This window comes from Grampus griseus (genome assembly GCF_964374135.1).
Source record: "Grampus griseus genome assembly, chromosome: 1".
Lineage (NCBI taxonomy): Eukaryota > Metazoa > Chordata > Mammalia > Artiodactyla > Delphinidae > Grampus > Grampus griseus.
The window spans coordinates 50,829,781-50,901,869 of record NC_139017.1 but is presented as its reverse complement, the minus strand read 5'-3'; the positions used below and the strand labels follow the sequence as shown (position 1 = coordinate 50,901,869).

The 72,089-nt window shown below is 42.5% G+C and overlaps 1 protein-coding gene across 1 annotated transcript; it reads right to left on the bottom strand.

Moving 5' to 3' along the window:
* Positions 1–31,471: 31,471 nt before the first annotated feature.
* Positions 31,472–58,205, bottom strand: TBX19 (T-box transcription factor 19; the record flags this gene model as incomplete). The annotated part of the gene is made up of 8 exons (XM_082647962.1): positions 31,472–31,757; positions 35,020–35,155; positions 37,419–37,610; positions 45,313–45,374; positions 46,577–46,638; positions 49,189–49,323; positions 50,702–50,966; positions 58,009–58,205. 8 exons carry the CDS (start codon positions 58,203–58,205, stop codon positions 31,472–31,474), a joined length of 1,335 nt encoding a protein of 444 aa, XP_082504088.1.
* Between the last annotated feature and the right edge of the window lie 13,884 nt (positions 58,206–72,089).

Below are 72,089 nucleotides of genomic sequence, written 5' to 3'. Positions count from 1 at the left end.
CCAGGTGCCGGACCTGGCCTCTCCCTGAGTCGGTGCTGGTCTGTTTTGAGTCACTGGGCAAGTTCATGTCACCACCCCCAAACCCACCACCTGCTCACCCCTCTGTTCATATGGTCTGTCTTCAAGGAACTTGTTGGAGGTGTTAAAGCAAAAGGATGATATGAATCTGAGTCAAGGGCTGAACATTTCCGCGCAACTGAAGATACTGCAGTGAAAGAAATAAAAGACAGCATAGTTACCTGATTAAGACCTCACTGACATCATGTAAGCATGACCTGAAAACAGATGACTTCAGGGCAGTAAACTCTGCTTTCTCCTGACCATTTTAGAGTTTTGTGGGAAATTATGCCTTTAGAAAAACAGTAAAAAACGATAATACTTAATGCTAGTGGGCATATGGCAAAATTAGTGTACTCATGTACTGCTTGTCACAGATATACTTGTTCAATCATTTTGGATTGTTAATGCAAAGCATTGCTCAGAAAAAATTCACAACTTTCAGCCCAGTTATCCCACTCCAAGGAAAATACCCTAAAAAAAACAAAGAGAAGAAAAAAACACATAGGCACAAAACTGTTCATTACAATGTAAAAATGTCGGCCTTGCACAATCCCAGGTATCTGTTATGCACTAAAAAATATTTGTTGAAAAGCTAAATACGTCCAACAGTCTGATAATGATTTAATAAATTTTGATACATGAACAAGATGGAACAATACACAGAAATTAAAATTATAATAGAAAGTTATAAAAATATGGGGAAGATTGCACAGCATAAAATTAAATTAATATATACTACATTTCAAAATAATATTCAAACTGATTGCAATTAACTAGATATGTGTGTGCATAAGGAGAATAAGATGGAAAAGTAAAAATATTTGAGCAAAGTGAGAGGATTGAAAGCAATTTTTATAATTTTACTAAATTTTCTCTAATCCTGTTGTATTTTCTTTGCCACTTTAGCAGCGCTTCTTAAAGAAAGAAAACTGCACCGCCTGTAAAGACAAGAGATGGCAAAGATCTTTGGGGTTAAATTTCAACAATCATTTTTAGAGTCATTTTGTATGACTCTTGGAGGGTTAACCCACCTATGCAGGTGTGGGGCTGCCCTGGTGGGAGACATCATAAGCATCACTTAGAACTGCCCAAGTTAGACTCCTCCTTCTGGAAACTTACAGTCACTTGACTTAATCTCTCAATAAAGATGGAGGTTGAATAACTACTTTGCCCCTGGATTCTCGTACTGTTTCTGAAAATAAATCACCCTGTTTTTCTGTTTTGTTTTAAAGTTTTTTTTAATTTTTTTTAATTTTTATTGAGGAATAATTGATTTACAATGTTGTGTTAGTTTCAGGTGTACAGCAAAGTGAATCAGTTATACATATATATGTATCCACTCTTTTTTAGATTCTTTTCCCATATAGGCCATTATAGAGTATTGAGTAGAGTTCCCTGTGCTATACAGCAGGTCCTTCTTTTTCTAACGTTGTCACCTTACCTTCCTGCGCTAGTTTTGCAAGTGTTTAACAGGGCTCTTCTTCCCTTCCAGAAAGTCACAAAAAAGAATGGCCCCTGTCTGACACATCACCAAGACAGAGCAATGTGCAGGGCAGGGGGTACTGAGATCAGGTATCTCTTGGGCTTAGGGAGCTAGGAGAATCTACTGTGGCTCTCAGATGCCTTCTTCTCCGCAAAAGCACATGCAAAAGCCACATTTTTAAACAGGCAATAACCAGGCTTAGCTAAACATGGAGGATGCCATGGCCAGAGGGAAAACTAGGTACAAATCTTGGAGCCCAGGAGAAGAGTATGGAAGGGAGAAGGGAACTCTTCCCAGCTCAGCCTCAGCGTTGCTGGGAGGACAGGTAATGAAGTGATTGCACATATGTGAGCCTCACGTAGAGGAGGAGACACAACCCTCCTGCCCAAGCACTGAGGAGTTCTGATTGAAGGAGAGCAGTGATTCTGCCGACAGATCTCAGGGCCAGGCAACTGTATAATATCCTAGCGCCTGCCTCGATATTAGACAGGAGATTGGGTCCATTTACTTCTGCTTTAGAGCCACTACCTACAAAGTGCCAGGCGTTTGACAAGTATCATCTCCCTTTAATCTCCCGACAGCCCTGCAAATTAAGTAGTATTATCCCCTACTCGATAAATGAGGAGGCAAAGGTACAGCAAGCTTTAAAAGTTGTACCAAGATGCTCACCATAGCCACAGAGTTTCAAACTACGTCTGCCCCGCTCCCAATATGGTGGTGCCTTTTGCACCCCCCCCCCCCACACACACACACTGTTTTACAAGACCCAGCAAAGGAAGAACTGGGGGTAGATGAAGAGTTTAGTCCTTAGCAGCGCCCAGCAGTTTGCCCAGAGTCCCCAAAATAAAAAACATGCTGCACTGGTTTCTGCTTAACCTCCTCTTTTTCCAGTCTTCCCAGTCACTTTCACTGCCTCTTTTGAATTTGGAGAGCATTTGTACGGCTTTTCATAAATAAGATTCTCTTTTTTTTTTTTACAATAAACATGCTAAGTTTGATATTCAGGAAAAAATGAATAAAACTACGTTTTAAAATCAGGAAACAGACGAGACAACGAGGGAAAACATTACGGCAAATTAACCGACAGCTCAATTTTCAATTTGGATCTTACCTATCTTACCACAGCTCACAACATCTCCATCCATCATCGTCATGAGTGGGTACCCAGGACCTAATTATGGTAAACTTGGAACAGCTTAAGCCACCCGACCAAGACTTGGACTTCAGGGACCATGGAATTGTAATTTGGTAGGTGCCTTATTCATCCAAGCGTCCACCCCTAAGCCATGGCTTTCCCCGACACTTACCCTCTTCCGGATCCCTGGCTGCAAGCACATGCGCACTACGCGTCCCTTCGGAAGGCCTTGGGCAGCCTGGTTCTTCCAGGTCAGCGCTCTAGGCGTGTGCCCCCAAACCTGCCTATCCTCCAGAGGAGAAGGAGCTCAGCACCAGCGAGTTGCTCTGAGGCGGTAGCTGCAAATTGGCGATAGTCTGACCCCATTTGTAGGTGACGCACGATGTGACCCGAGGCTACTCAGCAATCAGGGCTCCCAGGAGTGTCTTACGGGGGGATACCCGGGCCATCCCGCCAGGTCCCACCTGAGCAAGGCAGTCAAGTTTCTTTAGCTCTACCTTCAAGGGAAATATGCACCATTGGGTAGGTTACGGCTTGGTATTAGGCAGATGTCTTTCCCCCAAGAATCCACACCTTTGACCTCACGTCTCCGAACCTCTGCCCTGTGCCGGATCCATGGTTACCTTGAACTTTGGTAAATGCGCACGTGCACTTTGCACCCTTTCATCAAGCCTCCAGCAGCCAGGGCTCTTCAGGTCTGCCTGCGGAGCTATCGCCCGGCCCCAATTCTTCCATAGCCTCCAAGATGGAGGAAGAAAACGCCCTGCAAATCACTCTGAGGCGGGAGCTGGACGTGGACAACAGGGGGTCCCCGTTCAGATTTGCTGCGTGAAGGGACCCAGGTCTCTCCAACAACCCAACAGGGCTCCCAGGTTTCTATTATGGGAAGATAACCTGGCTAGCTGGCCAAGCAGCCAGTTTCCCTGCAGCTCTGCCTTAACGGGGAATATCCTCCAAAGAGTAAGTTAGGGCTTGGAATAAGGCAGAAACCTGGTTGCTCTAAGAACCAGATACCATGACCAAGACTCTCTGGAACCTCGCCCTGTTCCAGATCCCTGGCATCCCTGAACCATGCCGCATGCACATGCGCAGTACAAACACCCTCAGTGGACCTTGGCCTACTGAGTTCCTTAGGTGTGTGGATCGAGGGCCCAGCACGAAGAACCTGCATAGCCTACATTGTGGAGGAAAGCCACGTGGAAAATCACACGGAAGCAATGGCTGAAAATGGGCAACAGTCAGTCCCCAGTTGGACATGCTGCCTGACGGGGATCCAAGCGTTCTCCAGCACCTAGGACTTCCAAATGACTCTGACTGAGGGATACTCACGCCAGCCTGCCCAGACCTGCCCTGGCAAGACAGTGCAGTTTCCTGCAGCTCTGCCTTCAGGGGGAACGTGTACACGAGAGGGTTAGGGTTTGGGATTAAGCAGAGGCCTTGTACCCCCAGTAGTCCCTCCTGTAACAAGTCCTCTCCAGACCCAGGCCCTGTTCCAGATCACTGGATCCCCTGAGCCGTGTTTGCTCAGGCCTGCACAGCACCACCCCTTCATCAGGCATTGGGCAGCTGGAGGCGTCCGGGTCTTGGAGCTACAGCTGACCCCAACCTCTTGCATAGCCTTCAGGAGGAAGGGACCTACCCCCACAAGTCACTCTAAGGAGGCAGCAGCAAAAGGGTGACTGTCACTCCTGTTAAATAACAAAAACTCAACGGAGTAAATTTAAAAGATCTAAGTGGCTTTATTGAATCAGCATCATCCCACCCAGCACGTAGGGAGGAGCTCCAAAGAGCTGTACAAAATGCAAGGCTATTATAAGTGGGAGGGGAAAGGGAAGAGGAGAGTGCCGATTACCTCATCCTCCTTTCAGGATGGAAAGGGCCTATGTGCCAGATTACCTCATTAATGCTGACCAGAAAAGTCCAGACTGACAGGTTAAGACTACATTACTGGGGAAAGCTGAAATTGCAATTAGGTTAGGTCTTAAACCCTGGTCTAGTGATATGAGCTTAGCACAACTGACTCCATTTTGAGCCTGTTGTTTCTTCTGCAGCAGTCCCCATTTGGACTTGTTGCCTGATGGGTCCCAGGCTTCTCCAGCAACCAGGACTTCTAGGTGTCTCTTACAGAGGGATACCCTGGCCATTGCCCCTTGTCCCACCCTGGTAGGGGAATCCAGATTTCTCCTGCTCTGCCTTCAGTGGGCATACGCCCATTTGGGTAAGTTAGGGCTTGGACTCAGGTGGACGCCTTGTTCCCCCAAGAGCCTACCCCTATGACCTGGCCACTCCTGTGACCCAGCCACTCCCACCCGACCCTTGCTCTGTTCCAGATCTCTGGCTCCCTCGAACTGCACTGTGCACACCTGCAAAACACACACCCCTTAGGCAGGCCTTGGGCAGCTGGGGCTGTCAAGGTCTATAGCGCTAGGGCCCACCCCAGTCACTTCCATAGCATCCAGGGGAGGAGGGAGCCCGACACACATCAGTCTGAGGTGGCAGCTGCCAACGGTCGAGTGTCCGTTCCCACTAGGACTAGCTGCCAGTTACAGCCCTGGGCTCCTGTGTCAACCAGGGGTCTCAAGTGTCTCTAACTGATGGATATCCCCTTAGCCTGGCAGTCCCTGCCCTGGCAAGGCAGTGCAGTGTCCCACAGCTCTGCCTGCAGGGGGAATATGGGCACCTGAATAGGTTAGGGATGGAATACAGTAGATGACTTCCTGTGGCCTGGCTTCAGCAGACCCTCGTCCTGTTCCCTGCTCTTGTATCCCCTGAACTGCTGCACTCCAGAAGCAGTATGCACCTTAAGCAGGCCTTGGGCAAGATCGGGTTTCTTACCCTCTGTAAACTTACAGGTCTCAACTGCATTGAAATTCAGGGCAACTTAGATGATGGCGAAACAGAAAAAGAAAAGGTATCTGAGAGCTATCGCCCTTGCTCTGATTCGGGCTTCCTCTCTCTGGCCTTTTGGCATCGGCATGCCATCTCTAGAGCCCCATGAATAGCTTTCAAACAAGCTGAAAAACCTCATCTTCAGCAAGAACATGGCCTCTGCAGGTGTAACAGCCTCAGCTGAAACAGGCTGGCTTCTTAACGGACTTTGACGGCACTCTTTAAAAAATTCCTGTTGAAGCAGCAGAGTATGGGGATGGGAGTGGGGAGCAGGGATGATGGGGTGGGTTCACTAAATTCTAAGGACCATTTGGTCTTTGGGGGACAGGACTCAGGTGTTCTGGACCCTAGCAGAGTGCTCTTGTCTTCACTGTCTCCTCTCTCCCCATTTGTCCTTTTCCTTCCTCTGGGATGCAGCTTGCAACAAGGTTGTGTCACGTGGTGGGCTGAATCACCCACTCCCTGAAGGCTCTGCCTTAAAAGCAGACGGATTGTTCCTCCTGAGCTAATCCTTGTCGATTAGAAAGCCCCATCCTGACGTCTGCCTGGGGTCCATATATTATCTACAAGACACTCACTAATACTGCAGGCATGGCTCAGAAGCCGGAGATCCCTAAAGCAGGCAGAACTACCTCCTCTAGAGCCAGCAACCTTTCAGGAAACCTTCACCTTTTAACTGTCAAGTGACCCAGAAAAAGGGCCTCAGAAAACCACAAGCTCTGTCTCCTTGCACACCTGCAGTATCGAATTGTCAGGCCCTAAGCATCAAGAACAAAATTGCATTATATTCTCAGAGGTGTTTCATACATGATGGCTTGGTTTAGGGGTTTTCGTTTGTTTCTCTGTTTTGATGGTTTGACTATCCTATTCAGAAGGCAGCTCTCATCCTGATGACATTTCAGTTATCGCCATGGCTCCCTTTAAAACTGATAGTTTTGCATGGGTAGCTCTTTCTCTGAAAGGAAAATCTGCAGTATCACTTCTTTTTTTAAGTTCTGCGTCAGAAGACAGCCAGGACGCAGTGAGGGGCCGTTGATGAACCGGCGCTTTGCTGCCACCTAGTGTCGGCGTGACGAGATTGACGCGGTAAAGAAGCAGGGACAGCTAATTGGACGTGGGTGGATCTTCAGACGTTCTCAGTCAGTGGTCCACAGATGGAAGATTTGCCTGTCGGCTCTGGGCCTAATGCGGCATGGCGGTGGGGGTGACGTTTGTGCAGAGTGTTGGGTCGCATGGTTGTTTCTGAACCGTTCAGCTGCTAGGCCCTGCTTTAATAAGGCTGGCCACACACACCCACAGACAGAAAACGAGGCTGGCACCTGACCTCCTATCCCATCACCAGGGCAAAGTTGGTGTGACCAGCACTTTCCTCCACTAACAACAGAACTTTTCAGTCCGGTGAGTTCTCCCTCCCACTTGAATCCAGTAGCCTTCCCCCCCGGTGTCCTTCCCTGGTGAATAAGTGGAAAGACAGAAGAGAAGGAGGCAGAGAAACATAGCAGTGTGATTTTCTCTGAGCTCCTCAGTCCCCTACAGAGAGAACGCATAGCACTAAAACCAAGACTGTTGAGGGAGAGAAAGTGATCTTGAGTCCATGCACTGAAATCTCCAGGAGATGCAAGCTATCACGGTGATACGAGTGGCTTCTCACCAGGAAGGGCTGGAGAGGACCCTGCGAGTCAGCTAGAAACAAACACTCAGGAAAAGTAGCTTCAAGCTAATTTAATATGTCTGATGGTTGGTTGTGGTTCATCTGCAAGTTCAAAGCCCCAGTTGCAGCACCTGGTGTGTATTTATGTATGCTCCAATTTGGGAAAACTCACACAAGACTTCTCCACACCTTTAACAAAAATACTGCAAACTTCAACTAATCAGAAGGGTCAGGTACTAGAAGGTTGAATTCATTTTTCTAGTTAACTGAGAATTAATGAAGAAATTACGTCTCTTATACCAAGAAAATGGTTGCTGGTACATAGTTGCAACTCTCACGCATCTGTGCTCTATTCAGTATTTCTGTTAACACAGAAAACTTTGAGACATGCTGATCAAATTTGATACAGCATAGAGTGCAGAGGATTGATGGTGCATTACATGGCAAAATTCCATCCAAAAATAATTCAACAGGCTAGAATTCAACAGACTTCTCTTATAAGAGATAAGACTAAAGTCCTGCAAATAGGTTTTTTTTTTTTTAAGTTGACCACACAGATACAGGATGTACAAATTTGACTTTATAGCAGTCAGTGTGGGGAAACCCAGGTGTTTTAGTTGCCTGATACAGCGGCCCAAAATGGCAAAACAGCCTCAGGCAGCACTGACAGAGGTGTCAAAGATAAACAAAACCAGACGCTAGTTAAAGGACAGATTTTAACCAGTAGTATACTATTGCAATAGGGAAAAGAGTCCAGTGTGAATTTGACTCAACTTTGACGTGCACAGAGGTGACCAGGTGTTTTAAAGGGAAAATGAGGGAATAGGGAGGGAGGGGATGCGCAGGGGCTCAGTAGAGTCAGGAAAGTGGAAAAAAAAAACAGGAAGAGAGTTGATCCATGTGAAACCCATCTGGGTTTGCTAACTGGCGCTTACGGAAGTTAAACTCCAACATCCCACAGAGGCTGGGAAACAGACTCTATCTTCAGGCGTTGGCTGGAACAAACAGTAGATTCTTTGGCAGCCTTGTTTTCTTTGGCAGGTACTTTAGTGGAGCTAAAGTCATCCTAGGGGTAGGCCCCTGAGCTGTGAGAAATCATATTAGTGTTTCCTTTAAACCTTTATAGGCCAAAGTTAAGGCCTAGTTGAGAAAGGGCTCAGAGGAGTCCAGCTACAGTTTGGTCAAGGAGAGAATTTTTGTCAGAGGTAGTGTTTGGAGCAGAGAAGAGAGGAGTTCTACTGCAATGCCAGGATCATGCCTGCAGTGCTGCATTCCATTCTGCCCACCACAACACAAAATGGAAAGGAGACCAGGATAATGAAAGTTCCGGAAATCATGTCACATGGGGAAAATCTGAAGCCGCTGAGGATGTTTAGAATGGAAGACCCAGGAGAAAACTAAAGAGCTGTGGCGAAGGGGGAACAGAATTAAAAGCTTTCTAACAGAATTGTTTAGAACAATCAAGTAAACTAATTGTGAGAAAATGGGGGTCCCACTGAAACCACGGGTAATCATCAGTTAAATCCATGACACCTGTAACCTGCCTTCACTGACCAAGGTCGTTTTAATTGTTGCTACAAAAAACTTGCATGTCCTCCAAAAAACACTTAGCCTAAACAATAAGATGTTTGCCCCAGTTGTTTTCCAGAAGCTTGGAGTCACCTGTGTCTAGTTCGAGCTGAGCCAGGTAAACCTGGATAGGACCACTGACCCTAAAACTGGACCTGCACAAGTGTCTAATGAATGACCTCGAAGTCAGAGGGCCAAAAACTCTAGTGCTAAAGGCCACCATTTTTTAATGTGCATCCTATGAAGAAGCATACGACTCAGATATGCCTGCACAGAACACCACCTACCTCACCTTTTCCCTACTTCCCATCACCTTTCTCCAGGCTTAAGACCACCCTGCTTCTTTACCCCATAAATGTCCCAAGCCCCTCACCTTCGGGGAGGCAGATCTGAGACTTGTTCTCCTATCACCTCACTTGGCTGCCTTGTAAATAAACTCTCTCTTGGCTGCAGACCTCGCTGTCTCAGTATTTGCTTTGCTGTGCATTGGGCAAATGGACCTGGCTCAGCAAAACCACCATATATTGGTTTGGCCAAAAAGTTCACTCGGGTTTTTGGTAACATCGTACAAAAAACCGAACGAACTTTTTGGCCAACACAGTAATTCACGGAGTCTAACCACTGTGAGAGATGTCATAGAAATAATTCCTGTCCTGGACAGGACTTGGTCACTCACACACACACACACACACACACACACACACACACACACACACACACTAAAGTCTCTTCCTGACTCAACTACTTAACCAGCTGTGTGAACTTAAGAAAACTTCTTAACCTCTCTGAGCTTGTTTCCTTTCCTATGAGAAAATAATGGTGCCCAGGTCATAGAATGGTTGTAAGAACTAAAGGAGATGACACATGTACAGCATCTAATTCTTGGTACATTAGCAAGTGTTCAACAGATGTTACCTCTTACATCAACTCTGAGAGTTAATGATCTGAATTTCCCCATTAGCTATGGAGAGGAAAATACAACACAATGGGGCAGATCATAGACTCATAAGCCAGATTCCCTGGATATCATGCCCAATTCCACCACTTAAATAACTTCTGTTTCTCCATTTCTTCATCTGTAAAATAAGTATCATAACAGTCCTTACTTCATGGGTTTGTTGTGAGAATAAATGAGTTAATATATGTAAAGTACTTAGAAGAATACCTAGTATGTGTAAGTACTCTATAAAGTGGTTTGACCCACTGGATTAGTTAGGAATCTTTGGTGACAAGTACAGTCATTCCTCAGTATCCTGGGGGATTTGTTCCAGGACCAGCCCCCTGCCCCTTGCGGATACCAAAATCCATGGATACTAAAGTCGCTTATATAAAAGGGTATTGTATTTGCATATAACCTATGCACATTCTCCCGTATACTTTTAAATCATCTCTAGATTACTTGCAATACCTAATACAACGCAAATGCTGTGTAAATAGTTGCCAGAAAATGGCAAATTCAAGTTTTGTTTTTTGGAAACTTCTGGAATTTTTCCCCCAAATATTTTCAATCCACAGTTGGTTGAACCTGAGGATGCAGACCCCACAGATACAGACAGCTGACTGCCAAAGAAACCAAAGCAGGCTGTATTAAGCTAAGAGGATTTACGGCAAGGATTCAGGGAACTCTCCTGATGGTGGCTAATCTTCAGCAAGAGACTGGAACCAGAACCTGAAAAGTGCATCCACCCTCCTAGAGCTTAAATCTAGAGGGGAGACAGATATTAATTCTATACTCACACATGTTTAATGTAAATTCTGGTAAGTGGGTGTGAGATAATATAACAGGGGACTGACCTCTTCAGGGGGACTGGGAAGGATTTCATGAGAAACTAACTCAGTGAGGTGAAATGGTTCTCAACCGGCACGACACCCTGCACCCATGGCCACTGTAAAATCCGAGGGTGCTTTTGGTTGCTTCAGTGCCTGGGACCACTACTGAGCAGGGACGCTGTACGCCCTGCAAGGAGCAAACAGCCCCACGCGAAGAAGCACTTGTGCTACCCAGAATGCCAGTGTGGCCCCGATGAGAAACAACGGGTCATATCCAACTAGAGCAGGGCTGGCTTCCTTACTTCCATCGTGGGCTTTCTCCTTGAGACCCAGCAACACGTGTGTTTCTGCCTCTCTGCTTTGTTTATTCTTTCCCATCTGGTTTATTTACTGAGTGTCTACTAACGCTTTATTCTTTCCCAAAATGAACTTACAAAGTGTTAGAATTTGGGGGGGCCAGTCCCTCACCACCCATGCCTCTGGGTCAAAACACAGGAGTATGAATACAAAGAACAGGTAAGCAGATAAAGGTTGAAGGATTAGTAAAGTTGGGTGTAGCAAGCAGGTTTCAAAATAGAAGGAGGTACACTATGACAAAGGTAGGTAGGTAAGAGGGAAAGAGAGAGAGAGAGATTTGTTATACAAATTTGATGATGCAATTGTGGGAGCAGGTTAAGCAGTCTCTACAAGTCTGTCATCTTCACATCTCATGCTGGAGCTCGAAGTCCTCAGGGCAGGCAGTTCGGAAGGGAAGTGGAGAGCAGGGACAAGCTGGAAATCACAATCACGAGCCAGAGCCCATGAAGATGGACCGAAACCAGTGTCAGTTTCAGTTCTTATTGCCTTGACGCTGATGGCACGAGTGTCCTGCTGAAGCCGGGGCCCTTCATCATGGAACTAAGCCAAGCACCCTGCCCAGGAACCAGAGAAGTTGAAGGAGGGTCAGGGAGGATAGAGCAGATGCAGGTCCTACCACTGCCTCACTCACCCAGGTCATCCAGTGGATAAGCAAAAACATCTGTGAGTTGCAGAGTGACTGGTCTTTACCTCTGCCCATAAGAATCTCTCTCATGGCCTATCCTTACTAGAAATACATAGGAAAAGAAATTCCGGGAAATATGGTACAGTCTACCTAAATTCACACATTACAAAGCCACCACACTGGGCTGGAGAATGCGTCTTAGACCTGAAGCCAAAACAAGACACTTGTCTCAACGCAGACCTTGGGGCAGGTCTGGGCAGCCCTGGTCTAGAGAATGACAGTGAGGGGAGTGGCCTACCTCACATCCTGGTGGATGGCAGAATGGAGAGCTCTGGACGGGGGATTCAGGCTGCTTTGCCAACGTGGTGGCCTGCCCTGGGGGTTATCAGGAAGCTAGTGAAGTTTAAGTTTTAGAGCCCTCACTTGAAAAGCCCTTCCAAAGCCCTGGGGGCACTATCAGTTTTGTACTCACAATTTTGTATTCCCAAAATTGTTCGGATTCAGGTACTACACAACTTGAGTCTGTCCTGCAACCTGTACTCTAGTTAACCTGGCCCAGGGGTGTCTGATTGTCACTGATCTCCCTAATAAGATGAGCTATTTCTCCCCTTGTGGGGAAAAGCAAGTGAAGAGTGGAGAGGTGGCAGAATCTTTTTCCCCTAGAGCTCTTAGGGGAAAGAAATATTGCCTGAGTTTTGTTCTTTAAGAGCGATGATGGAACACTAAAGAAGGAGGGAAATTGTAGCATTCTGTGAAGAAACCAGCCACCCAATGAGTTTGCTCGCAAACTCATTTCCTTTTCTTCATAGTCACAGATCTAGACATTTCCCATCCTCTGCTGTGGCCTGTGACAGATTTCTAATGGAATATGAGAGGAAGTGGGATGCACTATTTCCACCTCTCACTGATAAGAACCATCTTTACACATCTGTCCATGTTCTTACCCCTTCTGGCTGATGGGAAAGAAAGAAGACACCCACCGCCAGTACCACCAAAGGAAACTCACTCTAGAGTCTGTATTAAAAATGGTGGAGCCAGGGGCTTCCCTGGTGGCACAGTGGTTGAGAGTCCACCTGCCGATGCAGGGGACACGGGTTCGTGCCCCGGTCCGGGAAGATCCCACTTGCCACGGAGCGGCTGGGCCTGTGAGCCATGGACGCTGAGCCTGCACGTCCGGAGCCTGTGCTCCGCAACAGGAGAGGCCATAACAGTGACAGGCCCGCGTACTGCAAAAAAAAAAAAAAAATGGTGGAGTCACAACATGGCGTCTTCCTACCAGGAAGCCACCTTAGAATGTCACAGGAGTGAAAACCAAAGTCTTATTGAAGAAAATACTAAGATTCACGGTTTTACTTGTTGCAGTATCTAAGATCCTTAACAAAGACACATACCTATATAATGTAATAAAGAAAATTAGATACATTTAAAATTAACCAGTTTTTTAAAATCAGAAATAGAGGTCATACAAACAACGTAGTATAGGAGGCTAAAGAGAGAAAGAGCTGTTTGGTCATCAGAGAAGGCTCGATGGAGAAGACGGATTGTGCGCTGGACATTATAGAGTTTTAAAAGGAAAAGATGAAAGGAGATAGTTCCCCATGAAAAGAACAGTAAGCTGAAACTAATTTGTGAAAAGAATAACAGTGGACTGGTTGGAACATACATTTTATGTAAGAGAATAGAGGGAGATTAGACTGAAATAGTATGTTGATTCAATTTTGGAATGTTTTAAATGACAGGCTAAGGAATTTGACCTTTATATTTACGTTGCCAACAGTGAGTCACTGAAGGTTTTTGAGCAGAGGGGTGACATATCCAGATAGAACTTTGGGAAGATGGTGCTGACAGCAATTGCAGGATGGCCTGGAAGGCAGAGAGGAGAACCCAGAGCCACAACCCAAGGACACGGTAACAAGTGTTTGATTGAGAGCAGTGTTCAGGACCATCCACCGTGGGTCTCCCTCATCTTAGCTTTTGAGATGATGTGAAAATGTGCTGTAAACTCCCAAGCACAACACAAATACCATGTATTAGTCTTATTATTACTAACATTATCAAATGAAAAAGACGGGATGAAATTCCAGTAAGCCCATTGTTTGCTGCTTAAGAAAGCAACCCACACAGAGAGTTGGATGGGGGGAGAGAGAGCAAAAGGTTAAACTAATGGCTAAAGTGAGGTTTGGGAATTAAGTTTTAAAACTGTCCCATTCTCCCCATTAGCATGAAAAATTCAGTCATCCACCTCAGAACCAGTGGGAAACATCTCATGAGGAGTTGAAGAGCTACACAGAAAGAAATATACTGGGAATTATTGAAAAGAAGACTCTACCATAAATAATGGTGAGTATATCTTTGGTGACCCTATAATTTTACTTTAAGTACACCTTCAGTGTTGCCTTCTCCTCCTCACTTCATTTATCCTCCACTCTTCACTTTTTAGATCCACACGTTGCATCATAAAAGATACTGTGACCGGCAGCTTCGCTAAAATTACAACTGATAGCACTTAGCCAGGATTGAAGGGAACATCTCTAGACCTCTAAACCTAGCACATTACTGGAGGCCAAAGGCTTTTTAAAGGACTTTCAATGTCCATACAGGATAAATTGGAGGGAGGGAGGATCAAATTTGTGTTTTCTTTTGTATCTGGATAAAAGCAAGAGGGAAGAATCACCCCAAGGGGCTGTAGAACCAGGGAAATGCTTTTCTACTCTGCTTTTAAGTGCATCGCACTGAAATATTTATGCTTGCTGCATTGCAAATATACAGAATCATATAAATGCTAAACTCATGACATTATTAATTTATCAGATATCTACGGGTCTATGTCTCCAATAATCAAAGAGAATCTTTAAACAATAAATAACTTTTTAAAAAAATACCAAGATGAAATAATGAAGTCAGCAGGAATGAATGGATACTTAATGAAGCACAGAAACATGAGGTCAAAATAGAGGAAAGAGGGCTTCCCTGGTGGCGCAGTGGTTGCGAGTCCGCCTGCCAATGCAGGGGACGCGGGTTCGTGCCCCGGTCCGGGAGGATCCCACATGCCTCGGAGCGGCTGGGCCCGTGAGCCATGGCCGCTGAGCCTACGCGTCCGGAGCCTGTGCTCCGCAACGGGAGAGGCCACAACGGTGAGAAAGGACCGCGTACCGCAAAAAAAAAAAAAAAAAAAAAAAAAAAAAATAGAGGCAAGAGAGTTCAGTTCAGAAACACTCACTGAGCCTCTAGTGTGTAACAGGTATTTGTGTTTGTTTCTAGAAATACAAAAATAAAGGAAACTCAACTGCTGTTCTTGGGGAGCTTCATCCAGTGAGGTAGAAAGATGCCTAAAAAACTAAACCTGGGACTATGATAGAAACTATGACCTTCAAAAGGCTACATTGTCAACAAAAGAGTGACACTGGGAATGTTCACCAACCGGCATAGGAAAAATTACATGGAAGATCATCTATCCTTAAAAAAAAAAAAGACCATCCATCCTTGTCTGGGCTCTGGGTGAGAGAAAAATTCTCCCTTGATAGTTTAAACATTTGAACTGAGACACTGGATTTAGCATTGGTTCAAACATTGGAAACAAGAAAACACCAAGTTTAAAAATTAACATTAAAATTGGGCCTGGACTGGCATGGCAGAGGGTTTTTCTCCAAGATGGTTGCAAGAACATTTCCCAGGCCACAGGTTCTTCTTCCAGTGTGATTTGGCACACCTGCTATCAAAATGTAGAGTCCACCTTCCCTCGCCCTTGAACTGGGTGGGTTGAGACTATGACAGAAGTGATATTATATGACTTCCAAGGCTACGTCATAAAAGGCAAGACAACTTCTTTTTAATAGACTTTATTTATTAGACCAGTTTTAGGTTCACAGCATAATTGAGAGGGTGGTACAGAGATTTCCCATATACCTCCTGCTTTTACACATGCAAGCCTCCCCCCTTACCAACATCCCCCACCAGAATGGTATGTTTGTTACAACTGTTGAACCTACATACACATCATTATCACCCAGAGTCCACAGTTTACGTTAGAGCTCACACTTCATGTTGTATGTTCTACAGGTTTGAACAAACGTATGACATGTATCCTACAATACAGTATCATACAGAGTATTTTCACTGCCCTAAAAATCCTCTGTTCTCCTCCTATGCATCCCCCTCCCCACCGGGTCCCTGGCAACCACTACTCTTTTTACTGCAAGATGGCTTTTTTCTGGTTCTCTTCGGGATGTTGGCTCTTAGAACTCGGCCACCATGCCAAGAGCTCAAGCAGTCACTTGAAGGGGCCACATGTAGGCATTCCAGCCAACAGTTCTGGCTGAGGTCCCAGCCAACAGCCAGTATCAACCACCAGACATGAACTTAAGAAGCCTTCAGATGAGAAGCGTTCAGCCCTTGGTTCCTCTCAGCTGAGGTTCCAGGTACCATGGAGCAGAGACCAGCCATCCCTACTCTGCCCTTTTTGAATTTCTGTCCGACAGAAGCCATAAGCATTACAAATCATTGTTGTTTGTACCACTATGGAATATATACCTGACAGGAGACAATTTCCATTTCAACTAGGTGTCAATGATCACTGAGTTCTCCACTTAGAGGATTACACCTCTGATGACAGGATAAAATTTCCACACAGCAGCTTCCTGGTCTGTACATTTCAATCGTGTTTCTCTTCCGTTACCCAAACCCCTCTAGTGCCAGGTGCCATAGGGCATGTTTGTGTCACAGTGTAATCTCTGGCACTGCATTTTCATGTCATGACCAGTAGGAGTCTCCCTGGATGCCATTTTTTGCAGGATTGATGGGAGGCCAACAATAGCATGGAAATGACTGAGAACCCCATATATATATATATTTCACTAAATCCAAACTATTAAATGTATGTCCAAATTCAATTTCCTTTTAGTCAGATTCCAAAAATGCCCAACACCACCCAATACAAAGAGAAGTGTTACAGAAGGAGATGGAAAGAAAAATTAGACTTAACCAGATGGTATAAAAATATCTTAGATTTGCAAATTTTACAAAAATAGATGATCATATGAACATATTGCTGTGTCCCTTCCCATGGCATTCATTGGAAGAGGCTTATACAAGCAAGGGGCCGTAAAGCTAAGTTTCATTAGCTTTCACTAGATCCACCTCTGCTAACAAACAAATATCATTCAAAACCTGTACAGAGAAACAAACTACTCATAAGAATTATGGGCACAGGAAATAAAGAGGCTTTTCATAGAAGAGAAGCTCAAATGGCCGTCATACTATGATAAGATACTCAACCTCAGCAAAGATGGAAATTAAAACAACCAGATAAAATTTTGGACCATTCGAATCGAAAAATATTAACAGCTCAATAAACAGGGTGTTAGCAAAGTTGGAAACATATATTACTACTGAGATCGTAAATTGATACAACCAGTTTAGAGAACAATTTAACATCACTTTTGATAAAAGAAAACAAGTGAAAATTAACTGTCCTAAGTAGGGGCATGACAAACTAAGATGTGTTCATAAAATGGAAAACTAATAAATGATGACAGAACAATTAAAATGAATTAACTGTAACTAGGTTTATAAATGTGGATATATTTTTAAATCATTTGTTGAATTGCTTAAAAATGTGTCAAAATGACTTGTAGAGGTTGATGTCATTTACCTATAATTTAAGATATATAAAATAATTATGTGTATTAGTTATGGATTCATATACGTTAGGAGACTTACAAAAGCATACATGGGAGTGATATACGTCAACTTCAAGATTGTCAAGTACTGTGAAGGATCTAAGAATTTGCCCTCCTTCTAAACTAACAAGTTAGTTTGCCAGTTTTATGGATGCTGGCAAAAGACACGAGATTCCCGTGTCAGCGACAAAGAACATCATCACTCACGGCAGAGCAGGCAGCACGCACTTGATGTTTGCATCAGTTCCCCTTGCCTCGCAAGTCTCACAAGGGTGTTGCTGAGTGGCCCAGGTGGAGATTGTACACACAATGGGTTTCTCTCATAGCTGAGGAACCCCCAAGCTTTTATGATGAACTGTAAGAAAACTTGAACCCTGGAGGGAGACACTCTCTTTATTGTGCCAGATAGTAAACAAAGCTGCCCTCTGCTCGTAGGGAGAAAGCATGTCCATCTTCTAAGATTGTTCACTCTACAAACAACCTTGAAAAGATAGTCTGGAACAAAATCTGTCAGTACTCCTGCTCACAAGATGTGCAGAAACATGAGCAATGTCTCTGAAAAGTTATTTCAGGGAAAGAAAGGTGGGGAAATATATTGGAGTGTGAAGCTTTAGTACCTGTAATGTTTTTTTAATAAAAGGGAAAAACTTTTCTAATTTAACATAAGAAAAAATTTAAAAGAGTGATTTGAAGTAGATATGGCAAATGTGAACATCTACTTAATATTGTTGGTGGGGATGTATATTTCTGCTATCTTATTATCTGTAATTTTCTGACTGTTTAACATATTTAAAATATTCCTTTTTGAACATGAAATTAATTGGAGCCAGGTGCTTCTAGCTGCTCCCATCTATATTCACACAGGCCATTTTATGGGGCTGTTCTCAGAATCTTCTGTCCTTTGGCCAAGGGAACCTCCATTCCTGGCTTCCTGTCTTTGACACCAAAGCTCAGAGAGGAGACTCCAGTTGGTCTTTGGATACACAAAAGATTTACCTGTATTTCCAAAAGAAGTTCTGACTCAGTCTTCCTTGGAAAAGCAAACAGCTAACTGAGGTATTTTCCTCAGTGAGGGTAAGAGGATAGAGGGTCTATTACTGTGGTTTCCATTTCTGGCTAAATGAGGGTAATGGCAGTGGGATCGAGAAAAGCAGGTGGTACAGTTGAACCAAAAAGTATTCCTGAGGTGGCATAGACCAAGTTTATTGGCTAATCAGATGTGGCAGATGAAAGAGAACAATTCTCTGATAACTCACAGGGCTCTAGTACCTGAGTCAATAGTGATGTCATTCATCTAAACAGGGAATATATTGAAAGAGAAGTTATTAACTTCAGGTTTACATGTGTTGACATTGAGGCACTCATAGGACACAGAAGTGGAGATGTCCTGTAGGCCACAGTACATATAGGTCTGGAACCAAAAGAAGAGGGCTAGTCTCAAGAATTTATGAGTCACTGGCACATGCATTGAAAGCTGAAGCCATGGGCTGAGCATATCACTCAACAAGCAGTAGGTCTTAACTTTGGAGAGTGATGGATCCTATTGGAAATCTAATGAAAGCTACGGACCCCTTACTTTCACACCATCCCCATCAAACTTACCCTATGAGCATATACGTACATTTCTGCCTACACCAAAGCCCTTGCTCATGGAGTTGCTGGTACCCCAGGTTTCTGTATATTCGTTAAATGAATTAAGGGCATTCAAGAAGGTGCCCTTATCTTACCTATGGTGTAACTCTTCAGGACTCACAGGGCACTAGCCCTACACAGCAGGAGACCAGAGCGTTGGAAGAAGGTTGTGCTTTCTCTATTTCCATTTCCCTCCCTAAGTAAACCCACTAATGGGGTTCCCAACTCTTAAACACCAATCTAATGATTGATCCTGGGCAGTTTCATTATCACAAGCCCAGGGCCTCTGTTGGACTGCCTGGGGTCTGAACTGGTAAATAAATCCTATGCCTGTGGTTGTGAGTGCTGTGAGCCTGCAGGACTCACCAGCTGCTTCCTGATTCGTTACATGAAATCTCACCAACTCTGGGCCATGCTACAAGTCTGGAGTTTTGCAACAACTTGGAGAGAAGAAAATCTAAAGGTGGCACGCAGCGTTTCTAGGTCTCAGACCATATCAAGCACTTGGCAGGGAGACACTCACTCGAGCTAGGACAGGTGAACAGAGTTGTCTGTAACGAAACAAGCAGCCGCTTTTACTGTCTCCAGCACTTCCGGCTGCTCTAAGCAGCAGCCTTATTTCCTTCTGTAAATTGTGTGCTAAGTAATAGCCCCACCTACAGGATGCTGAGAAAAGTGCAGCAAGTAGGAATTTAAGGCCACAAAGGAGGGCTCATCTGTTAGCTTCTCTACTTCTCTGCTCATCTCTGCCCTATTCCTTTTGAGAAAAATATTCACTCCTTATATGCTCAAAACGGCGGGATTCTTTACTCCCACTGACAAGCCCACAATCACGCGTTCCACGTTGCAGGTTGACCAACTCATCCTGAGCAAACCCATGCTGTCTGGTTTCAAAATGAAGATCCCACATTCCAGGGAGGTCCTCAGTCCCAAGCAAGCCAGGGTGGTCACCTTCCATGTTTGCCACTTCTGTTTCCCAAGGACTCACTGACTTCCCTCTGGGACAAGAAGGTATCACTGGTGCCCTGTATCTCATCCTCCCTGCTGGGAGAGAAATTTATGGCCTCATCCTGCTCGTGGCCCTCCTGGCAGCAGACTTACCAAACAGTGGCATAACTTATACACATGTGCCCTCAATTTGAAGTCTAGTCATTATAAAGGATTATAAAATCCTCTTCATCCATTTCATCACATTTGTGAATTTTAAAAATGCAAACTTAGTCCATCACTTCTGAACTACTTGTGTCAGTGCTTTGACTACAGCACATTTTTTTTGATATCAATACGTCTACTTTATAAATCTATCCTAAAATCAACGCCCTCTTTTTTTTTTTTTTTTTTTTTTGCGGTATGCAGGCCTCTCACTGTTGTGCCCTCTCCCGCTGCGGAGCACAGGCTCCGGACGCGCAGGCTCAGCGGCCATGGCTCACGGGTCCAGCCGCTCCGCGGCACGTGGGATCTTCCCAGACCGGGGGGCACGAACCCGTGTCCCCTGCATCGGCAGGAGGACTCTCAACCACTGCGCCACCAGGCAAGCCCTCAACGCCCTCTTTTTAATGACAATCAATATTTTTGAGACTTCATTAGACTTTGAGGTCGCATTTCCATTAATAATCCGAACTATAATAGATTCACACCTATATTCTACTTACTCCAGGATATTCAGTCTTTTGCCAGACTCTGACCCAAAAAGCTTTTGACAATCCCCTAGAGATGTTTCCCTGTCACCCAGTCCTTCCTGGAGGACAGCAATCAGCCAGCAGCACCCCTGGTCCTCGCTTGCCCATGAGGCCCTTCTCATATCACAGTGTCCTTACCTCCTGCTTCTCTACTCCCTACCGCCAGCCTCCCCACAAGCGTGAGCACAGATCCCTTCCTTAATTGCCACAGTAGTCCTAGAGACCTGGTATACATTTGATAAGAAACCAAGAGGAAGCACACAAGCAGAGCAAATAACTGCTCCTACTAGGTCCACTCTCCGTACAGTGGGGATATCGCATTGTGGATGGGAGCATGGTAGGAAGACCTACCATCGTATCGTCTGAATTCCACCCTTTAGTAGTTGTGTGATATTGGGAAACCCATCTAAGCTGTCCAAGCCTGTTTCCTCATCTATAAAGAGGGGATAATGATAACATCTATCCAACATGAAAACTGGTACACAAATGTTCAGAGCATCATTATTCATAACAGCCAAAAAGTAGAAACAACCCAAACGTCCATCAACAACTGAAAGGGTAGACAAATGGGGGTATATAGTGGAATATTACTTGGAACAAAAAGGTATGAAGTACTGATTCATGCTACAACATTGATGGACCTCAAGAACAATATGCTAAGTGAAAGAAGCCAGTCACCAGGGACCATATCTTACCTGATTCCATTTAAATTAAATGTTTAGAAATCTATACAGAAAGAAAGTAGATTAGTGGTTGCCTAGGGCTAGGGATGGAAGGGAGCAGGAAGAAAATGGAAGGTGACTAATGGGCACAAGGTTTCTTTTTATTTTATTGGAGTATAGTTGCTGGACAATATTGTGTTAGTTTATACTGTACAGCAAAATGAATGAGCTATACGTATACACATATACCCTCTTTTTTGGATTTCCTTCTCATTTAGGTCACTACAGAGCACTGAGTAGAGTTCCCTGTGCTATACAGTAGGTTCTCATTAGTTATCTATCTTATACATAGTATCAATAGTGTATATATGTCAATCCCAATCTCCCAATTCATCCCCTCCCCCCTTGGTATCCATAGTTTGTTCCCTATGTCTGTATCTCTATTTCTGCTTCGTAAATAAGATTGTCTATATTTTTTTCAGATTCCACACATATGTGTTAGTATACGATATTTGTTTTTCTCTTTCTGACTTACTTCACTCTGTATGACAGACTCTAGGTCCATCCACATCTCTACAAATGACCCAATTTCGTTCCTTTTTATGGCTGAGTAATATTCCATTGTATATATGTATCACATCTTCTTTATCCATTCCTCTGTTGATGGGCATTTAAGTTGTTTCCATGTCCTGGTTATTGTAAACAGGGGCACAAGGTTTCTTTGTGGAATAATTAAAATATTCTAAAATTAGATTATGATGATGGTTACACAACTCTATAAATAGAAAACCAATGAATTGTATGCTTTAAACAGGTAAATTTTATCATATGTAATTGGTTCATCATAAAGCTACTTAAAAATTAATAGAACCTACCTTGTAAGCTTATTGTAAGAGTTAAATTAGATAATGCATGTAAAGTGCTTAGCACAATGCCTGGCACATATTAAGTTCTCAGTAAATGTTAGCACTTATGGGCTTCCCTGGTGGCACAGTGATTGAGAGTCCGCCTGCCGATGCAGAGGACACGGGTTCATGCCCCGGTCGGGAAGATCCCACATGCCGCGGAGCGGCTGGGCCCATGAGCCATGGCCGCTGAGCCTGCGCGTCCAGAGCCTGTGCTCCGCAACAGGAGGCCGCAACAGTGAGAGGCCCGCGTACCGCAAAAAAAAAAAAAAAAAGTTAGCAGTTACGATTAGCACACAGCAGTCCAACTCAAGACATTTCAGTGAGTCATTCTTAAATAGGACGGAGTGTAAACTAACATTGACAGCTGTGGGTAGGTTGTGCTGCAACAAGCCTGCCCAGTTTCTTTTTGGTTGGTTGGTTGGTTGGTTTTTACCATCCACCTCTTCCCCCAGGTAAGATGAAGGTCATGGCTTTATGAGCTGCTCCCCTCATCCGTCATGGCGTGCTTTCATCAGCATCTGTAAGCAGCACTAATAAAAGAGGGAAAGGAAAGAATGAAAGAGAGGCAAGAAGGAAGGAGGGAAAGTGAAAGAATCAAAGGAAAGAAGCAAGGTAGGAGGGAAAGAGGGATGGACAGAGGAACCTCCAAGGAAGCATGATAAAACTCCAGGTGAGCGGAGGTTAACAATATACAGACCAAAAACAAACCAAAAATGTTCTGCCAAAGAGATATGATCTTACAAAGACAAAAACTTAACAAAAATATACACAAACCAAACATGCTGCTTCCCCATCTAAATAATGCTAAGGATTATTTCTATAAATTCTGGGTTAATATCTATGGAGTGTCAACCATGTACCAGGCACATGTGCAGGGGATTAGACATATATCAGTGGAAAACAGTTTTTGTCCTCAAGTATAACCAAGACAATCACCCACCCTGGAACAGCAAAATAAATCAGTTCTTTAATTTAAATCTCTAACTAGAGTGACTGTCAACATCTGCCAGCTGTAGTTAATAGAATTCGTAGGGGTGTCCTCACTTCTCTCATGACTGTCTGCGGTATGGCCCTGGACGCTCCTTCCCCAAGTATCCCACTCAGCAGTTTCAGCCCAGGCCCCAAACGTGGAAGCTCTTGAGGATCAACTCTTTCAACTCACACACCAGCCACTTTTCTCAGTACATACGAGTGTCCACGTGGCTGCAGGAGTCCACACGGGGTCCAGAAGCATCTTTTACCTTTGATGGCTCTTGTGTAGAAACCAATCGTCCATTCAAGCCATCCCTCCCATTTGGTGAATTTTGTCTTAGATGTCATATTATACTTTTCCTGCTGCTCAACCTTCATCTGGGCTATCCCAGGCTACCCAATATATTTCACTAAATGTGAACCACAAAGAGAGAGAGTTAAGATCTGAATCCCTTTCCTTCTAAGACATCAATACGTTCCTAACTACCTTTTTTTTTTTTTTTTTTTTTTTTTTTTTGCAGTACGCGAGCTTCTCACTGTTGTGGCCTCTCGCGCTGTGGAGCACAGGCTCCGGACGCGCAGGCTCAGCGGCCATGGCTCACGGGCCCAGCCGCTCCACGGCATGTGGGATCTTCCCGGACCGAGGCACGAACCCGCGTCTCCTGCATCGGCAGGCGCACTCTCAACCACTGCGCCACCAGGGAAGCCCCCTAACTACCTTTGTCCAATCTCTGCTCAACAACCTCCAAGCTCCACGTCATCCAATGGGTATGTGGGAGGGAAACCGCAGCTCCCCCTCTGGCACCAGCCGTGGTTCACCCGAAACTCCCTGTTATGCTCTTTCCCACACCCCTGCTCCCCAAAAGTGCTCTTCTAGAACAGAGTGAGTCTGCACCAAAGGTTATTAACTTCTCCAGTAGGAACAGGAAACTCCCCGCTAAATAGATACACAGGTACATACACGTGCATGTAAACACACACCCAGTTACTCCCACAAGGCACTGCAAGTCAGAGTGGCCACGAACAGAAAAAGTGAATTTCAGATTTTTCCATGTTGAGAACAAGAATGCGACCAACGTCTCACTCCAGTCCCAGGCTGATCCTATCCAAGTCCTAACATGGGCCTGACAAGCTGTGCTGACCTCCAGGTCTCCCAGATTCCAGTTTTCTCTCGGTTGCCTAGGGTCCCCACCACTACTCTTCCTACACGCTCGTGCCTGTGAGAACAACGGAAGAGGAAAGGGGTTCTGTGCCTTCTCTTTTGGCATCACAGGCAGTTCCCTCGTTAACGATTCCTAGATTGACTCTCCGAGGACCAGAGGGCAGGTTTTTTCCACAGAGGGCTGGCATCTCTACAATATTTCGTTTGTTCCACATAAATAGTGCCCCAGGGATGTTCCCCCGGCTCTCAGAAGCTGCAGCAAGGACAAGGAAAAACAAGCTTGGGTGCTGCGTTGGTTAGTTTAATGTGTAACTTGGCTAGGTTGAAGGTATTCTGTAGATGTGACTAACATCATCTACAATCAATTGACTTTCAATAAAAGTGATTATCCTCAGTGATGTGGATGAAACTCAGCCAATCAGTTGAAAGTTCTTAAGAACAAAAGTGAAGTTTCCTTGAGGAAGAGAAATCCCACCTGTGGACCGTGGTGGCCACACCTGCTTGAGCTTGCCTACAGAGTTCAAGTTGGCCTAACCCCCCCACAAGTGCATACGCCAATTCCTTGCACCCAATCAATCCACACATACACATATACATATATGAGTTACTGGTTTTGTTTCTCCAGTAGAACCCAGAGCGTTGCAGATGCCTCATACTCTTTGTAAAATCTGCTACGACAGAACATTGTTTTATAGATGTGGAAACTGAAGTCCAGTGAGGTGTAGGAACTTGCTCAATGCCAGTGGCAGAACTGACATGTAAATTTCAGGTTTCTTCCTCTGTGCCCATTGCTCTCAATGCTCTTTCCTCGGTAGTTTTTAGACTGTCGTCCATGAGAAGTGACACTGTATTGCTCTGCAAGATCTTCACTACAGAGAATCCCTACCTTTTATAGCATTAAACGTCAAAATCTTCTGCACAGGCCCAAACACCTACCTGTCAATGCCAAAAGCCCTACGGAGCTGCAGTGTCAAAGGCAGCCTATTGCTCCCAATCCAATTCCAGGTATTTGGTGGGTCTTGACAGTAATTTAGAAATTAGGAGTTGGCTACCTGCTCACTTACCATGTCTGTCCCTGCTCCTCTCTGCCATCACCACCGCTGCAGAGGAGTGAGAAGCAGTGGGTTTTTGAAAAAAAATGATTGCTATAAAATGCCTTCCATATCTGCTGATATTCTCCTCACTCTGCCCTGCCACATATACTCTATGCTTTCTTATTGTCTCTTGGCTGACATCATCGACTTTTTCTACAGTCATCAATAGTCTCTTCACCTCAGTAGGTCAGAAAGAGACAGACAAATACCATACGATATCACTTATATGTAGAATCTAAAATAGAACACAAATGAACTTCTCTACGAAACAGAACCAGACTCACAGACATAGAGAACAGACTTGTGGTTGCCGAGAAGGAGGGGACGTGGGGGAGGAAAAGATTGGGAGTTTGGGGTTAGCAGATGCAAAGTATTATATATAGAATGGATAAACAACAAGGTCTGATTGTATTAGCATAGGGAACTGTATTCAATATCCTGTGATCAACCAAAATGGAAAAGAATATGAAAAAGTATGTATGTATATGTATAACTGAATCACTTTGCTGTACAGCAGAAATTAACACAACATTGTAAATCAACTATACTTCAATGAGAGAATTTTTTTTTCAATAGTAATAATCTCTTCACCTCAATAAAACTTACCTCTGATGTCCTTCTCTCAGGAACCCAATTATTAGCTAAATAATTTGATAATTTATATTGCCTGTGGGAATGTAGGCAACAAACAATCAGACAGCTATTCTTCACAGATAATATTTACACAGTAAAGTGATTTTCCTTGTCTCAACCCAAAAGAAACACAAACTGGAAAAATAAGTTGGGGTAGGTCAGGCACCAGGAGATAAACTCTTAGGGGATCCTAAGTCAATGCCTTACAAATCCTGTCGCATACACTGTGACCTACTCCATTCATGGATAATGTTAAACCAGTGTTTTGTCATCCCTAAACTGAATGGACAGCAATAAACGCTTCCTAAAGTCCTTGTAACAAAACAGTCCTTTAACTGCTCGAAGTGTTCAGAGGCTGAATTTACTATGCTGCATTCTGGTGTAAGTGTCTGTGGAGGTGGGGGAAAAGTGAGAATCTGCTACAAGAAGGTAGACATTGCCTCTACCAGTCATCCAGAGAGAAGGTGGGAAACCTCAGAAAAGAAACTCCTACGTTTTTCTGGGCATCAGTCTCTTGGTTTGAACATCAAAGAATCGAATTAATATACTGAGAGTATTTCTACTAAAAGCTGAAAAGATGATCTGAATGGAGGGCTAGATGGGAGGTAGACAGGGTGCCAGAGACAGAGTTCCTACTATTTGATTCCATTTATATGAAGGTCAAGAACAGGTTAAACTAACATTCGGTGATGGTGGTCAGAGCAGTATTTATCTTGGGGGCAAGTATTGCCTGGGAAGGGGCAGACGGAGCCCTCTAGGGTGCTGGAAATATTCTATATTTTGATCTTATTAGGAGTTTTACAAGTATGTACATATGTAAATATTCATTAAGCTTTAAGCATTAAGATTTGTGGGCTTCCTATCATATATGTCCATCTCAATACAAATAAAAATGTTAAAATCGATGCTAGTAAATTGAAGATGATTAACTTGAAAACCAAGTTATGCAGATGTATATAATATAATCCTTTCTGTTATCGAGTTTCCCTCTATAAGCCTCTAGAAAAAAAGACAGTACAACTTGGCTGGTGTATCCAAGTGGGGTGATCACGGGTCCACAGCTGAGGCAGTGATAGAGCCCTTTGCAGTGGAGACTGTAGTGATTCTGAGAGATTCCCCAGGAATCTAGAAGCTGCAAAATCTAACTGCCCCTCTCACGGAATATTCTCCCTCCATTGCCAGCTGAGAAGGATCTGGGTTCACTTTGGTAACAGTGGTTTCCTTGCAGCCCCCTTCATGATCCAAGATCCTAACCACAGCCTGAGAACCAAGATGTCGGTGATGTTGCCAGCCAGACACGCTGACCTGCAGACGGAGGTGATTAGAACACACCCACTAGGACCCAGCCACGTCACGGAGGTGATCTCCACTAGTCAACAAGAGCGAGCTGCATTTGCCCAAGTAGCTGTGTAACTAGTGCTTAGCACAGAATCCAGCCAGTATAGATCTGCAGAAACCATGTGTCGGATGCCCCAATGGGAGAAACTTCACTTAAAAGGAGCGTCTCAGTCCCTTTTCTAGGTGAGGCTAGTCACATGTACTAACGAAGCTTGCTACTTGCCACAACTTTTAACCACTGGTCTTAGCAGGTATTTCCAATTCCATTTTGTTTACGATAAATGCAAGCTCCACTTTTTCCATTTTTAAAGCATCTTCACAGACCTAACATAGCCTGTAACATAGTGAAGCTTGGAATTAATGAGCCTGTGCGTGTTTGCCCGTGTTGGGTGGCTTGTTCATCCCATAGCAGATGGGACTCTGGCAGCGGGTCCCTCCGACCCAACCAGCTCGGCAGGATGGAGTATGGGCATGGCAGCCCCCACTGCAGATGTAGAGAGCAGGTGGAGGGGCGGTAGTTCCCCCAAGTGCGTGGGAGGGGGTGTGGGAATTTGTACCCAGAAGGTTGGGGTACGTGGCAGACATCGTGGCTGTCTCTACAGTGACGGTAATGGGAAGGGTTTGGAATCTTCAGACCCCAGAGGCTCTTCCCTTATGCCTTTTCCAGCACTGCATACACCTTCCCTGACCTCTGCTCCCAGATGCCCATATTCTGTTTACCAACCTGGCCAGGAGCCAATGAGTGGCTCAATGAGTGGAGAAAATAAAAGGGAGGGAGTTGAAACAAGTGCCACTGGAATGTCCCAGTTGCCCTTCCCCAACTTTGAATAACTTATGGTTCCATAAAACAAGGACTAATAGTCTTCACAAATGTGAGATGCTATTATTCACCCAAAGTTATTCCAGTCTTGGGGAAACGTGGCAAACATCTACCAGACTTCAGAGATCTTTTATTGAGTTTTTTTCTTAATAACCTAGGGTTCTCACTCTCCTCATATCACACCTCCCCACCCCTCCATCCCAGGTCTAGGAGGTGCCAAAGGGAGCGAGCAGTGGCTGCAAACTCCTGGCCCAAATCCGGTGGGCAGAAGTGTTTGGTGATAAGTGTGGCTCAGCAGGACGCGGGAGAGCCACGGAGATGACGTGAGGTCCCACAAGGGGAGACACTTCCAAATAGACCAGGCCTTCAGGAGTGTTAAAATCTCTACCACCTGGCTAAAGGAATTGTATTAACTCTTTCTATCCAAGTGGGATTTAAATTTCTTTTAAATGTCATGTGATAGAAGAGGTGTAGACGCCTAAAACTCTGAAGTGGTACCATTTTTGAGTCAGATAAAGAAGGTGCATCAGTAAGGAAAGGATGTAAAAGGCTTCCAAGTTTGTCTAATATGTCAGAGACTCTATCGTTTATTAAACTGACATAAGCAATTAATCAGAAATTAGTCCTGGACAATCTGGAGAAAACACCAGAAAGTATATGACTCTAGCTGCATGGCTAACACCAAATAGAGATCCTCCATGTGGAACCAGCTATCACGTTGTGTTTAAAAATCATCGCAGGTTCCAAGCTGAGCATCCCGTAAGACTGATAAGGTATAATCACCCCAGACTCAGCTAACACTTACATTATTGCTTCACAGAGACCCCAATTCACCTGAGCAATATAAATGAAGAAAGGAAGGAGGTTATTGGCTTCTTTCTGCTCTGTGCCTCTGGGCCACATCTTCTGGCTCCTCCAGGCCGGGGGGAGGTGCAGGAAGGTGAGACTAAACATAGGTTTTCATAGACCTAATTGTACTTGCTAAGCACTTAGGTGTGTGACCAATCACTGCAGTGACTGGTGAAGAGGCCTAAACTTCTAACTTACCAAAATACCATCTTGCAGAAATGCTAGTGTATTAATATCTTAATGGCCTCTAATGATATCGCAGAGGAACCAGGGAACCAAAAACAGTCCTGCCTCAGGGAGCTTTTCAAAGAGCAGTCGTGTAGGTACATTGTGCCTTGGTCACTCACACACCAGTTAGGGACCCAGAGCTCTGGCCAGGCAACCCTAAGTGTGGTCAAGTGACTTCCCAGGATACCATGTGGTGGGACTGGTGTCGTTTCTAGAGATCCAGGTCCAGAAATGGAATGGCACCAAAATATCAGGGTAACCACAACATGTTAAAAGACCTTCTCGGGCTTCCCTGGTGGCGCAGTGGTTGAGAGTCAGCCTGCTGATGCAGGGGACACGGGTTCGTGCCCCGGTCCGGGAAGATCCCACATGCCGCGGAGCGGCTGAGCCCGTGAGCCATGGCCGCTGAGCCTGCGCATCTGGAGCCTGTGCTCCGCAACAGGAGGCCACAACAGTGAGAGGCCCGCGTACTGCAAAAAAAAAAAAAAAAAAGACCCTTCTCTGCAGAAAGAGCCATAGACTCCACAGGACGTCCCAGGCTAAGGCTTGGTCTGCGTGGGTTTACATGGGCTCCACTGATGGAATAGTGGTGGGAGCAGCTGAGCCATTGCCAGGCCCCGAGTGGACCCTCAGACTCCCTCAGGGATGACCCAAGAAGGCCACCAGTCAGTGCAGCGTGATGTTGATGATGGGAGAACCGCCCATCACCCAGGTCTGGAAACCTCACTCCTGTGGCGATCAGCACGTGCGGTGGTGGATAGAAAAGGAAAAGGGAAACCAAGGAAACCGTGATTCTGCTCACTGCCTACAGCAATGGCCTAGGCTGGGGCAGAGGTTGAAACTCTTATCTGGTGAGGTTCCTGGAGTATTTATCATTCTCTTTCTCTATTCCAAGCAAGCTGTTTCCAAGTTTGGCTCTGAGGTCACTGTCTGGAGCACTTGTACAAAACACAGATTCCTGGACTCCAGCCCCAAAGATTCTGACCCAAGAGGTATGCAGTACGCCCAGGTGTTCCAGGTGATGCCGGCACAGGGGATCCAAGGACCAGTGTTTGAGAATAACTGCTCTAGTCCACACCGACTCCTTATATCATCAATCACTGAGAATGGGCTGCATCTCACATGCAACACCAAGCATGACCCCGGGATCCCACTCTGACCTGCTGCCCTGTCTCGGGACACGTGTCTCTGAGCTCTGCCCCCTAGTGAGCTCCACAACTGTCCATTTAGCACATGCACTTCACACGCACTCAACTCAACCAGTGTTTATTGGGCACCTACTATAGGCAAGGCACAGAACCAGATGCTGCTATGGGGAACAGAGACAAGAAGGCTGGGCCTCACCCTCGAGGGGCTCACAGTCTAGTGGGAGAGAGACATATGCACAGGTATAAAAATACAAGGCAGAATGAGGTGAGCTCTAGAACAGAGGCAAAACCAGTGGGAGGTCAGGGAGCCCAGCAGATCAGATGCTTGATGCAGTGGGTGGTGCTCTGGCCAGTCCCTGGGAGATGGGCAGGATTCGTACAGGTAGGACTGAACAGAGAAGGATATTTCAGGTACAGGAGTAGGTACAGAGCTGGGAGAGTACACTGAACGTTCAAAAGACAGGGGCAGAATGTATGCCTTGACTGAAATATAGGATGCTAAAGGGAAAACAGGTAGCTAAAGCTGGAAAAGTGGTTTGAGGGCAGATGGCAGAGGAGATCGACTTCAATCTGTAGGCAATGGTGAGCCATCGAAGGTTTCTAAGCCAGGGAGTGACATCATCTCATTTCCTCAATTCTCTACGCTGTAATATGTGATTAGCTCTGTTTTCGTTAACTTCACTCCATGGACTTACACCCTTCCTTGGTCTCTGTGGCCACACATACTTTCAGGGCTGCACAAAGCTCCAAAGCAGTGGCCTTAGGCTAAGTAAATGTTGAGCTCACTTAACAGCCTTGCATCACCTCCACAGAACAAGAAGGACAGCCTTCTAGAATCACTTGACAGTAAGGGGCAGGGCACGAGGAAAATACTCAACGAACTTTTGTTGCCTAAGCATAGCACGGATAAGCTGCAGAGAAAATGGGAGCGCAAAAAGAAAATGGTGGAGAGATGCAGGTGACGAAATTAGCATTATCCAAACTAAACCATCTCCCTGTAGGCTTCTGGTATAACCCCGTTCACTGGGTGGGGAGACTCTGCAGTCTGACTCACTGGGATTAGTAGGTGAGACTTCTAAGAGCTCTACACCTAGCAGGTTCTCTGCTGACAACTTTCCTAGGATCCTGCTTAACTCTCCAGTGAGGAGGGAGACTGGCGCCCACCCCCACCCGGGCTACTACAGCCTGAGAAGGGATGCGAGGTCACTGCTGTCCAGGTAGACACAGCGATGCTGGTCAGCGAGGGCTCCCCCAGAACCTCCATACCAGCCGAAGCAGGAGCCTGGGTGGAGAGGGGCGAAGTCACAGCTGGATTACCCAGGAGAAACGCTCCCGGGGAGCCGGCGTGCACCTCTGAGCCCGACCCGGAAGGGCCCCCGCCACCGTTACTGATGGTCCACAGGCATGGGTAGGGGCTGCAGAGAAACAGAGAGAGAGAGAGAGAGAGAAAATGCTTGTCGACACACCCAGGAAGGATTGCCACCTGGCAAGCACGCACACAGTGCTGAGAGGGGCACAGGTCTAGGAAGAGGGCATTGGACCACGGCGTTATTTCTAGCTCTGACACACACTGGCCCAGTTTCTGCAGAGAAGCAGCAGGATGTAGTAGAATAAACATATGATTAGGTGTCCTGAGACCCGCATTTTGATGCTGGCCCTACCTCTAGCAAGTTGTTCAGTTCTGAACATGCATTTTATTTCTCTAGGCCTCACTTGCCACCTGTGTAAATGGACAGGGGAGTGAAAGGATGATATTTGGGCAGCATGATCTGTGAGTAAGGTCCCTCACTGACCAAGAGAGGTGATGTGGCCTAATAGCCAGGACACATTGTTGTCAGAAAGCCTAGGTTTGAACCCTTGCACTACCACTTATTAGCTCTGTGACTTTGATCAAATTATTTATTGTATGAGCCTCAGTTTCCTCATCCTCAAGATTTGGAGTGATAATTAGACATACCTTACAGATGTTGTTATGAGGATTAAATAAGAAAATGAGTATGTGATGACTAACACATAGGACTCAGTAAATGATGGTTCTTATAATTAATTCTTCCATTCCAGGTTTCTACCTGTCAGCTCTGGTCCCTGGTAGAAAGGCTGGGGAGCTGTACCGCTATCTTGGACTTCTCTTATCCTATGTCACTGGTTCACAAACTTGACTGCACACGGGAATCACTTAGCGAATTAAAAAAAAAAAAAAAAAAATACCGATGCCTGGGTTCTATCCCCCGAGACTCTCATCTAATTAGTCTGGCATGCGGTATCAGAAGTTTTTAAAGCTTCTCTGTTCACTGTCATGTGCAGCCTATTTTGTACCTTCACATAGAACCTAGATGAAAATGACTACAGGTGACACAGGCAGAATAACCTCCAGTGCTTTAGTCCTCACCATGCTCTGACTTTTCAGAGTCCCCATTTTGCCTGATACTGTATTGCTTGATAATAGGCTCATTACCTAATGTCAGTACTGAACACATTTGTTTTTCTCTAGCAAAACCTTTATAGCATCAGCAGTGGGTTAAACATGCCACTGATGAAGCCAGAGGTAGAAATGCCACCCTGCACTCTCTGCCGTATTTCAGATACCGCAGAACTCACTAGACCGTATGAAACCTGCAGAAACCCAGGCTTTGGGGTTTTGGTGTTTTTGTTTTTGTTTTTTAGCCAGCTCAGCTTGCTGGGATTCTGACCCCAATTCCCCAGTTTCCAGAAGAGACTCTTCTACGATATCAGTCAGAGCCCCTTTCTGATGCTTCCTGGGCCGGTGGGAAAACCACGGGCTCTGAGTTACATTACTTACTGTATGACCTTCAGGCAGTTTTTTAATGCCTCTGAGCTTTAGTTTCTCCATCAGGAAAATAGGAATTTTAATAGCAGCCTTATGGATGTCTTTGAATCCTATAAATGACTTACATAAAGGATCTAGTACAAAACTTGGCACATGGTTGTTTAATATCTTCAAAGACACTCTTTCCCTCACTTTCTACACAGTCCCAGTCAGTGCATTTCCCTGAGGTCCTCCTGTCAAGCACTGTTCAATAGGCTAAACTTTTGAGTAGCCACATTTTAAAAAGAAAAAGAATGAAAAGAAAACAATGAACTTACTGTTAATAATATTTTATGTAACTGAGAATATTCAAAATGTTATCATTTCCACATGCATTCGGTATTAAAAAATTGTTGAGATTTTTATTCTTTGTTTTGTACTAAGTCTTCAAAATTCTGTGTGTTACACTTACAGCACATCTCAGTTTGGAACAGCTGCATTTCAAGGGTCCAGAGCCAGAGGCGGCTGGGGGCTGCTGCATTGAACAGTACAACACTAGACCCTCGGGGGCCCCAGCAACATTAACAACAAAATCAAGATCACAGTTTACAGCAACACCTGGAAGCTGGTTAAAAATGCAGAATCTCGGGCTTCCCTGGTGGCGCAGTGGTTGAGAGTCCACCTGCCGATGCAGGGGACTCGGGTTCGTGCCCTGGTCCGGGAAGATCCCACATGCCGCGGAGCGGCTGAGCCCGTAAGCCATGGCCGCTGAGCCTGCGCGTCCGGAGCCTGTGCTCTGCGGCGGGAGAGGCCACAACAGTGAGAGGCCCGCGTACCGCAAAAAAAAAAAAAAAAAAAAAATGCAGCATCTCAGGCCTCAACCCAAACCTATTAATCAGACTGTACAGTTGAACAACATCCCAGGTGATTCTAAGGCACATTAAAGTGTGAGAAGCACTGCTGTGGATCAAAGTTCTACCTTCCCCAAACTTCTTCTAGACCTGCAAGTCATAAGTCATCTACCATCTGCCCCCTCCACCGCCAAAAATAAAGGATGGGGACATCTTTTAATTTTGAATCCCCTTTTGGACCTTCTCAAAATTCTGCCTACTTACATTGAACATAACAGCTGACGTGTATATATTGATAGAATGTTACTGCTTACAACGCATTATAATGCTTTTTCTAATTTGGGTGCTCACCATACCCTACAGGGTAGCTCACATTATTGCCATGTTACAGATAAGAGAGCTGAAGCTCAGTGAGGCTAAGAAAATTGCCCAAAGTCACAAAGTCAATAAGGAGTAAAACTGGGGCTCAAGCCCACATTTGTCAGACCCCAGGCCCCTTCCCTTTCCCCTCCACCACAAGGATTTCCAGTCAGAACTGAATGCAGGTCTCTGGTGTGAGAGGTATGCCATGGGTCCTACAAGCTGCACTCAGCCCTATTGCCTCCTATTGCCTGGGTTGAGGCCCGGACACGCAAAAGCTGTCCCCCTGTTAGAATGAACAGCTTGTAAGGATATGGACAATCAAGGGTCTTGAATTCTCAGTGTGTATTTACACTTTTCCCCTTCAGTTTCCCAACATTCGGTATCTATCTGCTACCACCACAGTTCACAGTATTTCTTCCTGGTTCGAGATAAATGATTCCAGGCCATAATATCTTTTCCCTTCTAAAAATAAAATACAAGCTACAAAGAAAAGAGTACATGACTGAGCACGTGCTTTCCCACCACCCTTCCTCCAGGGATGAAAGGTTGATCCTGTCGTTACTTCCACTTCCTAGTGGCTTAGAAGTCAGGACAATAGCTTAGACCAAGCCACCCCAGGAAAAAGAATGAACTCGAGTCCCCAGTGCTGAAGTCAACCCTCAAGACCAATGAGCAAGTTGCTGGTGTTGGGCTTACCTAGGCCCTGGATTGATCGGTCCGCTGGTGTGAGGTACAGACAGGATGCTGGCGTGGGGTGTGGAGGGTAAGGAAGTCCAGCTGTCGGCTCCAGAGAAAACTTGCAGATTATTGCTGGGGCTTTCTATCAAATTCACTTTTGGGAAATAACAACAGTTCAATCGATGGAGCATGGAAAACATAAAGATGGTGACCAATGACATTATCCTAGGTCAAAATATAACCACGGCCTGTGCCACATGTGCCAACAGTTGTTCATCCTTTCTGAAGGCCACAGAAAGGAGTGTGGAGCTTAGGTTAATTCAGTGTCAGCCATATGTCACGTACCGCTCATCTCTTAATGTTCACAACAATGACTACTCATCGCCATTTTATAGATGAGGCTCAGATAGGTGGGAGGATTTGTCCTTTATGACACAGATCTAGCTCATGTCACCGCACTCACCTCCCCTTTAAAATGGGCCATGTCATCATCTCAAGACAAGCCTAAGGACCACCAGTGTCCCAGATGAGATTCTGAGGACCAGGACCTATCTTCTCAGCAACCCCAAGGAGATTTAAACATCTCAAGAATAGTGCCTTCTGTCTTTGAATCGCCATTTGCATAAATAGTGCCTATACAATAGAGAGGAAGAAGGAAAAGAAGGAGGGGAGGAAGGAGGGGAAAAAGGAAAGAGAGGAAGAGGATTCCATGTATATCTCTGGCCACGTCACTCCTTTTCATGATGTGGCCCTTGCAACTTCCTCAGCTTCAGCTCTTTCATCCACCACCTCGCCACCCCCTCCCTCTACACTCTTTTCCCAAACTATTCCCCAGACAACCTAGGTTCTCTCCTCCTTCTGTGTCTTTGCTCATACCACTCTCTCACCTGGAATGCCCTTCACCTCTGCCTGTGTCCCATGTCATCTCTCTTTCACCCCTGCCCTCTCCCACCCCTGTCCTTTTCTATTTATTCTTCAAATCTCAACTTAAACGCTAAGCCGTCTGGGTAGATCTAGCTGCTCTTTTTCCTTCATTCCCATAGCACCTTGACTTGTGTGTTCTATAGAATGTTTCTCAAACTTTAATGTGCATAGGAATCACCTGGGGATCTTGTTAAACTGAAGACTCTTTCAGAAGGAGAACCTGAGAGCCTGCATTTGTAACAAGTTCCCAGGAGATGCTGCAGGTCCGAGGACCACATTAGAGCTCTCACTACGTTGTATTAGGATTAATTATTTATGTATTCATGTAGCACTGAGCTCCTTCAGGGAAGAAATTAGACCTTAATCACCTTCCTAGCCCCACTGCCTAGAAGAGTGCCTGGTGCATAGCATTTGCTCAGAAGATGTGTTTTGTGTGCTGACCATGGGAAAGAACCAGAAAGTAGATGAGAACCCTGCTCAGTTTCTGATACATTAACCTACATTTTCTCCCTTCCTGGCAGCAGCTATCGAGGCTGCCGAGAGTAGCAGGTGATGGGGCACAGGGACAGGTACCTGGTGACCAGCAAAGCCCTCTGCAGGTACAGAGCTCAGAGTGTCCCTGAGGCTGGAACTTTAACACTCTCCTCCATCTCCCATGCCATGAACTTTACCTATTTGTTTCATTTAGTGTCAGTCCCCCCATATGAGAATAGAATCTCTTTGAGAGGTAGGTATTAATTTATTTTGTTCATGGACAAAACCTGGCTCATAGTCAACCCTCAATAAATATTTGCTGCATGAATAACTGAATGAGAAATCAACCCTTGGTTTCATGTCTCCCTTCCTTCATACGAATCTAATAACCAGGCAAGATCTGGGCTTACACGAGGCCAAGGCAGACAAGGCAGCAGCCAATGAGGAAGAAACTGCACAAACAACAGCATCAGCTTAAAAACTAATCAGACTGCAAAAATTATCAAGGTTGAATTTGCACGCCTCCAACTGAATCAGACCAAAGCAAGGATGTTGAGTCATCCACCTTCCCAGAGACCTTCTTAATAGCTCTCCAGTACTGGGCCCAGTATTCCCTGGACTGAGCCATACACTACAAATGTAGAAAAGAGCCATGTGAGGGCAATGAGCTGAGGGTCTCAGAGTCCCACGGCTTAACTTGGCTTTTAGAGATGCAGCCTGAAACTGCCCAGTACACCAGCGCCCTGGGAGGAGGACTTTCACAACCATTAGAAACTGGGTGTCTCCCTGTTTTTGTAATTATTTGAAGTAATTACAAAACACTAATAATGTTGTAACTATATAATCAACTATTAGTATATAAAATAAAAAATTAAAATATTAATACACAATAATTTTACATATATTAGATGAAAGGGATTCTATCTTCAGATATTTCCCCATTTCTAGCTGTTTATCCATTTCTCACCACCACCACCGACACCCACACCCCCAAGGGTTTAATTAGCAGAATCACACACCTGAGGGAGAGTGGTTTCTGTGCATGTACGCAGAAGGGTATGGAGCCTGCCGGTGGTGTCCTCGGAGGCCAGAATAGTGCTCACAGCCATGGTGGGTGTGGGGAGCAGACAGAGGCAAAGGAGTAGCATACTGGTAATTGGCGTTTCCTGCTGTGCATACTCCATCCGGATTGGAAAAGATCCAGCCTCCCACTAGAAGAGATAAGAGGAAGACACAGAGAATGGCTCTGAACTTCCACACCAAAATCAGGTTACCAGCCACTTTGCATAGTTATGTTTCTGTGTGAATGACACAATGTCTGTCCATGTGGAGTTACATACCACCACCCCCACTGCCACTCCCCTTCTATGTTAGCAGCAAAGTTGGCTTCTTTGGAAGTGGATGAAGAAGCAAAGTTGGTTTCTTTGGAAGTGGATGACAGGTCCTATCAAAGTTTGCAAAACCTCTTAAGAAATACTGTGGAATCACAGCTATATAAAATATTATTTGAATGGACAAGTCAATAGAAGTGCAAAAGTTAAGTTGCTTCTGACTTAATTGGGTTAAATTAAAAGTCAATCTAAGAAGGAAGTGTTAGATGTATATCCTACTCACTGATCTACAGCTACCAAATGTTTAATTTGGTTACCCAGAAAGAGTGAAGGCCTCTCTGTTTCTGCCCAGTGGGAAGGTATCTTTAGTTCTCACTCCAAGCATGAGGAGACATGATCCCTCCCATCACCACCCCACAAAGAGGATTCTGAAAGCAAAAAGAGAGAGAGCTGGCTAGACAACTTGACAAGAATCTTGTGACACATTTTGGAAAACTGCAAAATATTTCACAGAAATGTGTTTGTGAATGACCATCTCAATTGATGCAGAAAAAGCATATGACAAAAGTTAACACCCTATCGTAATAAAAACACTCAACAAACATAGAATACAAGGAAATTGCCTCAACATAATAAAGGCCATATGGGACAAGCCCACAGCTAACATCATACTCAATGGTAAAAAACTGAAAGTTTTTCTCTAAGATCATGAACAGGACAAGAATATCCACTCTCACCACTTCCATTCAACATAGTACTGGAGCAAACTGGAAAAAAGGAAAAGAAAGAAAGAAAAAGCATCCGAATTGGAAAGGAAGAATAAAATTATCTCTGTTCACAGTTGACACAATCTTACATGTAGAAAACCCTAAATATTTCACACACAAAAAAAAACTTTTGGAACTAACAAACAAATTCAGCAAAGTTGCAGGATACAAAATCAACACACAAAAATCAGTTGCATTTCTACACACTAACCATGAACGATCTGAAAAGTAAACTAAGAAAACAATTCCATTTAGAATAGCATTGAAAAGAGGAAAGTACTTTGGAATAAATTCTACCAAGGAGGCAAAAGACTTGTACACTGAAAACTACTAAACATTGATGAAAGAAATTGAAGAAGATACAAATAAGTGGAAAGACATCCTATGTTCATGGATTGGAAGACTTAATATTATTAAAATGTTCATACTACCCAAAGCAATCTTTATCAAAATCCCAATGGCATTTTTGTCAGAAACGTAAAGCAATACTAAAATTCTAGTATTCTAGCTAGTTGGTGAAAGTATGTGCTTCTTGTTCCAGGGCCTGTATTACTAAGTCTCGATCTTTTCCCATGAATTCACTTGAAGTAGAGGCTTCTACTTCAAGTAGAAGTAGAATGTTCTTCAGAATGTTCTTCAGAATGTACTTCAGAATGTTCACTAAATTTTTTTTATTGTGGCAAAAAACCATGACATAAAATGCACCCTCACAACAATTTCCACAAGTACAGTATAATATTGTTAACCACAGGCACATTTTAGTGCAACAGATTCCCAACACCATTTGCTGAAGAGACTATCCTTTCCCCATCATGTAATCTTGGCACCCTTGTTGAAAATTATTTGACCATATAAGCAGGGTTTATTTCTAGGCTCTCTATTCTTCCATTGGTCTATATGTCTTTATGCCAGTACCATACTATTTAGAGTATTGTAGCTTTTTAATGTGTTTTGAAATCAGGAAGTGTGAGGCCTCTAGCTTTGTTCTTATTTCTCAGGATTGTTTTGGCTATTTGGGGTTCTTTGAGAGTCTATATGAATTTTAGTATCCGGTGATATCCACATGCAAAAGAAAGAAGTTTAACTCTTATATTACACCATATAAAAAATTTAACTTAACTTAAAACAAATAAATAAAAAAATGTAAGACCTATAAAACTTCTAGAAGAAAACACAGGAGAAAACTTCATGAAATTGGATTTGGCAATGATATCTTGGATATGACACCAAAACACAGAAAACAAAAGCAAAAATAGACACACTATGTCAAACTTTAAAACTTCTGCACAGCAAAAGAAGCAGTCAACAGAGTGAAAAGGAAATCTACCGAATGGAAGAAAATATTGGCAAACTATATATCTGATAAGGGATTAATGTCTAGAATATATAAAGAACTCCTACAACTCAACAATAAAAACAACAACAAAACTCTAATTAAAAATGAGAAAAGGACTCGAATAGACATTTCTCCAAAGATATACAAATGACCAATAAGTATATGAAAAGATGTTCAACATCACTATTCATCAGCGAAATGCAAATCAAAACTAGATATCACATCATATTATTAAGATGGCCATTATCCAAAAACCAAAAAAACAAAATAGGAAACAACAAGTGCTGGTGAGAATGTGGAGAAATTAGAACCCTTGTGAACTGCTGGTGGGAATGCAGAATGGTGCAGCTGTCATGGAAAACACTATGGAGTTTCCTTAAAAAATTAAACACAGAAGTACTGCATGATCCACCAATCCCATTTCTGGGTATATATCCAAGAGAATTAAAGACATTTGCAAACCTGTGTTCACTGCAGCATTATTCACAGTAGCCAAGAGGTAGAAGTAATCTAAATGACCAACAACAGGTTATTGGATAAGCAAATTTGGTATATACATGCAAGTAAATATTATTTCAGCCTTAAAAAAGAAGGAAATCCTGTCATATGATACAACATGGATGAGCCTTGAGGGACATTAGGCTAAGCAAAAGAAGCCAGTCACAAAAAAACAAATATTGCATGATTCCTCTTACGCTAGGTAGCTAAAGGATATGCAAATAGAGATAGAAAGTAGAACAGTGGTAGCCAGGGGCTTTGTGGAGTGGGAGATGTGAAGAGATGTAGTTTGGTGAATATATGTAGTTTCAGTCATGCAGGAATGGGGGCGGGGGGCGGGCAGGTGGTTCTGGGAATCTGTTGCACTAAAATGTGCCTGTGGTTAACAATATTATACTGTACATGTGGAAATTGTTGTGAGGGTGCATTTTGTGTCATGGTTTTTTGCCACAATAAAAAAAATTTAGTGAACATTCTGAATAGAAGGCTCTACTTCAAGTGAATTCATGGGAAAAGATTGAGACTTAGTAATACAGGCCCTGGAACAAGAAGCACATACTTTCACCAACTAGCTCTCAACTGAGGGGCCCACAGATAAGGATTCAGACACACCAGAGATGTTCCTTAAGAATATTGACTAGGGATTGTCACCAGGGCTTCAGTAATATGGAAATGGAACTTTTATTAAAAACCATTTGCTTAATACTTTTTAAGTATAAGTAAGCAAATTGTACAGAATTCATATTATAAAATGTATGTCAGTCATTCTCAACAAATCCTTTTGTTATCTTCATTTTCTCATTTTTGTATAGACATGTGGCCCAAGGGATCCCTACTTGAACAATAGATCAAGATTCAGGTGTCCAGTGAGCAAAGCTAGGCAAGTGGTCCCACAGAACTGGACTTTTGTCCATGTAGTTTGCCACATATAAGGTATATACCTTAAGAAGCTTACTAAGAAGACTGCAACATATGAACTTTGAAAAGGTATGGTTCCACATGTGATACTATCCTATACAAAAATGCTTTTTATTCCAGGTCACTTAAAAAGTGCTTTTTCTATGGATAAATTTCTAGAAATGTACAATCTCCCAAGACTGAATCAGGAAGAAATAGAAAATATGAACAAATTGATTACCAGTAATGAAATTGAATCAGTAATCAAAAAACTCCCAACAAACAAAAGTCCAGGACCAGACCACTTTACAGTTTAATTCTACCAAATATTTTAAAAAGTTAACACTTATCCTTCTCAACTATCCCAAAAGCTGAAGAGGAAGGAATGCTTCTGAACTCATTCTATGAGTCCAGTATCACCCTGATACCAAAACCAGACAAAAGCACCACAAACAAGAAAATTACAAAACAAAACAAAAAGGAAAAAATAACAAAAAAGAAAATTACAGGCCAATATCTCTGATGAACATAGATGTAAAAATGCTCCAAAAAATTAGCAAACTAAATTCAACAGTATATAAAAAGGATTATATATCATGATCAAGTAGGATTTATCCCAGAGATGCAAGGATGGTTTGATATCTATAAATCAATGAATGTGATACACATTAATAAACTGAAAAATAAAAATCATATGATCATCTGCATAGAGGTAAAAAAAAAAGCTTTTGACAAAATATAACATCCATTTATGATAATAACTTTTAACAAAGTGGGCATAGTGGGAACATACTTCAACATATTAAGACCATATATTGACAAGCCCACAGCTAACATCATACTCAATGATGAAAAGCTGAAAGCATTTTCTCTAAGATCAGGAACAAGACAAGTGTGCCCACCCTTGCCACTTTTATTCACCATATTATTGGAAGTCCATAGCCACAGCAATCAGACCAGAAAAAGAAATAAAAGGAATCCAAATTTGAAAGGAAGAAGTAAAACTGTCACTGTTTGCAGATGATACTATATAATGAAAATTCTAAAGACACCACCAAAAAATTACTAGAACTAATAAATGAATTCAGTACAGTTGCTGGATACAAAAAATAATATACTGAAATCTGTTATTTCTATACACTAACAATGAACTATCAGAAAGAGAAATAAAGAAAACAATCCCATTTATAATTGTATCAAAAGGAATAAAATATCTAGGAATAAATCTAACCAAGGAGGTAAAAGACCTGTACTTGGAAAACTGTAAGACACTGATGAAAGATAGTGAAGATAACACAAACAAATGGAAAGACACACCATGTTCATGGATTGAAGTAATTAATATTGTTAAAATGACCATGCAACCCAAGGCAATCTACAGATTCAGTGCAAGCCCTGTCAAAATACCAAAGATAATTTTCACAGAACTAAAACAAAGAATTCTAAAATTTTTATGGAAACACAAAAGACCTTGAATAGCCAAAGCAATCTTGAGAAAGAAGAACAAAGCTGGAGGTATCATGCTCCCTGATTTCAAACTAAACTGCAAAGCTACAATGATCAAAACAGTATGGCACTGGCACAAAAACAGACACATACTTCAATGAAACAGAATAGAGAGCCCAGAAATAAACCTACACTTACATAATCAATTAATCTATGACAAAAGAGGCAAGAATATACAATGGGGAAAAGATAGCCTTTTCAAAAAGTGGTGCTGGGAAAACTAGACAGCTACATGAAAAAGAATCAAACTGGACTACTTTCTCATATCATATACAAAAATAAACTCAAAATGGATTAAAGACTTAAATGGAAGGCCTGAAAGCATAAAATTCATAGGAAAAAACATAGGCAGTAAACTCTTTTGACATCGGTCTTAGCAATATATATATATATATTTTGGATCTGTCTTCTCAGGAAAGGGAAACAAAAGCAAAAATAAACAAATGAGACTACATCAAGCTAAAAAGCTTTTGCACAGAGAAAAAACAAAAAGGCCACCTACTGAATGAGAGAAGATATTTGCAAATTATATATCTGGTTAATATCCAAAATATACAAAGAACTCATACAACTAATCATCAAAAAAGCAAACAAGCCAACTGAAAAATTGGAAGAGGAACTGAAGAGACATTTTTCCAAAGCAGACCTACAGATGGGCAACAGACACATGAAAAGATGCTCAACATCATTAATTATCAGATTAATGCAAATCAAAACCACAATGAGATACTAGCTCACACCTGTCAGAATGGCTATTTTCAAAAAAATAATAAGCGTTTGTGAGGATGTGGAGAAAATGGAACCCTTGTGAGTGGTTGGCAGGAATGTAAACTGGTATAGCCACTATGGAAAACAGTATGGAGTTTCCTCAAAAAATTAAAAATAGGGACTTCCCTGGTGGTCCAGTGGTTAAGAATCCACCCTCCAACGCAGGGGACGTGGGTTCAATCCCTGGTCGGGGAACTAAGATCCCACATGCCGCAGGGCAACTAAGCTCATGCACCACAACTGCTGAGCCCTCACACCCTAGAGCCTGCACGTCACAGCTAGAGAGAAGCCCGTGTGCCACAATGAAAGATCATGCATGCTGCAGCGAAGATCCTGCGTGCCACAACTAAGACCTGACACAGCCAAATAAATAATTTTTTTAAAAAATTAAGTTAAAAAAATTAAAAATAGAACTACTGTACAATCCAGCAATTCCACTTCTCAGTATTTTTCCAAGGAAAACAAAAACACTAATTGGAAAAGATATATGCACCCTTATGTTCATTGCAGCATTATTTACAATAGCTAAGATAGGGAAGCAACTTAAGTGACCATCAAGAGATGAATGGATAAAGAAGAGATACAGATATAGATATATCTAGAACTATCTATATCTATAGATAGATAGATAGATAGAGATATAATGAAATATCACTCAGCCATAAAAAAGAATGAAATCTTGCAACAACATGGAAGGACCTGCAGGGTATTACGCTAAGTGAAATAAGTCAGATTAAAAAAGTTAAATACCATATGATTTCACTTACACGTGGAATCTAAAAAACAAAATAAATGAGCAAACATAACAAAGCAGAACGGACTCATAGATACAGAGAACAAACAGGTGGTTACCAGAGAAGAGGGGGGTGGGGAGGAAATAAATAGGTGAGGGAGATTAAGAGGTACAAACCTCCAGTCACAAATGAGTCATGAGGATGAGATGTACAGCATAGGGAGTATAGTCAATAATATTGTAATAATTTTCTATGGTGACAGATGGTAACTAGACAAAAAAAAAAGACTCCTGAGAAAAGTTTTTTTAAATGCTTTTCTGAGAGCTGCTTCTCTTCATGGGGCTATACTGCCACTTCTGCAATGAAAAATGCACTGAGGTTTAGGGGAAGGAGAGAGTGAGGAATACCATAGCTGGAAAACTGCAGAAGGAATCCTAGCAAGCCACTATCATCTAAATTAAAGAGTATCTCAGACACTGATGCCACTGACTGTGTGTTACTGTTGCAGGTTTAGAGGACCTGCTCCACCATGGGACCTTCTCTCTGATCTGAGACATGGAGAGAGTGGCACCCTGTCAGGAACATCCAACCTACCTGCAGAATCCCAGGTATATTACTCCACTAATACTGCAGCTTTCCAGTCAACAAATGCAGCTTCCTCATATGCAAAGCAATAGCCTTCCTGAGGCATTGCAACAGTGACCAACTCAAAAACTAGCAAGCACTAAGAACAAGGGAAATCCAAAACAGAGAGGCGAGAGCGGAGTGTAAGGGTAGGAGGTACACCCAGAATGCATTTTTATGAGCTCTCTAGCCTCACTGACACTAAAACGAGAGTCTAAGAAATTTACTATTTCCATTCTTCTCTCCTGCCTAGGATTTGAGTAAGCCCCCCATGAGCACTGGTTCTCTCTGGGAATTCTTGCAAGGGAATATACTTGTCTTGAGTGGAAGAAATAACCTGTTGGGTCTTGATAGAAGATTTGGGACAAGCCTGAAGCAGTCATGACAGGTAAAAAGTCTGAGTGCGGTGGAGATGCTCCAGGCCTCTCCCACCCAGTGTTCACCCAACTCACAGTGAGAATAGGCCACATGCTGGCTCTCAGACATAGCTTCCGGAACATCTTTGAGGTGGTTCCTGAAAGAGCAATGAGAGTGCACCATGGCTGTCCAGCTTATTATACAAGTTTCGTATCAAGTACACCCAAGATTCTCTTTGGAGAGCAATACATTTCTTGGAATAAGAAAATCAAACACCTTTTTTTCCCTCAAAGTTATTATCTTTCCCACAATATCCTTCTCCTACTTTACCTACTTGTGCAATTGCTATTTGAATTGCAATTTTATAGTCACTCCAGTTTACCTTATTTACACCTATCCCTAGTTAGCTTGATCTTACTGATTTGTGATCAGTGCTCCTGCTGACAAAATTCAAGCAACAATAACAATAGCTAAGATTTGCATAGGACTTCAGGTCACAATCACATCTGTGATATGCTAGATCCACCAATGATCCTGTGAGAGAGTATTCCTACACCCATTTCGCAGATTTAAAAAATGGGTCCCAGAAAAGTAAACTGACTTATGCAAGCCAGGAAATGGCAAAGCCAGGACTCAAAGCTACGATCTCTCACTCAAAGTCCTAATTTTTTTTTTATTATACTACTTTTCTTATCTGAAAAAGTTATTTCTTCTACATTGTCAAAATTAAATCAAGTATTGACAGCACAGACCCCTGTGACACATCACTGTAAATATCTGTCTATTAATCTAGAGCCTTTAAGATGAAAAGGAAAAATTAGACGGTTATAGGAGTTGGTGTAAAGATTTGAAACAGACAATAAAATCTGAACACTTCAAAGGAAATCATTCACACCCCCAAAATCTCTGACTTCTCTTCTCTCAGACCTGAAAGACATGAGCCTCTCACCTTTACGAATATCTCATATGAATTACTCACCTTTCCTTGGTGAAATCTAGTTTTTTTAAAAAAAACTTATTGAAATCATATTATTCAGATAATTGTAGGAAAGACAGAGTGAATTATTAAAAATTTAAATCACTTATTTTTTTTAATGGGATTGTACTACTTTTAAGAATCTGTAGTAAAACAGGGCTAATGAAACATGGCCAGTTCCGGGATCTCCTGGACCCATATTATAAGGGACAGGTAATTATGAGTTTGTTCTATTTTGCTGATTTTGTTGGACATTGAATTGAATATTAAAAACATGCTTCTATCAAAGGTAATGCAAGTGCTACTAGTTAGTTCCTTTTAAGATGATTATAAATTTCACATTTACAGAAATCATAAGATTTCACTGAAATTTCTCTACTCACCTTTCCTTAGCATCCAAGAAGGCTTTGGCAAAAGGGTTGTACTTGATTTTGAGAGCTGTTATCTTGTGTTTACAAAGACAAGAAGTGTTAGTGAAAGTAGAACATGCATGGGCAGACAGAACCCTTTATCTTCACCTGTGAATTTCTGTAAAGTCAGAATAATTCTCCTTTCTCTTTTTTTCTCCCTCTCCATGTCTCTTTGCTTACTTCTGCACAAAATCACTATTGCACTGTCCAACAAGAAACGTTTTATTGTCACATGTGGTAAAAATGCCAAATATAGTATAAAGTGAGCAAAGAAAGGACAAAGCATTAGACATGCACAAGCCTTATGTGCCAAACCCAGCATTCATTCCGTTACTCATTCATTCTTTTCAACAACAATTGAACACCTACCATCTGTCAGTTAGTTTTCCAGTCACTGAGACACAGAGGAGAGTTATACAGGTGAGAACCTGCCTCCAGAGTCTTGAGTACAGACTAATATCAACTCCCTAACTCTTAAATAATCACTTACCCTTTGGGCCATGTTAACACAAAAAACAAACTATCACTTCCAACCACTGTCACTCTTTATCCCCCCTGGCCTTAGCCTGCTTCATTTTTCTTCAGAGCCATCTGACCAAATATATATATATATGTTTGGTTTTCATCTCTCCCCACTGGGATTTAAGTGCCTTGAGGACAGTGCAGTATTACCAGCATGTAGTAATACTCAGCAAATATTTGCTGAATAAAGGAAGATTTTGGCTCCCTTATCCACCCCTGTGGCCACTCTCCTCTCAGGGTGCATCTACATCAAATTGGCAGGGATACGTCATCAGGAGACGATGGCTCTGAGGTTAGAGCTTGATTCCCCTGAGGCATGTTCAAGACCAGAATTACAGCATCAGGCTGGTAGCTTGCTGGAGGTGTGGCCTTAGCCCTGCTTGTAGTTCAGAGGGAACTGTCCAGCCCATGTCTAGGAAAAGCTGCTGAGCACTTACCCAGAGGGCAACCAGACGACAGGTTCCACCAGCCACGTACTAAGAGAGCAGGCAGCATGTAAGTGGATAAGGGGCATTGCCCGGAGGCCAGAGGAGGCCAGGATGGGGTCCCCAACTCCTCCCTACTTTCCGAAATTGCAAAAGCCCACCCTACCCTCATAGACCCAGACTCCATCCTACAGAGAGTAGCCGAGGGAGGAGGGCAATCTGATGAACAAAGTGGTTCAGCCTATAAAAACTGAACAGTACTTGAGGGCCTATTTAAATTAAGAGATATTTAGTTAATTTCTCTTCCCACTGACCTGCTGGAGGGGCTCAGCTAAGAGGCCAGATTACCTATAGAAGAGAAATTACATTTCCCTGCACATCTGTAGCGTGAGTTAAATCTGCAACTAATTTCACCTGTAGGCACTAAGGCAGCAGTTTCCAAACCTGGATGATTATCAGAGTCCTTTAAGGGGACTCTTAAAACTACAGATTCTGGGCACCGTCACTGGAGATTCTGACTCGTTGGCTGAGTGGGATGCCAAAAATCTTTTAAAGCTTCCCAGGAGGGCTTCCCTGGTGGCGCAGTGGTTGGGAGTCCGTCTGCCGATGCAGGGGACGCGGGTTCGTGCCCCAGTCCGGGAGGATCCCACATGCCGTGGAGCGGCTGGGCCCGTGAGCCATGGCCGCTGAGCCTGCGCGTCTGGAGCCTGTGCTCCACAACGGGAGAGGCCACGGCAGTGAGACGCCCACGTACCGCCAAAAACAAACAAAAAAAAAATGTTTAGGGGTGGGGGAGGGATAGATTGGGAGTTTGGGGTTAGATGCAAACTATTACATATAGAATGGATAAACAACAAGGTCCTACTGTAGAGCACAGGGAACTATGTTCAGTATGCTGAGATAAACCATAATGGAAAAGAATATAAAAAAGAATGTATATGTATAACCGAATCACTTTGCTGTAGAGCAGAAATTAACAACATTGTAAATCAACTATACTCCAGTAAAACAAATTTTTAAGTTAATCAAAAAGAATCCAACCCATCAGGTGTCCTGGTGACCAGCAGGCCTGGAAACTCCTAAAGTATGTGGATGGACCAAATAATCCTGCTCCCACAGAGTTCACGGAGACCAGATTCTGGCTACTCTGCTCTAACCACCAGAGGGGCTCAAGTTAAGCAGGAAAAGACCTACATGTGCTCCAAAAAAGCTAACAAGTGGGACAGATAGCATCACACAAACCCGAAGAAGATGCGCGATTGGATCAATTCCCACAGATTTGCTTTAAAATAGGAGAGACACGCAGCTCTTTGTAGGCCAAGGGCCCGGAAACAAAGACTTCTGAGTTTCTGCTAATTGTATTACAATGCACAGCTGTGCCTTATTGGCACCAGGAAAAGAAGCACTGGCGGGCCTTTGGCAAACGAGGAGGAGGGTGTGGAAAGCGACTACTGCACTGTTTAACTTCATTTTTGCTGAGTGTATCTGAGTCCTGGAAAACCTACCTTTCATCCATGCTTGGTCATGGCAATAAAAGCACCACCACCCAATCCTACCACATTCTCCCAGGTGACATATACACACACACACACACACACACACACACACACACACACACACACACACACACACACTCACCTCCTCGTTCTGATAGGCAGTCACAGCTATGAACTGGGTTTCAGGGAAGGAGCAGTTCATCACCATTCGATGGGCACCTCCAACACGCACTATGTGAACCTGGGGTTCATATTTATGCAGAGAATTCAACATTATCTGTTGAGGTGGAAGGAGAGAGAGGACATGCAAAGCCTGGGGCGGCACAAGTGACAGATGACCCAGCGCCTTTGGTTAGTCGCAAGCTCAGCACCCACCTCCGTAAGGCTACACACACCGAATCCCCGGTCGCCCGAGCTGCCTCCACCTCTCTGAGAAATTACTGAGGGGACATTTTTTAGAAGCTCTCAGGGAGCATAACTTTGGAGATGCTTATAGCAGGGTGAGGGGTGGGTTGCCAGGGAAGAGCTGGTCTAAAGAGTGTTCAGTTTTCTGCCAAAATCCTGGCTTCCTTTTTTTTCTCTCCCATTTTCAGCACAATGATGTGGATTTTGCTCTGTTAAAACATATTGGTTTTCTTCCTATAAAGAATCCTAATATCTCAAAATCCTGACACGGGCTGCATTACCTAAAGTATAATGACAGCTGACATCTGCCAGCTACATAAAATCCGCTCTTTGTGATTCAAACCAGAGGTTTATTGAAAATCTCATGTCGTGAAATCTGGGGGGGAATAATAGTTTACTTTTCAATTTCCTGTTTTAATAAATAACTGGAACCTTCTGAATATTGCAAAGACTTAGGTGGATGACTTCCGCTCTTAAAACAAGAACCCCTATGTCCCAGCTAGGTAAGCGCAGAGATCAGAGAAGGGGTGAAAACTCTGAGGGCTAAGAGGCTGACCAAAGGGAAATCTGGGGGAATGAGACCTCTTCCTCCCAGCTGTGTCTCTAATCCCCCAAAACAGTCTACATTTTATAAAGCAAATAACAACCTTGCACAGTACCCTAGTGTTCACAATCCTACCAGAGAAAACAAAAGAATAAAAAGCCTCAAAATCTTGTTTACTCTAATTGGAGACCTTAAATAAAACCTTCCTTATTTAAGGTTTGTTTGGATATTTTTTTCTGAAAACCCAAAGCTGATTCAATATTCTATTGATACTTATCACAATACCCAAGTGGAGGGAGCAATTATTTCATTTCGAAGCAGCTTTTATTAAGGTAGTTGTCTCTTGCCAACATGCCACTTACACCAAAAAGAGGGGAGAGGGAATAACAAAACCCTGGTACCCACAAACATCTCCCTCCTCCCCAGCTGGGTAAAAAGCACCACACACAAGACAAAACTCTGAAAGGCCCCCCGATGATGATTAAGTAAACTACTGCGCTCTCTCACTCTCTCTTAACATCAGGAAGTCCATTAAAAACTGAAAGCACCAATTAAGAGCTGTTTATTCCTGTTCACATTTGGACTCCGGGGAATAATTGGCTTCCCTGAGAGAAGAGGTCGGTGAGGACCCCCTAATTGCCTAAATGCACCCTTGAAATTTCTTGATTGGTGTAGTGGGGTTAGGGTGGCCGGGCAACAGTCGTACCTGCCCACCTCCGTTGAGCTTGTTGGTCAGCTTCACTTTGCTGAAGGAGATGGGTGCCTTCATCCAGTGGGCCCCGAAGTTGGGGGAGTCCGGGTGGATGTAGACACAGCTGTGGCTGGAGACCTCTGGCTTGCCCGCGGGCACCCATTCCCCATTGACGTACTTCCAGCGGTGACTGTCCGTTGGGACAAAGTCCAGCAAGAGCGAGTACATGGCATTGGGGTCCAGCCCCGTGACGCTAATCTTTAGGACCGGGAACATCCGTCTAAAAGAAAAGACAGAAATTGAGCCACAGGAAGGATGTTAGAGTGTTAGGGACATCTCCCTGCTTGTCCAGCCCTCTCTCCACTCAGAGGAGACCTTGCATTTTCTGTCCCAGGGGTGCAGAAAATGCCCCGGGGGAGGCCAAACAAAGAGGGGCCAGGCCAGCAGCCCCAAGTCCAGCTAAGCCTCTTTTTACCAATGTATTTTATATTGGGATTTTACTTTTAAATGTTGTGCTCCACTTTAAAGTCTGAAAACCACTGATCTAGTCATTTGACTAGAATGAAGTACCTCCTGAAGTTTAAGGTATATAGTCAGATGCCAGGTTCTCACAGAGCTTTCTCCAGAGGTTTCCACCCAGCCTACATCAGATTCTCATGCTAATGACACAAAGCAGCCCTTCTCCATCTCACAAAGAACACCAGTTCTGAATAATAGTAATAGCGTTATAGGGAAAACATGGTTTTTTGGTAAAGTGAGTGAAGGGAACACTTGACTATACATCAATTCAGACCACTTCCTTTCCTGCAGGACTTGTCAGAGGCTTTAATGTGCACCGTGAACCTTTGGAAAGGAGGTTCGGGGTTGTGCACACTCTGCACTTATGTACCAGTGCTACCTTCTCACCTATCATCTTGCGGGAATTTGCATTCAAGAAATACACTTTGAGACACGCTGATCTGGATTTGCTGGTCCCTTCTTCCACCCTCTAGGGCAACACCAGCAAGCTTACTCTCACAAATATTTGGAGAAGCTATCTCACCTGGCTTCTGATTCTCTTTAGTTGCCTTTCCCTTCACCAAACTTTCTGAGTTGCTCCAATCTCCTCAAAAGACCTAGTTTCCAGACAGACCCTCACCACCTCGCAATTGCCCCAGAGGCTGTCTTATTTGTCAATACATCTTTTAAAATCTGAATCCCCAAGTTGAGAAGCTAACAATCTAGGGTCTAGACATGTGCTGCTCAGAGTGGTCCATGAATCAGCGGCATCAGTATCAGCTGGAAATTTATCAGAAATGCAGAACCTCAAGCAGCACTCCAGACCTACTCAGTCAGGATCTGTGCTTTTGCAAAATCCCCAGGTGAGTCATTGGAACATTAGAGCTTAAAAGGTACTGGTCTAGGCAATCTTTAGCTTTTAAGACAATAACTAAGGAGATATCCAAGGGAATAAGGGGGAGTCACTCTGAGGATTTGTGCTTCTGGTGAGGCTGGGAGGAGAATGAAAAGGGGGAAACTGGAATGTGTCCACTGCTAAGAGAAGGGGTTGCCAGGAGCGGAAGTGTTAAAAGCAGAAAGGCCAGGAACTGGAGGGTCACAAAGAGCACCTCCTGGGTCCAGAGGTTCCTGGTTTTGAGGTGAGGTACAATGGGAATTGATACATATGTTAAGCGAAGAAACTGACCGACAGATGACAAAGGATGGATCTAGAGATGGACTCGACCCATCCAGGCTTCTCAGTCTCCTGAGTTCAGATTACATGGGCTCCCTGAGCTCTCTGGACAGAAAGGATTTTTTTCCCTCTGGTTCGCCCACCTCATCAATACTTCCTTTCCGACTCCTTTGCTGGATCCTCTTCCAGCTTAGTCCTCCAGTTGTGGATGCGTAATGGGGATCTGTTTTCAGCACCCCCTCTTTTCTAAATGTCCTACCGTAGAGACCACTTCTAATCTCATGGCGGAATACAAAGAACCTGGAGGATTTTATACCAACCAAGTTTCATACTCCTGGTAGGGTGCTTAGCAAGCATTAATAGATAGTACCTTTGAGTACTAGAGGGTGGGTGACTGAGATAATGAAATTGAAGCTTGGTGAGTTTAAGTAAACTAGCTTAAGTCCATATATTCAGGAAGGGTGGCAGTTGAAACCAAACAAACTGAACCAGAACCTACCCTTGAAATCATTCTTCACACTCACTAGGATGGCTATAATAAAAAAGGTGAACAACAGCAAACACAGGTAAGGATGTGGAGAAATTGGAACCCTCATACATTGCTGGTGGGAATAGAAAATGGTCCAGCCACTTTGGAAAAAAAGTCTTGCAGTTTCCTCTGTTAAAATACAGAGTTGTCATATGACCCAGCAATTCCATTCCTAGGTGTATATGCAAGAGAAATGAAAACATACACCCATAAAAATTCGTATACAGACAGTCATAGCAGCATTATTCGTTACAGTCAAAAAATGGAAACAACACACGTGTCCATTGATGAGTGAATAAATAAAACGAGGTATATTTATACAATGAAATGTAGTTTGTCAATAAAAATGCTATAACCTGGATGAACCCTGAAGACATTATGCTATACTTTAAATCGGTGAATTGTATGGTATGTAAATTATCACAATAAAGCTGTTAACAAAAGAAAAGTAAAGAAGTAAAGAAGCCATGGTGTCCTGGCTCTTAGAAGGACACATCCAAAACATGGTAGAACCATTTGTTGCTTTATTCTCTAGTACTTCATTTGCCAAGGATTTTACGATTTTTATTTTTTATCACAACACAAATGAACTAAGAGATGCTATATATTTTTATCTCCATTATGCCAATGAGGAGTAAATATAAGTCAGTCAACCAGCCAAAAGTCTTGTAACTGGCAATGGAACTCACCCTGCCTCTGAGCCAAGTTCAGTTCCTCCTGCCTCCCCCCTGCCTCTTTCTCTGGCCTCACAAGGACCGGGATTTGTTATCTATTTACTTATGGGCAGCACTCATGACCAGGCTATGCTGTGAGGGATAAACTGCACTTCTTATCAATTTGATCTTTTTTCCCGTTTCTTCCCAAGGTGTGGCTAACCACAGAGATGGCCAAGAGTCTTTGAGAAGCTAAGAAATATGTAAATCAGACCCGATATCAGAGAGAGAGAGAGAAGCAAATGTGGCAGGGCATATAAGCACTCCTCAAAACCGGGCTTGAGGAACCACACATGCTTAGGCTTGGCCAGTGAACTCTGTGTTGATTTGCTGTGAGGCTAGTTTTTCAGTTTTCATTTCTCTAACAGAGGATCTTGAGAGCCAACACTGCTAGAGAAGGCTCTGAGGAGTGAGGTCTGTGGGAAGGAAGAAAGAGGGCAGAGGGCTTCCCTGGTGGCGCAGTGGTTGAGAGTCCGCCTGCGGATGCAGGGGACACGGGTTCGTGCCCCGGTCCGGGAAGATCCCACATGCCGCTTAGTGGCTGGGCCCGTGAGCCATGGCCGCTGAGCCTGTGCGTCCGGAGCCTGTGCTCCGCAACGGGAGAGGCCACAACAGTGAGAGGCCCGCGTACCACAAAAAAAAAAAAAGAAAGAGGGCAGAGATAAAGCAGATTTTCTAGGTGGGAAAAAACAGCAGAGATGGTTAAAGGCAAAATTCAGGAAGTTTCACTTGTAAACTCCTTCCTCCATTTCCCCACAGAACTATAATAATCCTGAAACACTCATCAGAGCTTTTGGAGTGCGCGTGCTTGTGTACCCACAGGACATGGATGTTGAGGCGTATAGGAAGAGCAGCAAGAAACCAAAGTAGCCTGGTTAGAGGCAGATCACACAAATACATATGATCCTCATCCACTGCAATTGTAAACTTCAGAGACAAATATCCATGGACTACAGGGACATGGAAAATTACTTCCTGATGTGCAACCTTGGTTTCCTCTCCTCTTGCAACTCCATCCCTGGAAACTATGAACATCAGCTCACGGCACCAACATCACTTAATCACTGGCAAGTTCAACTTAATGATCCTAACACTTAATTTATGATAACAAATGGATACACCAATGACATCAGAAATCCTTCCAATTTCTTAAAATCTCCTCAAGGCATATTTAATCCAAATGAAATTAAATTATTTAACTGCATGGAAATACACATGAAATATAGCTGTTTCCCCTACGGTGAAGATGTTACCGTAGAGAAAACAAAAGGTGCAAGAGATTTCACTTACTTGCCACTGAAAGCTGAAATAAATTTTTTCCTGCAACCTAAAATATAAGTTCCTAGCTTAAAGGATGGAGATAAAAGGAAGTACTTACAAGCTGAATGCACTAGTGGTGATTCAAATGAGCTCTAGGGGAGTATTATAATTGTTATTGTTAGTTCTGAAAGACTATTGAATATGAATAAGTATTTTAAATAAATACTTTTTTAAAGAAAAGAAATAGTAAAACGGGGGCGGGGGGGAGGGACAGGAGTGGGAGGAATGAAGAACCATCATAATCCCAGTTTCTGGGGATAATTCAATGATTTTCAGGGAAAATCTCTGTTTACTACTTCTGATCAATGTCAGAAGCAAGCCTCCTATTTATACACATAAATAAATCTCCATTTGAAAATGACTCTTAATTCATCAGCCCGTCCTATGCTGTTTTTTTTTTTTTTGTTTTTTTGTTTTTTTGCGGTACGCGGGCCTCTCACTGCTGTGGCCTCTCCCGTTGTGGAGCACAGGCTCCGGATGCGCAGGCTCAGCGGCCATGGCTCACGGGCCCAGCCGCTCCGCGGCATGTGGGATCTTCCCGGACCGGGGCACGAACCCGTGTCCCCTGCATCGGCAGGCGGACTCTCAACCACTGCGCCACCAGAGAAGCCCCTATGCTGTTTTAAAACTTGCTATTACACAGAACAATTACACTCAAGTGTGCAAGAGCTATCTGATTACTCTCACTGAAGCTTTAGAAAAGCCAGAAAGTCAACTGCCTGCAGGGGCAGGTGAGTAACGCGAATGAAAAGGGCGAGGACTGGGTGTTAACAACCAGGAATGTTTTTATCCCCAGAGAAGGGCCACAAATCCATCTACCTCAGGCTCAGGAGTTTGTGTGAAAGGCAGGGATGCTGCATCTAGAGTAAACATCATTCTACAGCCAGAGGAAAATGGGTAAAATGGAGAGATACAGGAATAGATGGTGAGGAGAAAAAAAGTGCGGGGGAAAGAGATGAAGATGAGAGTAAAGAAAACAACGAAACAAGAAAGATGTGTCTATATCCAGAGCAGGAAAGTGTTGTTAACAAGTTATTCTGAGAAGCTAAGAGATTGAGAGTAATTCCAAACCACGCTCATTCATTACCAACCACATCAATTTCTTAGAGATCTGTCTTCCCTTCTTTATCTGAAGTACAAAGGGAACTTTCTATCTCCTGGCAAAATCTTGACGCTAAGGGGTTCAGAAACCCTAAGAAAAGATCAGTTCACTAAGGAGGTGAAACGTCGCCAGGACCTCCACAGAAAATAAGAATAACCATGTTGACCATAATTAGACTCTTTCTACAAAGAATAATTTTCACATAGTTAATGACTTTAAACATGTGAAGACTTTTCAGTTTTAAATATGAAGAAAAAATTATATAGGCGCAAAAAGGCAAGAGAAAGCTCTTCTGAAATTATAAAAGTACATACCAATGTGACATATTATTAAATTGAATTTTATAATGGTTTTAGAGACTTTTATTTATTCCTCATTGAAACAGATTAACTATATTTTTTTCTTGATGGTTGTACTTATTTTACTTCCATATATGACTGCTTTGACAGCCAAACAGATAGCATGAGGCTAAGTATTAGTGTAACTACAAAGAATAATGAACAAAAAGTTCTACCCGTCATCAGACATCATAAAATTTTTACCATTGTGTCATCACTCATCTTTGAAAGGGAAGAAAGTAAATCCAATTAGGAATTGGGGATGATTCTTTGAAATTAAAAACATGTTTTCTATTTCTTTCTACCAAAAATAATGTGTCAATACAGATCAAGAGTAGGAACAGGTGTAATTATAATTACAAATATTAAAAATAATAAATCCTATATATGAAATAAATATGGGACCCATTTAGAGAGCGAAAATAGAAGCATCAAGCAAGGTTGATATTCCTGCTACTATTAATAATCACAATTTATTGAAACGCCCTTATTTCTGGAACACGATTTACTTACCAAGCACTTTAATGTCACACAACAACACTCAAGTTCATAATTTTCCCGGATAGATGGGAATGGTTCATTCTCTATACCGTGCATTTTATGCAGAAATGGAAAAGTGAGACATCAGGAATGGAAGCATTTTTCACAAGGACAAAAGCCTGCCAGAAGTTCAACTAGCTTGGACTTTTCTGTCATTGGAGAACAGAATTTCTCTCAAGGGTCACAATCAAAGTTCTGCTGAAACTAACCATATTGAAAATGCCTTTCGACGTTTTGTACTTTTGTGACCATGTGAACAGAAAGATCAGTGTCAACTGAATGTTGGGACCTGTTTGGCCAAGCTGGGAGCACTGAGATTTTCTTTCTAAATATTTTTATCTCCTCTACTAAATAGAAGCTCTTAATATTACCTAGACGTCACTTGGCAGGGCTAGATTTAATAGAACCCAAGAAATGCCAACAGAGATCCATTTCAGTTAATCCCTAATTTGTTGCAATGAAAAAAAAAAGGAAGGCATCTTCTCTTTACTCAGGTCAGTATATTACGGTTTCACTAACTATTACTGCAACAACTCTCACATCGTCATAAACACACACAATCTCAAATGAACACTCACCACAAACACACAGGAAGAAGCAGATGCAGGGATAGGCAGTGAGATTAAATTTGCCTTTTTGCCTCTGAATCTTCAACTAGTCAGAAATGTCTGGCAAGTTCGCTACACTTCAGAGGAAACCATCCAGCTTCCAAATAAAGTTGCCTGTTACCTTATCTGAACAAAGTTGGGGCTCAAAGAATAATAATCTGCTCCAGGATATACAGTCAGTCAAAAATTAACATTATTTTCTGACATTTGAGTGCATTTCCCAAACCCATGGGACATGCCCCCCTTTATAATAATTTCCCAGAATTTCTTCATTTAAAATGCACGCAGGACAGGTGGCTTCACCCTCCACTTCTCTGATGATCTCAGAGAAATTAATTAAGTTGGCTGGGGGAAAGCCGTGGGAGACTGTCCTCCTCAGGAACATGTTTAATCAGACCCCGCTGCCTCTGAGTTAAGAGCGGCAGCCTCTGCGATACTCAAGGGGCTTCGCTTCCCTTGCCAAGCCCCGCCAGCCCAAACAGGGCCGTGGATAAACTCACCTGCCGTTCTTGGTCACGATCATTTCATTAGTGACTTCCTTGAACCTCTGCCAGAGAGGGGCATCCTCCAGGATGATCTGAAGTTGCTTCTCCGTAGGGTCGCCTTTTTCCCTCCCTGCCTGAAGCTCACTTTCCACCACATTGAGCAGGCGAGAGACGGTACCATCGCTGGTCTTCTGTGTGCCCAGCTCACTCATGGCCACAGGCCCCTCTCAAACTTTGCTGAGAAATGTTACCTACTTTGCCTGCTTCCACCTCTTTCCTCCTGTCACTTGCCTGCTTTTCAAATCCAGCTGGACATGCCTGGGGAGCTGGGGAAGAGACGCCCTGTCTCTTGCCTAAGCTCCTAGCATGACACCCCTGAAAGTCTCTAAATTATAACACCAACCTGTTAAGCTTCAGTTGGGGTGGGGGATGGAGGGAGGGGAGAGATGGGGAAGAAAAAGCCCTCTCTTAATTACTCATTGGATCAGGTGGGAGACAACCTGGCTTTCCCATTGGCTGCTGTGTATAGAGTAGACATTTAAGAAGAGTACTCCATCCAAATTATCAGGCTTTTATCTTGCCGTACCTGAAGAGGTCTAATCGGTGTATTGAGGACCATTTTCCTGTTAATTAAAATTGTTCTGGGCCCAGACTGCAACAATCAGGCAAATCATGTTTGTGTATAAATCATGGCATGTGGCACCTATAGGGAAAGAGGTCCTGGGGAGGATCGACAAACGTGATGCCAATACAGGTTTCCTGACCCAGTCGAGAACCTAAATCCATAAGCTATTCGCTAGCTCTGAATAGAACAGCATATATGGAAGGCCAAGGGCACCGTGCCAAGGAATATGACAACTGTGTCGCAGAATGAAGGAAGGTACTCTGTGCGCCACCTGCTCAAGGGTCAGAGATCAGGAGCAAAGCGCTAAGGACCTCTTTCTCCCAGGGTATCCCGTACTGTCATTGCTCTCCTGAGGAATCCTACACATTCACACCCTGCTCATCTCAAGTGTCCTCTTGTCTCTACAAGCAGACGAGCTCTGAACCTGGTTCCTCCTCCTAGAATCCACAGCCTAAGTATTTCTTCTCTCCAAACCCAGCCAGTGGGAGAAAAAAAAAATCATTTAGCATCATATTAATCTAAGGAAGCACTCTGCCCCCAGTGAGTGAAAATAAGCTTTTTACATTATTAGGCAGGACAATTTTAATCCCAAGTCCAGAAAGGCATTCTGGCTTTCCCCTTAGACGGTCCATGGCCTATCTGGCATTCTGGGGTGAATCCCCACTTTCCCTTGGGAGATAATACTAGTAGAAAACATTTCTTTTACCCATGACACATAGTACAACTGGGGAGGGGTGAAGGGCAGAGATAGCTCTACCTCCTCAACTCTGAGTAGATCCTGGGACTTTGTGAGTTTTTCTCTTGCTACAGCAGAAAGCTATAGAAGATACAAACAAAAGGAAAATAGTAGAACTGGCTCACTCTGCTGTACAGCAGAAACTAACACAACAGTGTAAGTCAACTATACTCCAACAAAGGAAATTTTTTTAAAAATGTATTTTCCCTTAAAAAAGGAAAATAAAAGCAAAAAGGTAAGATAAAGTCAGGGTGAGGATAATATACAAAATGCATTCAGTGCCTCCTAAGTGCCAAATACCAATGAAGCATCCAATGATGAATGAAGCAGAAATGGCCCTGCCTTCGTGGAATTAACAACCTGAGAGAGAAGATGAATGACATAAACAACAACTGAGTAATTACCAATAGTGATAAGTCTAGGAAGACTATGTAAAGGCGTGAGGTGGTGGAGAAAAGTGGGTGCAAAGCAATGTGGGGTCGTATGGACAGTCATCTCTGAGGAGGAGACATTTCAGCTGAGACCAAAAAGATGACAAGGATTTAGTCAGTAAAGAGTTGGGGGAAGAGTTCAGGCAGAGGAACCACAGGCAAGAAGCATGGCTTGGGCCATTTAGAGAAAAATGAGGGAGGCTGGCATGGCAAGAATATGGTGGTGAAGAGAGCAGAGCGAGATGTGCTTTAAGAGGGGCCTTATGAGCTCTAGGAGGGAGTTTAGATTTTATTCCATATGAGAAAGGAAACTACTGTATTAGTGTGTATTAAAGTGGGAAGATGGCATGTTTTGCTTTGTGGTTTTTGGTTTTTTTTTAATCTGGATGATTTATAGAGAATATAGTAAAAGGCAAGAGTTGAAGAGAAAAATTAGAGAGCTGTTATGGTGGTTCAGGCGAGAGATGGTGGTGGCTTAGCCTAGGGTGGTGGCTGTGGCCACAGAGACACGTGATTGGATTCTAGATACATCTTAGAAGTGGATATGGCCAAACCACATGAGGGACTGGATGTGGGGGGAGGGAGGGAGTGTCTGCGGTGAATGATTAGTAGATGGGAGGGCCATTTACTGAGATGGGGAAGGATGCAGGGAGAGGGGTTTACAGAGGTACTGCTTTAGTTTGGGAAAGAAAAATTTTCATTTGCACAGAATTAATATTGAGAAGATTGTGACAGTCTGAATAAGATGACCATGGCCTAATCCCCAGAACCTGTGAATATGTTACCTCACGTGATAAAAAGGAACTCTGCTACTCGACATCATATGTCCTCAGGAAAATGCAGGTTAAACCAATAATGAGTTAACACTACATGACTATTAGAATGACCAAAACCCCAAACACTGACAACACCAAACGCCGATGAGGATGCAGCACAATAGGAATTCTCACTCACCACTGGTGGGAATGCGAAATGGTACACCCGCTTCGAAAGACAGTTTGGTGGTTTCTTATGAAACTAAACATACTCTTACCACACGATCCAACAATCACACTCCATGGTATTTACTCAAATAAGTTCAAAACTTATGTCCACACAAAAACCTGCACACATGTTAACAGCAGCTTTATTTATAACTGCCAAAACTTGGAAGTTACCAAGAAGTCCTTCAGTAGGTGAACGAATTAATAAACTGTGGCACATATCCCAACAATGGAATATTATTCAGTGCTAAAAAGAAATGAGCTATCAAGCCACGAAAATACTTGGAGGAAATTTAAATGTATATTGCTAAGTGAAAAAAGCCAATCCAAAAAGGCTACATACTGTATAATTCCAACTATATGACCCTCTGGAAGAGGCAAAACTATGGAGACAATGAAAAGAACAGTGGTTGCCAGAGGTTGGGAGAAAGAGATGAATAGGCAGAGCACAGAGGAATTTTAGGGCAGTGAAAATACTCTGTATGATGTCACAATAATGAATACCTGTCATTATACATTTGTCCAAACCCATAGAATGTACAACACCAAGAATGTAAACAATGGACTTTGGGTGATGATAACATGTCAATGTAGGTTCATCAATGTGACAAACGTACCACTCTGGTGCAGGATATTGAGAGTGGAGGAGGCTATGCACGTATGGGGGTAGAAAGTATATGGGAAATCTCTGTACTTTCTGCTCAATTTTCCTGTGAACCTAAAACTGTTCTAAAAACTAAAATCTATTAAAGGGGCGGGGGGAGGAGGCTTTGCAGGTATGACTAAGTTAAAAATTTGAGATGGGGAGATTTTATCCTGGATTATCAGGGTAGGCTCAAGGTAATCACAAGGGTCTTTATAAGAAGGAGGAAAAAGGATCAGAGTCAGAAAGGATGTAGGCACAGAAGCAGAAGTCAGAGAGAAGAGAAGATAATGTGCTGCTGGCTTTGAAAACGGAGGAAGGGGTAACAAGCCCAGGAAGTTGTAAAAGATAAGGAAATGGATTCTCCCCTACAGTCTCCAGAAGAAACACCTGCCAACACCTGGATTTTAGTCCAGTGAAACTGATTTAAGATTCCTGAGCTCCAGAACTGTAAGGTGATAACTTTGTGTTGCTTTAAGCCACTAAGTTTATGGTAATCGTTACAGCAGCAATAAGAAACTAATAGAAAAACCACAAGACATCTAAGCAGAGATTTCAAGAAGGAACTGCTTAGAACTATGGCACAAGTGTGGCTCTGAGCTTCCTAGCAGCCCATGCAAAGTGGGGGAAATACAATCTGGCATACATTACACTGTGCTCCTAAACTAAAAACAAGCCATTTGCCCAAGAAAAATTTCTCCTATGAATCTTTAGAGAAAAACACTGTGTGATACAGAGCAGTGTTTTCTCAAACAATCCATAAACACCAGTAAGATGAGGATCCCTACCTTCAAAGACTGTAACAATCTAGAAGAGAGAAAAAGGCATATGCCCAGGGAATTCCAATACAGATATGTGTGAAGCGTACCAGTAAGGGAGAAAAGAAGGAAATAATACTATTTTTCTTATCAGTTATATCCAAATCAGTGTGCTGCTGAAAACTAGGTTAGCACATGAATATCTTCGACCACTGGGCCCAGTAAAGAATGGCCCTTGGAGAATAGCACAGGCAATGGCTCTGGGGTGAACCCCAAGAGTCACCTAGCAATAAAAGATGGTTTACATTCTCTTGACTTTTAATCTGACCTGAGTAGACAATGGCTTCAACTTTCCAGGCTATGTCTCCTCTAAGGTTTGTACTATATTAGATAGTTTAGATTGAACCATATGAAATGACTGTTATTCAACCTTTGTTTTATTTGAAAAAATAGCAATTTCATATGATTCAACTAATCAGATTTTAAACTAGTATAAAATGCTTTGACTGAGACAGCTATCTAATAATATCATTTTACTTAGATCATTGTTTTCTAGTTACTAAGTATCTTGCTATAGATAATTTTGAAAAATATAAGCAAGTAAAGAAAAACTACCGGGCTTCCCTGGTGGCGCAGTGGTTGAGAGTCCGCCTGCCGATGCAGGGGACACGGGATCGTGCCCGGGTATGGGAGGATCCCACATGCCGCGGAGCGGCTGGGCCTGTGAGCCACGGCCACTGAGCCTGTGCGTCCGGAGCCTGTGCTCCGCAACGGGAGAGGCCACAACAGTGAGAGGCCCACGTACCGCAAAAAAAAAAGAAAAAGAAAAACTACCCATAATCGCAACACCCAGAGATGACCTCTGCTAACAAGTTTGGTGTAGATATTTTTTATTTACAATATATGCATACTTTTTCCTTTAAAAATGGAATTTTTAAATGCTGCTGAGTAGGTATGGCAGATTGAACACATTCTTTTCTATCTGCTCTCCAAACAGCTCTAAAATGGTACTAAGGTAAAATGAAATGTAAACCCACAAAGTTGAGGAGTACAAGAGAGGAAACAACAGCAGATAAGAGATGTCAACAAAATTTTGGAAACTGACAAAACAAACGACTGAGTGGTAACTGACGAGGCAGATCAGAGAAAGTTGAAATCTAAGTTTCAAGGTGAAGAAGCCAATAAGAAGCAAGCCAGTTGTGCCACAAAACTCTGAACTATCTCAGGGATTTAATGAATCATCTACTTCCGAAAGGAAGAGTGGGCAGGTAGTTCTGGCTAGGACCAAATAGGAAAATTTCTTGAAATTTTATTTAAGAAACGGTTAACTTTTGAGATCTTTACCCCTCAGCCAGGCAATTGGGCCTACCCATCGCAGCAGAAAACAAGAGAATGACTTTCAGAAGAGAGGGGATTTGAGAGGATTTGTACTCAAAGACAGCAGTCGCTGGTGGGGGTAGTGGTGAGGAACATACTGAAAACAGAGTATTATGATACACTCCTTAGGTAATAGACTTGGTGATTCCTCAATGCAATGACCCATCCCCAATGATCACCAACCCCAATCAAATGGGAAAAGCCAAACTTTGTAAAACTCTGCCCATGCACATAGGCATTCCATTGGCATTTACAGGCACACCTCAGAGATATTGTGGGTTCAGTTCTAAACCACCACAACGAAGCGAGTATTACAATAAAGAGAGTCACATAAATTTTTTTGGTTTCCCAGTGCATATAAAAGTTATGTTTACACTATACTGTAGTCTATTAAGTGTGCAATAGCATTATGTCTAAAAAACAATGTACATACTTTAATTAAAAAATCTTTATTGCTAAAAATGCTTTATTGCTAAAAAAATACTTTATTGCTAAAAAATGCTAACCATCAGAAAATGCTAGCCTTCACGGACTTGCCTGGTCGTCCAGTGGCTAAGACTCCACGTTCCCAATGCAGGGGGCCCGGGCTTGATCCCTCATCAGAGAACTAGGTCCCACATGCTGCAACTAAGGGTTCACATGCCACAACTAAAAGATCCCACATGCCGCAACTAAGACCTGGAGCAGCCAAATAAATATTTTTTTTTTAAAAAAAGAGTGGGGGCTTCCCTGGTGGCGCAGTGGTTGAGAGTCCGCCTGCCGAAGCAGGGGACACGGGTTCGTGCCCCGGTCCGGGAGATCCCACATGCCGCGGAGCGGCTGGGCCCGTGAGCCATGGCCGCTGAGCCTGCGCGTCCGGAGCCTGTGCTCCGCAACGGGAGAGGCCACGACAGTGAGAGGCCCACGTACCGAAAAAAAAAGAGTGAATTTAGAAAATGCTAGCCTTCAGAAAGTTATAATCTTTTTGCAATAGTTACATCACACAGATCACAACAAATATAATAATAATGAAAAAGCTTGAAATATGGTGAGAATTACTAAAATGTAACACAGAAACATGAAATGAGCAAACACTTTTGGAAAAATGGCACTGATAGACTTGCTCGACACAGGGTTGCCACAAACCTTCGATTTGTAAAAAGAACCCACTATCTGTGAAGTGCAATAAACCAGGTATGCCTGCATGGGCCTCAGCCTTAAATATGACAGTAAGAGACCATCAGACATCAGATGCGGAAGTCAGAGACCAAAGCAATAAATAAATAAATTTAAAAAGGAATTCTGAGTAAACAGAGACCATGCAGGGAGCAAAATATAACAAAAGAAAACTATAACTATTTTCCAGTTAAACATAAAAGAAAATCTTGCATTCATGAAATAAGACAAAGAGGAAGGAAGGAAGGAAGGAAGAAAGGAAGGAAGGAAGGGAGGGAGGGAGGGAGGGAGGAAGGAAGGGAGGAAGGGAGAAAGGAAGGAAGGAAGGAAGGGAGGGAGGGAGGGAGGGAGGAATTGTGGAGGACAGGAGAGAAGGAAGGAAGGAAGAGAAAAGGAGTCAGAAAGGAAGGGAAGGAAGAACTGGAGGACAAAATAGAGCTCTTGAAAATTAAAGACATCAAAACATGAATTTAAAATTCAATAAGAGCTTGGAAGATAGAGTTGATGAAATCTCTAAGAAAGTAAAACAAAGTGACAATGAGTTCCAAAAAGAAAGAACAGAGAAGACAAAGGGGCAGAAATTCTCCAATAAATAATACAGAAAAAGTTCCCAGAATTGAAGAACATAGGTTTCCAGAATGAAAAGTCCATGGAGGGCCCAGCACAATGAATAAAATATATATCTGCTCCAAAACACATACATCATTATGAAACTTTAAACACTGGTGATAACGAGAAAAAAAACATAAAAACCTTTTAGAGAAAAAAAACAGGTCATATACAATAAATCATAAATTATAATGCCATCAGCCTTCTCAATAACAACCTGAAAGCTACAAGAAAATTAATTAATGCTCTCAGAATTGTGATGGAAAATTATTATTCATTCAGAATTCTATACCCATTCAAACTATCCAGTGTGAGACTAGAATAAATACATTTTCAGACCTACAAGGTATCAAAAATTTTACAATACTTCCCATGCCCTTTTGCTCAGAAGTTGCTAGGTAACTTCTTTTAAGTGTTCACCTGATGAGGCCAGACCCACCTAAGATGATCTTCCTTATATTAACTTAGAGTAAGCTGATTAGGATTCTTAATTACATATGCAAAGTCCTTTTTGCCATATAATTAGCATAATCACAGAAGTGATGTCTCCTCATATTTAGAGGTCCTTCCAACACCCAAGGGGCGGGGATTACACAGGGCATGTCCACCAGGGAGCCATCTTCGAATTCTGCCTAGCAGAATATATTAAAAACAAACAAGCAAGAAAACAAATGAAATAAACTGAAGCAACTATGAACTACAAGGGAAAAAACAAGTTGTCCAAGAAAGGAAACGTAATCACAGTATATAACAGCTCAGCTGGAACCAAAATTGTAAAAAAGTAAATATTAAATGTTGATTTAGTAGAATGATGACAGTTGAATGATGAGAAGGGGAAGCTTGTATTGTGAGAGGAAGGGGATGCTAAATTCTCATCTTCTATGGTAGGAAGACAGTAAATATTGCCTAAAATTGAAAAATCAAGAAAGAGCAGTACAAATACGATGTTTAAAAATCTGGAGATAAATGGCTGAAGAAATAGTAAAAAGAAAGGAAAGTGACTACTTTTGGAGAGAGGGACAGATGAATGCTGGGTTTTTCCTTAAAATAAGTTTTTAAACATATGAGTAAATAAAATACTAATAAGATTTATTATTTTTAACAATGTATAAAGAATATTTTCCCATATCATCAAATAACTTCCTACATTGTTATTTTAATGCTTGCAACTTATTCCATCTTATGAATGGGTCATGTTTTATCTAAGCAATCTTTTATACTTACATATATGCTGTTTCTCCATTTTTTATCATTTTAAATAATTAGATAAGAATTCTGGACAACAAATATTTGGGAAAACATAATGATTGTTTTCTTACACATTCTAAAATTACACATGTAATTTTAGAAGCAGCGCTAATTGACAAGAACAAAATATGCTAACTATGTTATATGCATTATCTTATTTAATCCTTATAACAAGTCTATAAGGTAAGTGCTATAATTATATCCATTTTTTAGGTGAGAAAAGTTGAAACTCAGAGTGGTGAAGTAACTTGTCCATGGGCATCTAGACAATGAGTAATAAGGCCAGTATCTGAGCCTAAGGATAGTTTATTCTCTTAACCGTTACATTATACTGATTATTTACTATAGACCAGGCACTGTATTATGTGTTATATGAGTGACCTCATATAATATTCATAACCTTGTAAAGAATCATTGCCATCCCCTTTTTTTAAAATGAGGAGGGCACTCCAGCTCTGAGAGATTATATATGCTGCCCATGTCACATAACAAGTAAATGGTAAATTCATTTCAGTCTGGGTCATTCTCGTTCTGAAGGCTGAGTACCAATTTATAGTCCAAATAGATAGACTTTATTTTAACCCATCTATCTCCAGGAATTTATTCATTCAGCAACTTAATGATGAAATCAGGAGATCCTAATCATCTCCATATTATAGTAGATGAAAAAACTAGGTAAAGAAGGAAAAATGATTTGTCCAATAAGACGTGAACCAGGGAAAGAGTTAGAAAAGAAATGACCCTCCCACCCCCAGTGAATCTCCACCTGAGTACACAGCATCCCAGTGCATAAACAAGTGCACTTTTAGGGATCAAGGAATACCTCATGGGTGGTCCTCTATCCCCTTGCTAGGCTGGACAGTTAACAGGAAACTAGCAGGTGGGAATCTTCAACCCACCTTCCTCTTGCTCCACTGAACATCCTTCAATCACAGAAATTTTTTTCTACATTAGATAATGGGCTGCCATGGAAATTTTTGTTTGTTTTTTAAAGAAAAGGTGGGAAGGTGTTCTCATATTTTAAGAATAGATATATAAACTTTAAATATACATTTCAAAATCCTTGGACTAAATGATGCCAAAGGTGTTTCCCAGCTCTAGCAATCTAGCATTCCCTCTGATATATATTGGTGGTACTACTATAACTGTTGTTATTTTACGTACTAGCAAAGGACCTTTTTTTTTTTTTTTTTGGCTGCGTTGGGTCTTCGTTGCTGCATGTGGGTGTTCTCTAGTTGCAGCAAGCCAATTATTTTACATATTAAAAAAAAAGCTCAAAACCCCTCTTGGAAGTCTTCTCTTCCTCAGATATAATATGCTATTCCAGCTTTCCATAACAGTGAGTTGCCACTTTCTGAATTATTTTCTAAAAGCCTCACATGTGGGTCCCTGGCATATTTTATAAGTAGGGGGTCTGGTCAAGCTTCTTAGAAAACAAATCACTCGTTTTTTTTCTCTCTTCAGGTGTCTTTACAGCACGATGCCTACCTGTAGAGTTAAATCTTAGACAATATGTGATTCGGTATCATATCTTTGATAGTTTAAAATAGAGCTTCATATCTACATGTTAAGATTAAATCACTAAATTGTTTTGCCTCCAATATCATAAGCTCTTACTACTTTTAACCATAAAGTCAAGTAGCTAGCATATAGTAGGTCCTTTATAATTAGTGATTGATTTATTGTTTAATATGTCAGATGCAATGAAGTAAAAATTCATGTTTATTAAGAAAAAACCATTGTGTTTATTTAATGACATACTTTTAGAGGCATCATAACATATTTTTATTAAAGTATAGTTGATTTACAATATTATATTAGTTTCAGGTGTACAGCATAGTGATTCAGTATTTTTACAGATTATACTCCATTAAGAGTTATCAAGATAATGGCTATATTCCACTATGCTATACAACGTATCTTTGTTGCTTATCTATTTTATACATAGTAGTTTGTATTTCTTAATTCCATACCCATAACATGCCCCTCCCCCCTTCCCTCTCCGCATTGGTAACAAATAGTTTGTTTTTTATATCTGTAAGTCTGTTTCTGTTTTGCTATATACATTCATTTCTATTATTTTTTAGATTCCACATACAAATTATATCATACAGCATTTGTCATTCTCTGATTTATTTCACTAGTATAATATTCTCTAGGTCCATCCACATTGCTGCAAATGTCAGAATTTCATTCTTTTTATGGCTGAGTAATATTCCATTGTATATATATATATATATATGTATATATATATATATATATATATATATCTTCTTTATCCATTCATCTGTTGATGGACACTTGGGTTGCTTCCATATCTTGGCAATTATAAATAGTGACGCTATGAATGTTGAGGTGCATATATCTTTTCAAATTAGCATTTCCTTTTGTTTTGGATATATCCCAGGATGGGATTGCTGGATCACATGGTAGTTCTATTTTCAGTTTTTTGAGGAACTCCCATACTGTTTTCCATAATGGCTGCACCAATTTATATTCCGACCAATAGTGTATGAGGGTTCCCTTTTCTCCACATCCTTGCCAACATTATTTGGAGGCTTTTTCACAATAGCCATTCTGACAGGTGTGAGGTGATCTCTCCTTGTTTTGATTTGCTTTACTCTGATGAGTCACAATCTTGAGCATCTTTTCATGTGCCTATTAGCCATGTGTATGTCTTCTTTGGAAAAATGTCTACTCAGATCTTCTGCCCATTTTTTTTTTGATTGGGTAATTTTTTTGATGTTGTATTACATGAGCTGTTTATATATTTTGGATATTAACCCCTTGTCAGTCACATCATTTGCAAATATTTTCTCCAGTTCCGCAGGTTGTCTTTTTCTTTTGTTGATGGCTTCCTTGGACATGCAAAAGCTTTTAAGTTTAATTAGGTCCCATTTGTTTATTTTGCTTTTATTTATTTTGCCTTGGAGACAGATTGCAAAAAATATTGCTATGATTTATGTCAAAGAGTGTTTGTTCTATGTTCTCTTCTAGGAGTTTTATGATTTCAGGTCTTACATTTAGGTCTTTAATCCATTTGGAGTTTATTTTTGCATATGGTGTGAAGAAATATTCTAATCTCATTGTTTTACATGTAGGTATCTAATTTTCCCAGCACCATTTATTGAAGAGACTGCCTTTTCTCCATTCTTGCCTCCTTTGTCAGAGATTAATTGACCATAGGTACATGGGTTTATTTCTGGGTTCTCTATTCTGTTCCATTGATCTATGTGTCTGCTTTGGCTCCAGTACCATGCTGTTTTGATTACTGTAGCTTTGTAGTATAGTCTGAAGTGTGGGAGGGTTATAACTCCTTTTGTGTGTGGGGGTGGGGTTCGTATGAATTTTAGGATTATTTGTTCTACTTCCGTGAAAGATGTCATGGGTATTTTGATAGCAATTGCTTTGGATAGTATAGCCATTTTAACAATATTAATTTTTCCAATCAAAAAGCCTGAGACATCTTTTCATTTCTCTGCATCATCTTCAATTTCATCAATTTTTTTATAGTTTTTAGAATATAGGTCTTTTACCTCCTTGGTTAAATTTATTCCTAGGTATTTTATTGTTTTGATGTGGTTTTAAATGCGATTTTTTTCTTTACATTCTCTTTCTGATAGTTCATTACTAGTGTACAGAAAAGCAACAGATTTCTGTATATTAATCCTGTATCCTGAAACTTTGCTGAATTCATTTATTCTAATAGTTTTGGGGTGGAGACTTTAGGGTTTTCTATATAAAGTATTAAGTCATCTGTGAGTAGTGACAGTTCTACTTCTTCCTTTCTAATTTGGATGCCTTTTCTTTTTCTTGGCTGACTGCTGTAGCTAGGACTTCCAATACTATGTTAAATTGGTGAGAGTAGGCGTCCTTGTCTCATTCCTGAATTTAGAGGAAAGCCTTTCAGCTTTTCACCATTGAGAATGATGTTAGCTGTGGGTTTGTCATAAATGGTCTTTATTATGTTAAGATATGTTCCTTCCATACTCACTTTCTGGAAAGATTCTATCATGGATGTTGAATCTTGTCACATGCTTTTTCTGCATCTATTGAAATGATCATATGATCTTTATTCTTCCTTTTATTAATGTGGTGTATCATATTGATTGATTTGTGAATGAACCATCCTTGTGTCCCTGGAATAAATTCAACTTGATCATGGCATATGATCCTTTTTATATATTGCTGGATTTGGTTTGCTAATATTTTGTTGAGGATTTTTGCACCTATATTCATCAAAGATATCTTTTTGTAGCATCTTTGTCTGGTTTTGGTATCATGGTATTGGTGGTCTCACAGAACGAATTTGGGAGTGTTCCCTCCTTTTCAATTTTTTGGAATAGTTTGAGAAGGACAGGTATTAGTTCTCCTTTATATATTTGGTATTATTCCCCTGTGAAACCATCCAGTCCTGAAATTTTGTTTGCTGGGAGCTTTTATTACAAATTCAATTTTACTACTAGCGATTGGTCTGTTCAAATTGTCTGTTTCTTCTTGACTCAGTTTTGGAAGGTTGTATATGTTCAAACAATAACAAGGAGTCAAGCCTGTGGAATATTAGACTAGAGAGGAAATGATAAATGGCTTTGGATACTCAGTATTTCCCACAAGGAAACAATTTTAGGTGGCACGCGGCCTAACACTGATTATTATAGTAGTTACAGCAGAGAACTGTAAGTAGCATGTGAAACCCATGCCTTTAAGGATAGTATTTCCGAGGACAAGTAAAAAGTAAAACTAAAAGGAGAGATGTGGTTTAAATTAAAATAATAATAAAGCAATAGTGAAGGTAAAATTTGAACATCACAAAGATGGTAAGAAGATGATTGAAGATTAGCAAAAGCAGCTATAGGTGATTAGGAGCCACTGTGTAACTTTAAGCAAGTAGACAACCTGAGGAGATTGACACTTTAGGAAGAGTGCTTTGGTGGCAGTGTGGAAGCTGGACAGAAAAGTGATGGGATTGCAGGCAGGCAGGGAGAATGCTGCAGAAACCCTCAAGAGGGGTGGTGAAGGAGAACAAGGCAGGTGCAATGGAAAAGGAGAAGATGCAGTAGATGCGAGAGCTATTTAGGAGGTAGAAGGCATATGCAATGATATCAAGCATCTGGCTGGATGACTGGGCAGACCATAGGACCATTCTCAAATAGAGAAAACACAGAGGAGACGAGTTGGGAGGAATGGCATTCCACATTCACCAGGAGCTGGGGCATTAACTTCCAAGAACAGCCAGTAGCTCACAGGCTGTCTGTGAACACACCCTTAGACACCACTTGAATATTCGGAACTGGGAACTTGAGAAAGCAGATGCCCAGTTCTGTGACCTCTGGTGCTGAATGCTGCTAAACGGATTAAGGGGGCTAAATGTTCCTCTTCTTCCTGATGACTTAATGGAGTTATACCCCACAGGCCCAGCAGCTGCCCTGCTGGAGGTGGGGGGCTACTAATTAAGGTGTGCAGTCTAGCTGATACCTGATAGCACTGCTGTGTCCTCTGGCACACGGCAGCCCATGTCTCAGACTTAAAGG